This window comes from Ascaphus truei, chromosome 14, assembly GCF_040206685.1.
Source record: "Ascaphus truei isolate aAscTru1 chromosome 14, aAscTru1.hap1, whole genome shotgun sequence".
In the NCBI taxonomy this organism is placed as follows: domain Eukaryota; kingdom Metazoa; phylum Chordata; class Amphibia; order Anura; family Ascaphidae; genus Ascaphus; species Ascaphus truei.
Genome location: NC_134496.1, coordinates 5,946,528 through 6,018,616, shown reverse-complemented (window position 1 = coordinate 6,018,616; position 72,089 = coordinate 5,946,528). Strand labels below are relative to the sequence as shown.

Sequence of the window (72,089 nt, the reverse complement as noted above, 5' to 3'; positions counted from 1 at the left end):
TGAAATGTCCTGGATCTCAAATCGGCATGAAGCTCCTGACACCACCACTCTCTTTCTTCCAGAGATACCGAAATCCCTTGACCGGGAGTTAGTACCAAACATCCTGGAACTGTTTTCGGCTTGCAATCCCAGCCACGACCGCTACGTTCTATTCTCAGAACTTGGCCACGAAAAGTGGGACTTCTTTCTTTCTGAAGCCGGCGCGCTGCTATTTCTCCGAGAGCATCTTTTGGTCGTTTCAAATTTACCGCTGCTGTTCTCGCGCTTAGAATCTCTGAGAATCTCTCGTCCGGATTGGCTGAGGGTTTCTTATAGTATTTTAGAGTTCCTTCATGAAATACGGCAGCCAATTCGAGCGTGGGAAGAATCCTACCAGCCTATCAGAGCGCTGCCAATCTATCTAAGCCGGGCAAGTGTGGATTCAGATTCTGACAAGGGCATGCGCCAACCTGGCACCTCTGCCACTGGTCCGACAGAAGCCACATGCTCAGTTAGGCTCCTCAAAGTCTTGTCTGGGGCAAATGGTGGTCCGATGACTTCCATTCATCCCAGGACGTGAGTACTTGAGTCTAACTCCGATACTCAGATGGCTTTCACACCATGGCAACCTCTGAGGCTTTCATGTCCGGGACCTGAGCAGACTTGATGGCACCAAGCTTGGTAGCCACATGGTCTCCCAGAACCGTGGACCTAGAAATCCCCAGCTCATATACGGTGCACAAGCATTTATACACTTTGAACAAACCTGTTTAATAAAATATGCTTTACACTGTTACACAGTCCAAGTCTTTTGGTTATGAGAGATAGAATGGGAATCTTTACTTTTATTCCCACTAACCATATCCCTCACACACTGCAAACCTGACGTAGCTTTTAAAATCCTCACAGCCTTATGTATAGCTGGAGCACCCCCTGAACCCCTATACCAGGTTCCGGGTGATCAGGGCATTAACTGGGCATCCCTCCCTTTACTAAGGACACCTTTACCATTCTGGGCATACCTTGCACCCCTTTGCCCCATTTACCTTTCTGGTCTGTGTTGAAGCTCAAGACCTAACACTCCTGAACCCCAATACATGGATCAGGGGTAACCAAGTGGGCGTAACCACTTAACCTTTATTGTGAGCCTGGTTATGCCCTCACCGTCACAACGGTTTTCTGCTTTCTGTATTTACAGACAATCAGGGCTCTATGTCTCAAATTACTCATTCCGGCGCAAAGTCGTTATTCTGTCGCAAGCCGCGCTACAATATACCCGCGACAGGCAGCATTTATGTATTAATCTGGCTTGCACCATTTTCAGGGACATCTGCGCCTGTCTGTGACGAGATGAGGGATTGATGTAGCGAGTGGGAGGAGTTAGGGTGGAGTTACATTTGCATATTTGCGCAGGTCTGTGTATTAATGAATGTGCGGCTTGCTCTACCTTTCTTGACAGTTTTCGGCGTTGGTTTTCTCCGTCCCCTACAGGGTGGCGTAAGTCTTTGTAATTTTAGTGCAGAATGTGCCGAATGATCAAACTGTGGAAATACACTTCATAAGTGTCATGCGTTTCAGACAGAAAAAAAGGGAGATTTGTTGGCGCGTCAGCGCACATATACCTCTTAATACCTAGAGCCCACACTATTTTAAGTAACAATCTGCCCCAGAAGTGTATGAGGTTACTATAATGTTAGTATGTTGCCCCCATGAGCAACTTCTGCTCTTGTTTTTAAGAAATGTTTTTCTATTGTTGAAAATCGCAATTTTCTTAATCTCTAGCTTCCGAAGTTTAGAGAGCTGGAAATTATTCTCCCAGGCACGTCAAATTTCAAATGTTTACATCTCCTCTTGAACCAAGCATCAGATTTAAAAGAATAGAAATGTGAACTAAGTAAACAAATAAAATACAAAAAAACTACAATCAGTACAGACTTTAATGTCTGTGCTTAATTCTTTTTTCCCCCCTGAAAAAAGGTGATTTATCAAGGGAAAATGGCTGGAAATAGTATCATTTTCACCTTACTTCTCTTTGCATCAGAGTATCGATCCTTGTGTTGTCTGCTTTGGGATTTGGGGAGTGTCAGCAGGAGGAGGTGTAGCGAGGAGTCACATGATGCACAGATTACAATGAGATGTATGATGGATGAGATCTCTGGATGGGTGAGAGGAATGAAACTCTCCGTCTCTGTGCATCCTTCTTTTATTTTGTATTCGCATCGGAAAAATCAGCCGGGTGTGAGTGGGAGAAAACTTTCTCTGGGCAACAATTTGCATCAAATGTCCTGCATTGAGACAAACTCAAATATTTTGTATCTGTCACACCTCATCTGTCACATACATGATCATCTGTCAATGCAGTGTGGTATATGTTGGTAAGACTGACCTTACTTTTAAATAAAAATCTCACGTGTGAGCACATTCACATGTCTCAGACAGGTCTGCAACCCAACCTTTAACCGTTATCTCCTAGCATTCAATGCAGCTACTGCAGCTAGGGATTCTGGGAAATTACATGCAAATGAGCACTGAGCACACACTTTTAAAGTGAGGATGAATGAGCACAGATCCAGCATACGTTTACAGATCTCTGCAACAGGCAAGACTTAAAATACCTTATTATTGATTATATATGCCCATGGTACTGTCCGCTACTAGATAATCGCCATATATGTACTAACGCTGGTCCTCTAGCTGCGAGACTTAAGGTACCTATACACTAGGTTTATGTTATTTTGATACATGTGCTATTTGAGAATATCTCTATTGCATCATCAGTGGTGCTGTCTGTGGCGGTAGGGAGGGTTTGGCCCGGGGTTAACGGGGTTACCCCCCAAGGGCCCCCCTCTAACGTCGCCAGGGAGACAAGGGGTTAACTGGGCTGAGGCCCAGAAATGTGATTTTACCCTTGTTATAACCTGTGAATGTATTCTTCCCTGTTCCATTGTAATGTCTGGGTTAATCAGTACCTGCATAACACACACACTGGGTCATCAGGGGTTAATTGTGTAAGCCCAGTGGGCTAGTTAATGCGTTATCTGTGTATTCCCTTTGCCTCATGGGCCTGCAACTGCCTGTGTCAGCGTGTAAGTGGATTGCCTTGTATGGGTGGCCTCTTATGAGGAATAGCTGCAGGACAGGGATGTCTGGAACATGAAGAGAATATTTTAACCTGTCTTGCCTGCCAGCAAGGTATTCTGAGCCTTGGGGTACAGCCTCCGGGTCACCCCCCCAGTACACACATATTAAAAATATAACTTTGTCATAAGAGGGACATATATTTTGGATAAAGTGACTTTTTGCCGTTTTTGAAATACACAGGCAGAATGCTAATGGTGTGCTAATGTACAGGCAGAATGCCTGTCTTTGTAATGCGTAAGGAACCAAATGGTGCCTCATATGAGTATTCACTGGAAGTGTATATCAACAGAGAGGTGTGATACATCGCCCTGATCAATAGGTAACTGACCTAATTGGTTATGCGAAAAGCAAAAGCCCACTTCAAAAGGTTTTATTGATGGGGCCAGGGGGGGGGGGCTACCCCCAACAGGATATCAAAAGTGAGTAACTTTATTAAATATAAGAATACTATGAGATGTCCTTGGCTGAACCGGCTAAGAATTACATAAGTGTATTGGCGAGAGTAAGCCGATCTTGGGAAGTCTAAACATTGAATATGTAACTGTTACGAAATGCCAGATATTAATATCTCTATTAATGTTCATATTACAATGTAATGATGGGTCTCTCTACGAGCGTCAGGTGTCCCAGAATGCAGTAATATATCTCACCTGACTGTGTGTATTACGGAACGGAAGTTATGCAATGATTTGCAGTAAATATGAACTTTTGGTTAAGTCTGAGGAACCCCTGTGGTGATGAGCAGGAAAGGCTAGAATTTACAAACCTGATCATCAAAGACTATTTGGCTAATTGCTTATGCTTGGCCCAACGGACAAAAGGAATTAACCAGAGGAAGTGGGACTCTTCACACTGTCCACCCTGCTTCAAAGGGTTTGTTGATGGGGGGCTACCCCAAGCTGGAAGTCCCAAAATGAGCTTCAAAAGCTTCCAAGGGACATTTGGTAGCCGTCTCGGCACCTAAGGTTACAGATAGAGGGACAAGCGGTTTATAAACTGCTGTCCACCCATATATCCTTTGTCTTCGTTTGCTGAATGATTTCCTGATTGCTGGATGAAACTGCCAGTTCAGATGGGACTGTTTTCATTATTTTCATCTTTTACGTAAGTGTCTATATTTTGCCTGTTATTGTATAATCTGTTGTGTTCACCTTTATCAAGGAATAAATTATATTTATCATATCTTAAGTCTCGTCCCAGTTCAAACCCAGGTATATATATATATTTATATATATAGTTTTTGGTGTACAATTACAGCCTGTCGCAAGCTCTCGTGACACTGTCTGGGAATGGTTCCTACAGGAGTGTGTTTTCTATATATACCCCACCTCTGTTCAGTAATGATATTATGGATGCGCAGTAGCACATCCATAGTTAAGGGTTGATTGAGACTTCCATTACAACCCCCCTTTTTCAGTTGCTAATGACTCTAAAAAATTGGCAGGGTGCAGAAAGGCACCTCTGAATCCTAATGCTTGTGGGGTGAGAGGAGAAGGGGATCAGAGAAGCCGTATGCTTGGGGAGAAAGGGATTGGAGAAACCTCATGTTTCTGAGGAGCGGGCTGGGGGAGAAATGGACCGGAGAAGCCTGTACTCCACATTCTCTGATGGAATAGGAACATGTCATACTGTATGTGATTCCAGGAATCTGTGAAACATATTCTACTACCTGGGACACGTGAAGACGAATCCCACCAGAGGGTTTGAGCAGGGGGTTTACAATTTATTTAATTTGTTTGTATTACACATTGCAAGAGTATTTTATTCACATTTTGTGATATATATTCATTTATCTTCACAATTTAGTGAAGATCACGAACTAAGTTTTTTTGCGCCTAATTTCACTTTGTACTAGTATACTGTATGTGATGTCATTTGTGACATCATGGAAAGCATGGGGGGGGGAGACTTAAGGGTGCGTCTCAGCTTAACGTCTAAATTTCCGAACTTTTGAAGGGTTTCCTTACAAACCTTAACTACACTTGAACAAAGTATTTTCAGTTGAATGAATATATATGTATATATGTACCGTACACATTTTAAGTTATGGTGGGTGAAAAAGGTGACAAGAAACCTCCACCATATGTATGTATTTATATATGTTACAATGTGTAACTCGGCTTCTACTTAAATTCCTCCTCTCCTATCGGACCTATCGGACTTCTACTGTAGCAGACACGACTTAAGGGACCTCATTCCACTACTGATGCCCGTGGTACTGTCTGCTTTTAGCCATCACCAAGACCTACAGTAGCCAACTACTATGGACATTTGCTTTCGAGAGGGGGGGGGGGGCGTATGAGTATACATATTGACATTGGTGCACAAGCTGCATGCTCTATTTACCTGCATTTTGCTATACAGGTACTCGTGACGCTTGATCATGTTTAGTATAGACTTGCAACACCCTTAATTAGTAGATAATTGAGCATCCTAACATTTTATAACTTTATCTATGTGTGACACAAGGTATTTTTGTTAGACATGTATGATTAGATGAATCAATGCATGTACTTATGCAACAATGTATTGTTTATTCTTTATTATTGATTGCCACCTGATGTAGTTTGATACATTGAATTTTGAATACTCTGTAGGCCAGTGATTTTGAATAGGGGTTCCCCGGGCATCCCTAAAGAGTTCGCTGCAATTTTCAGGGCATTTGAAAATGGTACCTAATACAGAATAATTTACAATGCATCTGATCTCAGACGCGCTATTAGAGAGGGTTGGGGTTCCTTACAATGCATCTGATCTCAGACGTGCTATTAGAGAGGGTTGGGGTTCCTTACAATGCATCTGATCTCAGACGCGCTATTAGAGGGGGTTGGGGTTCCTTACAATGCATCTGATCTCAGACGCTCTATTAGAGGGGGTTGGGGTTCCTTACAATGCATCTGATCTCAGACGCTATTAGAGAGGGTTGGGGTTCCTTACAATGCATCTGATCTCAGACGCGCTATTAGAGAGGGTTGGGGTTCCTTACAATGTATCTGATCTCAGACACGCTAGTAGAGAGGGTTGGGGTCCCTTACAATGCATCTGATCTCAGACGCGCTATTAGAGAGGGTTGGGGTTCCTTATATTGCATCTGATCTCAGACGCGCTATTAGAGAGGGTTGGGGTCCCTTACAATGCATCTGATCTCAGACGCGCTATTAGAGAGGGTTGGGGTTCATTACAATACATCTGATCTCAGACGCGCTATTAGAGAGGGTTGGGGTTCATTACAATGCATCTGATCTCAGACGCGCTATTAGAGAGGGTCGGGGTTCCTTACAATGCATCTGATCTCAGACGCGCTATTAGAGAGGGTTGGGGTTCCTTACAATGCATCTGATCTGAAAAAAGCTATTAGAGAGGGTTGGGGTTCGACAGAATTTCACTAAATAATTATAGGGTTCCTCAACCAACTAAACTTAGAAAAACACTGCTGTAGGCACAGATGCCACGTAGGGTACTTCTTGTTATTTGCCTTTTATAATTTTGTATGGGTAGATCCTCAGAAGTCCATGAAATAATTATCAATCTGCTAAATTGGGTTAATGGGACACAAAGTCATAATGGATATTCACACAGGTGCTTAGCGTTACGATGTCCTCGCATGAACCGGAAAAATAGCAGATCGATAACTTTTACCGGATGTCTTGGCTTATTAATGTAAATCATATGGTAATGAGCAGTTTACCTAACAACGCAGATCCTCAGACCTGCTCACGATGGCGCATGGGAATAACACTACGATAATTAGGTCTCACCTAAACCTGCCGTTACCCACATCCACACCATGATTATCATAGCGTTATTTCTGAGAATACAATCAAATTATTTGTTTTGTTGGCTAGTGGTTTTATTTCTTTAATTGATTGGTTGGATATGTATTTATTTATTTGTATTCTTATGTTTTGGAATAACATAATTTTAATTATTTTGCTGTTTTACTGATAGATTAATGTAATTGATGTGTAGTTGAGGCTTTTTAGTTCTTTTATTGTTGGGGTGTTTAGGTGCTTGTATATTTCTTTTATTATTTTGTATTTTTGTCCTTAACTATTTGTATTAGGTTGACCATTGAGTGCTATAGTGGTTTATCATGCCCATATTCTATGGGTATGATATATCAATGTGCCAATCAATGGGTAGAGGGTGGGTATAGTAGTCCCGGGGTGGGTGGTTAGGCCTCCCGAGTGGGTAACGGGGGACGGGGGTTAAGCCCTTAATTAGTATAGCGATTATTAATCGCTAAAGTGATGGGGTTAGGGGCCTGTAGATTGTGGTTTTTTTCTTGTACTTTTGCTGGCAACAGAGGACATGGACCTGCAGTATGCTGACAAGGGCGCCCTTCATGATGGCAGGGATAAGTAGAACGTTTTATTTAATTTATTTATGCTGTCTGGCTAATGTTTGATTTTATAATGGGCAAATGCACTATTATTCATATCTGGATAATATACATTGTGCCCATTACTGTACTGTATGTGTTGTGGGGGTTTGTTGGGGGTAGAGGAGGTAGGTAGTAGGGCTGTTGTGTGTATTTTTTTTTATTGTGGGTAAAGGTATTGGATGAAGGGGCTAGTAGCCCGTATGATGGATGTTTAGGCCTATCGGGTAGTAGCGGGAGGGGTTAACTCCTTCATTACCTTAGCGGTATTAATCGCTACGGTAATGAAGGAGTTAACTCCCCCCGCACGGTCTAAACACCCACCAAGGGCCAAATACTACCTTAAACAACCCCCGCTAGCCACAAAAAAACATGGCACTGGTAGTTAACCCCTTCATTGCCTTAGCGGTTAGCCGCTAAGGTAATGAAGTTACCTGTAAATGTATTTTTATTGCATGGGATTCATGTTGAGGGCCTCCGGTGTTGATATTAATGGGTATCAGCTCCGCAGACTCCCGGTATCAATCCAATGCAGAAAAAAAAGCATTTTTTTTTCTAAGTCCTCTCTTGCCACCTCTCAGCATCTTCTCCCCAGACTCACACCAATTTTTCCTGACGTGAGGCTTTTAGGAGAAACTCGCCATTCTAGAGCCGCGATTAGCCTCTTTAAACTAATTGCGTGTACTAGAATTGCACAAGTTTCAGAACCTACCGATAAGTGGCTTATCGCCGCTCACCCGGCGATCTGTTTTGGACGGATGAAACGATTTATACCTTTATCGCCCACTTATCGAGGCTTACAGAATCGCAATAGGCATTTTGGCCGAAAAGGCCTCGATAAGTGGCTTATTGATAAGTGGCTTATTGATAAGTGGCTTATTGATGCTTATAGAATAGGCCCCGTTGTGTTATTTTCATGCAACAAACTATACTTGGGTTTTTAATGATTAAAGGGAATGCAGGAAATCTCCGTGTGGCCTACTGTGGTATAATATTGTGTATCAAGTATGGGTGGGCAATAATGGGTCTGCATATTAGAACAGGAATTACCAAGACAGAAGATGGGAAAATAACTTTTGTTCGCATACAGTTAATTCCCTGTGTGTGAAATAGAAAAAATTGAACTTTTTGACAATATCTACAAACACAAAAAAAGAAAAAAAAACAACTGAAAGTTCAGCAACTCCTCTTGCGGGCGCGCTGCCAGGTCTGGCAATGTCCGAACGTGTGGTGTCGATGGCATGGGCAACTCAGAGGATGGTGGAGGAGGAGGTGGTGGAGTTGACCCCAATGATGACATCCCTGAGGGACTCACTGGAGACACTGGGTGTTGTGAGAATTAAGGGTGCCTGAATGCTTTCCAGGGCCTGCTGCATAGCTCATGGGAGGCCCATGATTGACGAGGCTACATGGCCCATGCCAATTACCATACTTTTGCTACAGTTCCACGCAAATTGTACTTGGTAAAAATATATGCACCTGGATTGAGAACTGGTTGAAGGACAGATAATAGAGGGTTGTCATAAATGGAACTTTTCAGGTTGGGCTAAAGTCGTGAGTGGAGTACCTCAGGGATCGGTACTGGGACCCCTGCTTTGTAACTAGTTTATTAATGAACTTGAGGTTGGGATCGGGAGCAAAGTCTCCATCTTTGCTGATGATACTAAATTGTGTAAGGTAATAGAATCAGAGCAGGATGTAATTTCTCTTCAGAAGGACTTGGAGAGACTGGAAACGTGGGCAGGTAAATGACAGACAAGGTTTAATACAGATAAATGTAAGGTTATGCATTTGGGATGCCAGAATAAAAAGGCGACTTACAAATTAAATGGGGATAAATTGGGGGAATCCTTGATGGAGAAGGATTTAGGAGTGCTTGTAAACAGCAGGCTTAGCAATAGTGCCCAATGTCATGCAGTAGCTGCAAAGGCAAACAAGATCTTATCTTGCATCAAACGGGCAATGGATGGAAGGGAAGTAAACATAATTATGCCCCTTTACAAAGCATTAGTAAGACCACACCTTGAATATGGAGTACAATTTTGGGCACCACTCCTTAGAAAAGACATTATGGAACTAGAGAGTGCAGAGAAGAGCCATCAAATTAATAAAGGGAATGGACAATTTGATTCATGAGAGGCTAAAAAAATTAGATTTGTTTATAATAGAAAAGAGGCGTCTAAGAGGGGATATGATAACTATGTACAAATATATTCGGGGACAGTACAAGGAGCTTTCAAAAGAATTATTCATCCCACAGGCAGTACAAAGGACACAGGGTCATCCCTTAAAGTTGGAGGAAAGGAGATTTCACCAGCAGCTAAGGAAAGGGTTCTTTACAGTAAGGGCAGTTAAAATGTAGCATTCATTACCCATGGAGACTGTGATGGCAGATACAATAGATATGTTGAAAAAAGTTTGGACATCTTTTTAGAAAGGAAAGGTATACAGGGATATACCAAATAAGTATACATGGAAAGGATGTTGATCCAGGGCGTAATCTGATTGCCAATTCTTGGAGTCAGGAAGGAATTTATTTCCCCTTATGAGATATCATTGGATGATGTGACACTGGGGTTTTGTGTTTGCCTTCTTCTGGATCAATAAGTAAGTATAGATATAGGATAAAGTATCTGTTGTCTAAATTGAGCATAGGGTGAACTTGATGGACATATGTCTTTTTTCAACCTCACCTACTATGTAACTATGTAACTATTTAACTTATACCTACATTTGGAGTTACGCCTGTCTACACACTGACACCAGACTTTACTCCACAGGTAGGCCTCGGATATAGTGGGCATGGGACGGAGCGCATGGCGACGCGTGCGCCTGTTACCCGAGTGGTCCATGGACTGAGATCCACAGCGACGGGGAGGCGTGGCAGAGGCGTGGCCGTCATGAGGCTAGTTCGCCCTCATTGGCTGAACCGCCCATGTGACCCGGCCACCGTGCGACAAAACCAAATTATTTTGTCTCCTGAAAACGCTACCGCCTTCCTCTGGATCAATACACTGTAAGTACGATTAGCATAAAGTATCTGTCATCAGATTTAGCATAGATTGAACTTGATGGACATATGTCTTTTTTCAACCTCATCTACTATGTAACCTCATAGCACAGCTGTGCTGGCACTTAGTGTGGGTGGTGATGCAGTGTTGGCGATGGGCTATTTGCTCCTACAGCCAAGCTAGGCCGTGAGGTTAAGGAAGCCACATTGCTGCAGTTCCAGAAGCTCCTGCTGCTGGGCCATAAGACAGCCCACAGATAGGGGTGCCGTATTGTGGCAGCTGGGTGGAGCAGGAGTGGCATCACGGGCAGCTGGAGGTGCAGCGGCAATTGCAGATGGAGCAGCAGCAGCGGGTGCAGCTAGAGCAGCAGCAGCAGAGGGGCAGCCGGAGAAGGAACACTTAACTGCTCCAGAGTAACCTCGAAGAGGGTGAAGGTCACTGTCTCCTCAACCTGCCCTTCTTCCACGTCCTCTGCAGCCTCTGAAAACGGCTGTCTGCGTGATGGGCTGGATAAAAAATAACATATTATAATCAAATACAGTCTTACAGAACGTGGGCACATGTAAGCACATGTGGATAGATATGGTTTGGGTAAAACAGCCATTTATAACGTCTCTTTATTTATAGAACATTTTAGCCGGACAAAATACAGAGGCCCTGAGCCACAAACTGGTGCTAAATGTTAGAAAACCTTTACTCCCTGGCCCAGAATGAGAGCGGACGCTGCTCCAGTGTATCACCCTCTGGTGGAACAATTACATTTAGAGTTACTTCTCATATTCAAGTATGTCCTGGGCACAATGTCATGTGAAGTACTCGTAGCCTCCCTGCTAGGGACTACAAGTAGTTAAGGGGTTAAGGACCCTGGAGGGGTCACACAGAGTTACTCTTTTCCCCATCACGTGATGCAGAAAGGATAGCCACTCCCCTAAAGGTCTTGTGACCAGTGATGACACCATAGGGAGATGGGATGAGATATATATAGATAGCGCTCCGAGTGTTCTAGAATCCCTGAAGATAGAGTGTACCCCCACCACCAGGTCCTCACCAGGTCCTCAGTAAGCTCCCGATCTGTTAAGGAAGAATGCCATCCACAGTAAAGGGAAACTGATCCTCAAGAATAGAGTGTGTCCCAACCAGGGACCACCAGATACATGGGCACTGAGGAAGCTATACAAGACATTGCCAATCTAACATTACTAAAGGACACGGGTATAAGTGCCTCCCTAGTGTAGGTGTGAGAGCTACCAAGGGAAGAAGCACTGAGTAACTATATTGTTTGACAGCAGTTAATGTCTATGTGAAGCCTGCCCTTGTATGTGGAGCATTATCAACGGATGTGAATAAAGCTCTTTGAACTATAAAAGTCCCTTCATTCTAACATCTGCATATCCACACCCAGCCTGCACGGATCCAGCACCCTGCAAAGGTATGCGACACTGAGCCCAGCCATGGAAGTAGTCGATCATGATGTAACCTCCTTAAGAGATAGGCAAGGGTGGTTACATACTTTAAAAGTGACTATTTCTAACCTGATTGCCATGGCTAACATCAGACGCCGGGAATGCATTTAGAAAGGAAAAGGATCTGACACAGGTTAGTAGCTAAAGCAGTGTGGTGATCGTTAGTAGAAGGAAGAGCAACAAGATTCTTTAGTTAATCCTATGTAACCCCCCTCTGGGGACTTCCAGCTACTATCAGGGGTAATGTTCTCAATGGGTTAACTAGGTACAATCACTCTGATATTGCCCCTCCCCACCATGTGATGTAGGATTCTGGTGACCGGTCACCATAGCGAGATAGAAGGCTATATATCCCAGGACATAGTAGAAAACGAGAGGTAACTCTCAATATAGTATTCCCTGGTAAAACATCCTATAAATAAGTATAGCTCCACCCAATGTTGTAGAAGCCGGGTCCGTGGAGTTCTGGTAAGGGCCTCATTGTGAGTCCTGTATAGAGGTTTATGTGTATAGTTATGTGTATTAAGGATGTCCTGTCACCTAAGTAAGGTGCCGTATACAGTTAGTGTCCGTAGTAATGGCCCATGATTGTTCTCATGCGGGAAGCAGGTGCACAGCAGGAGTACTCAGAGTAATAGCTCTGGAGCATCATTTTACGTGAACTCTTTGGGATTCTGCGGCTCTTTAAGTGTTGATAAAACTCGTGTTATTGTGATTAGTGAGCAGTTATATGGTCCTCAAATAGGCAAAGCATAACTTTATACTGATTGATACTTTACTGCAATGTGCTATGCATGGCCTATAGTGTTTTCACATGTAAGCATGTCACATACGTGATTTAGCTAAGTACTCCTCGCCTGTATGTATGAGTGCACTGCAAACAAGACAATAATCGTTGTTCTGATGTTCAAGGATGTATATAAAGTGACATATACATGAGATTAACATATAGTGTATTATATACAGTATGTATTGTATTTTCACTTACCATGTCTCTCCAGATCCTCTGTATCCATCAGCCACAGAAGCCACTACCTGGGAGATGGCAATCACCGAGCTCAGACGCTCCTCAAGTGGGTTGAGATGCAGCAGATCCGGTGGTCCCCCTCCCGTCTTCCCCGCCTGGGCAGCATGGTCAGACAGCTTGCACTGGCTGTGTGCCCAGCGTTTCTCAACATATCCACTGATCGCACCATGTTCCCCAGGGCATTAATCCGGGTGAGGATTCCACCCCAAGTGCCCTCCGTCCCCGCGGTGCTGGTGCGTTAGCATAGAGACCCTGAAAGTTTGGAGTGATTGTCGGCCCCTCCATTGATGAGGATCTCTAGCTCTTCCTCAATGATTTGAGGCTGTGAATCGTCGCTGCCGCAGAAGCAGGAGCAGGTCCAGCAGATGAGGTTGAACCCCGGTCACAATGTCAACACTTTAGCTATTTAGCTGATATGGCTGAGTTATTCAGTTTGTATTGTGTATTTATTTCACATTGCAACATGCTCATGGGCATTAGGTTAGGTAACGCTTCACTAACGCACGCGCGCTAATTGGAACGCACGTTATACTTTTCACCAAATGCGCAAGTGCAGAGCATAACGCGTCTCAGCGATACAATAATCCCCGTTCATACAGGTAATTTCACGATGGCCGTTTTATTAATAAACGTAATTTTTGCATTTCTTCAGCTTCTATTAAACTGAAGAAAAATAACGTCTGTTACCTAACTCGGTAACGATCATTATTAGCACAAAATTAACGGACTTCTTAACATCTACCCATTAATGCGGTAACATATTAGTTGCGATTTGTGACACACATTTCACGTCCTCGCCGTTTTTTTGTACTACACTGATCTCCTAGTAGATCTTTTCAAATAACGCATTATTATATTATAGATTTTGTTTATCACTGTCTGGTTTAATTACACCTATTCACTTTATTATTGTAGTATGCTAATTCCATGAGTCACCAGTGTTACTGAGACTGACTGCCTTTGTTTGGCCGTGTTGCTTAGCAACTACGTGCTAGTTGATTTCTGGCGCCAATCTTTCTTTACTGCAGTAAAAAGGGGTGTGGCATTTCATTCATTGGTATGCCTGTGAGGGTGTGTGTATATATATATATATATATATATATATATATATATATATATATATATACACACATATATATATATATGTGTGTGTGTATCACAGCTTGTACACGGTTTTATGTATGTGGATAAAGGTCCAAAGTGGGACCGAACCGTCGATCTCTCATTAAAGTTGAATAACTTTTGTTTTGCATAAGTATGTATTTTTCTACTGTGAAATACTTCCTTACATTTGACGGGGGAAAAAATGGAGCAATCTGTCAAAACAAACTTCTATTCAGACTTTCTTTACATTGATACATCTCCCCTTCAAAATGTTGCAATGGCGAGCCAATTCCTTATTGTATCAAAGGAATCCAAAATATCCATTTCAATGGGGGTTTTTTTGTGTTACATATAATGCAGATTTTTGCCCTAGAATGGCACCACGTTTGCCTTCATACATAGGGGGTTATTAATCTGCTCCCGGGGGACTAATGGCCAGAAACACCAGTGGAAGTCAGAGGGAGTTTCCATTTGATAGTGTCCTGAATCCGCACTTTTGCCACTTAATGAATAACCCCCACATACCTCAAAGTATAGTAAGACTACGACTTGATAATGGCGCTTATGTAAGATGTGGATAACCGGGGTAAGCAATAGAAAACAATGCAGCTAGTTCCATTCCCTTCCATGGGACACAATGCGTTGGTACCCGAGTGTTACTGTGGGTAATGGGGGGCCAGTATTAGGCCACTCAATCTCAGGATCCGCAGTTAGGCAGAATAAGAATAATAAGTAGGTCACTGATTAATGTATGGGACTGTAACTCCCATAATGATTTCCTTGCTATTGCGTCACCGATGGTACGACAGACTCCGGCCTTGTTGTGACACAGAGCATGGAGCCAAGAATGAAAATGATTAATGTCATTGGTGGTGTAATGAAGTGGCAGAGCAAGGGATAGGGAATGAGTGAGACATACCTGAGTATTTCTCATGTATATAAATAGATATGTATACATGTGTGTCTGTGTTATATCTATATCTATATCTATATCTAATATTAACGCATACCTGAGTATTTCTCATATATATAGATATGTATATATATATATATATATCATATATACATATATATATATATATATATATATATATATATATATATATATATATATATATATATATATATATAGTGTGTGTGTGTGTGCGTAATAAATATATATATATATATTCACACATACCTCAGTATGTCATACAGTACATATATATATATTCACGTGTGTTGTGTGTTTACATAACATCTCATATTCTCTAACGTTTAACTCACTGAGGCCTATTCCAAAGTTATCAGCACCAATCCGTGCGGTATGGTATATTCAGAAGTCGCCGAATGAAATGTGAGAAAAAACCCTATTTAAAGGTCGTCTATAAAAAATGACAAAGCGCCCGGTTTCCCAGCCAGACTGCGCGGGTTGTGGGAGCGGAATCGCCTGAGGTGGTGCTAACTCCACCCCCGTCTGACATACCGGTGTAACCAAGCTAACTGTTCCTGCCACTGCCAAGGAAACAGCCAAAAAACGTAGTGCTGGGGGAGTTGGCTATCATGGCGGCGCTGCGGGCGTCCATTCCTTTCAATGGGAGCGCTAACCCTCCTGTGCCGTAATCCGCGCTGGGAGCGGTAAACTTGGCTACATCGGTATGGGTTTTGCGGAGATATGGGGTTTGCTCTCTCTGCCAAACCCATATTCCAGGCTCCGGGTATAACTCGCAATACCAACCTCGCCGCCCTTTAGGTGGCGTGAAAAAAACGTGCATTTTTAGACGCGGGCTTGATAAAGGAGATACGAGAATTGCAGTTGTGATGAAAAAATGCGAGTTGGAGGCTTTTTGGACAAACCGATCGGATTGGCAGTCGGAGGGAAACCGCGTCTAAAAAAAGGCGTTTCCGCATCGATTGGAGAGGGGTTTACAGCATAGCAAAGCACGCAAATCCCACCGGAAAAGCGTGGACTGACACGGGAATAGGTTCATGTCTCTATAGATAAGAGTATTGGGGGAGAAGGTTATATAATCAGTAAGCGCTATATATAAAACGTGTGTGTGTATGTACAGTATATATATATAGCAAATAATTTGCTATACGGTGGAGGTTTCTTGTTGCCTTTTTCACCCACCATAACAGAAAAAAAAATATATATATATATATATATGTCTTGCTACAGCAGTACCTGTAATATCATCCGGGTGGCCCTCATACAGCAGATCTTATACTGTATATACATGCACACATACATATACGTATAGATGTAGCAGACATTATTGCATCCATTAACGCATGCGGTAACGATACTGCGTTATTACCACCAGTACTATTGAATACAATGGTAACGCATGTTTTATCTACCTATGCAATGTGTGCTGCGTTATCTTCGTGTTAATGGGGTAATACCATTGGCTACATCTGTGTATGTGTATATATATATTTTTATTTACGTGCATACCCTGAGCAGAAAGGTATTTGAATATAGCTGAGAATATATCTGTGTGTTTCATGTCATTCTTATGAGGGTATGTGTGAGTATGTATACGTGTGTGAGTATGTATATGTGTGTGAGTATGTATACGTGTGTGAGTATGTATACGTGTGTGAGTATGTATTGTATTGTATTGTATGTCTTTATTTATATAGCGCCATTAGTGTACATAGCGCTTCACAGTAGTAATACACGTGGTAATCAAATAAATAACAGATAATATAAATAACAGATCATGGGAATAAGTGCTTTAGACATAAAAGTAACATTTCGGAAGAGGAGTCCCTGCCCCGAGGAGCTTACAGTCTAATTGGTAGGTAGGGAGAACGTACAGAGACAGTAGGAGGGAGTTCTGGTAAGTGCGTCTGCAGGGGGCCAAGCTTTATGTATCGTGTTTAGAATATCCACAGTGCTATTCATGTATACGTGTGTGAGTATGTATACGTGTGTGAGTATGTATACGTCTGTGAGTATGTATACGTGTGTGAGTATGTATACGTGTGTGAGTATGTATACGTGAGTGAGTATGTATACGTGTGTGAGTATGTATACGTGTGTGAGTATGTATACGTGTGTGAGTATGTATACGTGTGTATTTGTTTTGATGTTTGTGTTGTGTATATGAGTATTGTTACCGGTTTGTGCTTGCATTCCGGAGTGCCAGCACGGGGAGTGCTTGTGTAAATATCACACAGGAATGTGCGTCTCCTTTATAATATTACTGGGAGTGGTTGTGTGATCTCCGCTGTCACCTTTACACAGGTGCAGTGTCCCTTTAAGCTGGCAGTCCCTTGTGCTCAGGGACTCGCACACATACAGGAGACCTTTGGTACCAGGAGACTGGCAGTGAATGAAGGTTGCAGAGAATCAGACAGGCCCAGTGGACTGCCAAGTATCTGAGTGGAGGTTCAGTACCCTGACAAAGAGGCACAACCAGGTACCAGTCCGAACTGCGCGGTGACAGGGCGCTGCTGGGGGGGTCACACTGTGACAGGGCGCTGCTGGGGGGGGGGGGGGGTCACACTGTGACAGGGCGCTGCTGGGGTCTCACACTGTGACAGGGCGCTGCTGGGGGGGGACACACTGTGACAGGGCGCTGCTGGGGGGGTCACACTGTGACAGGGCGCTGCTGGGGGGTCACACTGTGACAGGGCGCTGCTGGGGGGTCACACTGTGACAGGGCGCTGCTGGGGGGGTCACACCTTGACAGGGCGCTGCTGGGGGGGTCACACTGTAACAGGGCGCTGCTGGGGTGGACACACTGTGACAGGGCGCTGCTGGGGGGTCACACTGTGACAGGGAGCTGCTGGGGGGCTCACACTGTGACAGGGCGCTGCTGGGGGGTCACACTGTGACAGGGCGCTGCTGGGGGGGGTCACACTGTGACAGGGCACTGCTGGGGGGGCACACTGTGACAGGGCGCTGCTGGGGGGGGGGGTCACACTGTGACAGGGCACTGCTGGGGGGGCACACTGTGACAGGGCGCTGCTGGGGGGGACACACTGTGACAGGGCGCTGCTGGGGGGGGTCACACTGTGACAGGGCGCTGCTGGGGGGGGTCACACTGTGACAGGGCACTGCTGGGGAGGTCACACTGTGACAGGGCGCTGCTGGGGGGGTCTCACACTGTGACAGGGTGCTGTTGGGGGGGGACACACTGTGACAGGGCGCTGCTGGGGGGGTCACACTGTGACAAGGCGCTGCAGGGGTGGTCACTCTCTGACAGGGCGCTGCTGAGGGGGACACACTGTGACAGGGCACTGCTGGGGGGGGGTCACACTGTGACAGGGCGCTGCTGGGGGGATCACACTGTGACAGGGCGCTGCTGGGGGACACACACTGACAGGGCGCTGCTGGGGGGTTCACACTGTGACAGGGCGCTGCTGGGGGACACACACTGTGACAGGGCGCTGCTGGGGGGTCACACTGACTGGGCGCTGCTGGGGGGACACACTGTGACAGGGCGCTGCTGGGAGGGGACACACTGTGACAGGGCACTGCTGGGGGGGGACACACTGTGACAGGGCACTGCTGGGGGGGACACAATGTGACAGGGCGCTGCTGGGGGGATCACACTGTGACAGGGCGCTGCTGGGGGACACACACTGTGACAGGGCGCTGCTGGGGGGTTCACACTGTGACAGGGCGCTGCTGGGGGGGTCACACTGTGACAGGACGCTGCTGGGGGACACACACTGTGACAGGGCGCTGCTGGGGGTCACACTGTGACAGGGCGCTGCTGGGGGGGTCACACTGTGACAGGACGCTGCTGGGGGACACACACTGTGATAGGGCACTGCTGGGGGTCACACTGTGACAGGGCGCTGCTGGGGGTCACACTGTGACAGGGCGCTGCTGGGGGTCACACTGTGACAGGGCGCTGCTGGGGGTCACACTGTGACAGGGCGCTGCTGGGGGACACACACTGTGACAGGGCGCTGCTGGGGGTCACACTGTGACAGGGCGCTGCTGGGGGTCACACTGTGACAGGGCGCTGCTGGGGGGGGTCACAATGTGACAGGGCGCTGCTGGGGGTCACACTGTGACAGGACGCTGCTGAGGGTCACACTGTGACAGGGCGCTGCTGGGGGACACACACTGTGACAGGGCGCTGCTGGGGGTCACACTGTGACAGGGCGCTGCTGGGGGGGTCACACTGTGACAGGACGCTGCTGGGGGTCACACTGTGACAGGGCGCTGCTGGGGGACACACACTGTGACAGGGCACTGCTGGGGGTCACACTGTGACAGGGCACTGCTGGGGGTCACACTGTGACAGGGCGCTGCTGGGGGTCACACTGTGACAGGACGCTGCTGAGGGTCACACTGTGACAGGGCGCTGCTGGGGGGACACACTGTGACAGGGCGCTGCTGGGGGGACACACTGTGACAGGGCGCTGCTGGGGGTCACACTGTGACAGGGCGCTGCTGGGGGTCACACTGTGACAGGACGCTGCTGAGGGTCACACTGTGACAGGGCGCTGCTGGGGGGACACACTGTGACAGGGCGCTGCTGGGGGGACACACTGTGACAGGACACTGCTGGGGGGGGTCACACTGTGACAGGGCGCTGCTGGGGGGACACACTGTGACAGGACACTGCTGGGGGGGGTCACACTGTGACAGGGCGCTGCTGGGGGGGGTCACACTGTGACAGGGGGCTGCTGGGGGGGGACACACTGTGACAGGGCGCTGCTGGGGGGATCACACTGTGACAGGGCGCTGCTGGGGGGTCACACTGACAGGGCGCTGCTGGGGGGACACAATGTGACAGGGCGCTGCTGGGGGGTCACACTGACAGGGCGCTGCTGGGGGGACACACTGTGACAGGGCGCTGCTGGGGGACACACACTGTGACAGGGCGCTGCTGGGGGGACACAATGTGACAGGGCGCTGCTGGGGGGACACAATGTGACAGGGCGCTGCTGGGGGGTCACACTGACAGGGCGCTGCTGGGGGGTTCACGCTGTGACAGGGCGCTGCTGGGGGGTCACAATGTGACAGGGCGCTGCTGGGGGGATCACACTGTGACAGGCGCTGCTGGGGGGTCACAATGTGACAGGGCGCTGCTGGGGGGTCACAATGTGACAGGGCGCTGCTGGGGGGTCACACTGACAGGGCGCTGCTGGGGGTCACACTGTGATAGGACACTGCTGGGGGGTCACACTGTGACAGGGCGCTGCTGGGGGGTCACACTGTGACAGGGCGCTGCTGGGGTGGTCACACTGTGACAGGGCGCTGCTGGGGGGGGTCACACTGTGACAGGGCACTGCTGGGGGGTCACACTGTGACAGGGCGCTGCTGGGGTGGTCACACTGTGACAGGGCACTGCTGGGGGGGACACACTGTGACAGGGTACTGCTGGGGGGGACACACTGTGACAGGGCGCTGCTGGGGGACACACACTGTGACAGGGCACTGCTGGGGGTCACACTGTGATAGGACACTGCTGGGGGGGTCACACTGTGACAGGGCACTGCTGGGGGTCACACTGTGACAGGGCGCTGCTGGGGGTGTCACACTGTGACAGGGCGCTGCTGAGGGGGACACACTGTGACAGGGCACTGCTGGGGGGATCACACTGTGACAGGGCGCTGCTGGGGGGGTCACACTGTGACAGGGGGCTGCTGGGAGGATCACACTGTGACAGGGCGCTGCTGGGGGACACACACTGTGACAGGGCACTGCTGGGGGGGTCACACTGTGACAGGGCGCTGCTGAGGGGGACACACTGTGACAGGGCACTGCTGGGGGGATCACACTGTGACAGGGTGCTGCTGGGGGGGTCACACTGTGACAGGGCGCTGCTGGGGGACACACACTGTGACAGGGCGCTGCTGGGGGGTCACACTGTGACAGGGCGCTGCTGGGGGGACACACTGTGACAGGGGGCTGCTGGGGGGATCACACTGTGACAGGGCACTGCTGGGGGACACACACTGTGACAGGGCGCTGCTGGGGGACACACACTGTGACAGGGCGCTGCTGGGGGACACACACTGTGACAGGGCGCTGCTGGGGGACACACACTGTGACAGGGCGCTGCTGGGGGACACACACTGTGACAGGGCACTGCTGGGGGACACACACTGTGACAGGGCACTGCTGGGGGGTTCACACTGTGACAGGGCGCTGCTGGGGGACACACACTGTGACAGGGCGCTGCTGGGGGGTTCACACTGTGACAGGGCGCTGCTGGGGGGTTCACACTGTGACAGGGCGCTGCTGGGGGGATCACACTGTGACAGGGCACTGCTGGGGGGACACACTGTGACAGGGCACTGCTGGGGGTCACACTGTGACAGGGGGCTGCTGGGGGACACACACTGTGACAGGGCGCTGCTGGGGGGTTCACGCTGTGACAGGGCACTGCTGGGGGGTCACAATGTGACAGGGCGCTGCTGGGGGGATCACACTGTGACAGGCGCTGCTGGGGGGTCACAATGTGACAGGGCGCTGCTGGGGGGTCACAATGTGACAGGGCGCTGCTGGGGGGTCACACTGACAGGGCGCTGCTGGGGGTCACACTGTGATAGGACACTGCTGGGGGGTCACACTGTGACAGGGCGCTGCTGGGGGGTCACACTGTGACAGGGCGCTGCTGGGGTGGTCACACTGTGACAGGGCGCTGCTGGGGGGGGTCACACTGTGACAGGGCACTGCTGGGGGGTCACACTGTGACAGGGCGCTGCTGGGGTGGTCACACTGTGACAGGGCACTGCTGGGGGGGACACACTGTGACAGGGTACTGCTGGGGGACACACACTGTGACAGGGCGCTGCTGGGGGACACACACTGTGACAGGGCGCTGCTGGGGGTCACACTGTGATAGGACACTGCTGGGGGGGTCACACTGTGACAGGGCACTGCTGGGGGTCACACTGTGACAGGGCGCTGCTGGGGGTGTCACACTGTGACAGGGCGCTGCTGAGGGGGACACACTGTGACAGGGCACTGCTGGGGGGATCACACTGTGACAGGGCGCTGCTGGGGGGGTCACACTGTGACAGGGGGCTGCTGGGAGGATCACACTGTGACAGGGCGCTGCTGGGGGACACACACTGTGACAGGGCACTGCTGGGGGGGTCACACTGTGACAGGGCGCTGCTGCGGGGGTCACACTGTGACAGGGCGCTGCTGAGGGGGACACACTGTGACAGGGCACTGCTGGGGGGATCACACTGTGACAGGGTGCTGCTGGGGGGGTCACACTGTGACAGGGCGCTGCTGGGGGACACACACTGTGACAGGGCGCTGCTGGGGGGTCACACCGTGACAGGGCGCTGCTGGGGGGACACACTGTGACAGGGGGCTGCTGGGGGGATCACACTGTGACAGGGCACTGCTGGGGGACACACACTGTGACAGGGCGCTGCTGGGGGACACACACTGTGACAGGGCGCTGCTGGGGGACACACACTGTGACAGGGCGCTGCTGGGGGACACACACTGTGACAGGGCACTGCTGGGGGACACACACTGTGACAGGGCACTGCTGGGGGGTTCACACTGTGACAGGGCGCTGCTGGGGGACACACACTGTGACAGGGCGCTGCTGGGGGGTTCACACTGTGACAGGGCGCTGCTGGGGGGTTCACACTGTGACAGGGCGCTGCTGGGGGGATCACACTGTGACAGGGCACTGCTGGGGGGACACACTGTGACAGGGCACTGCTGGGGGTCACACTGTGACAGGGGGCTGCTGGGGGGGTCACACTGTGACAGGGCACTGCTGGGGGGGGGCACTGTGACAGGGCGCTGCTGGGGGGATCACACTGTGACAGGGCACTGCTGGGGGGACACACTGTGACAGGGTACTGCTGGGGGTCACACTGTGACAGGGCACTGCTGGGGGGGGGGGCACTGTGACAGGCACTGTGGGGGACACACACTGTGACAGGGCGCTGCTGGGGGGGTCACACTGTGACAGGGCACTGCTGGGGGGGGGGGCACTGTGACAGGCACTGTGGGGGACACACACTGTGACAGGGCACTGCTGGGGGGTCACACTGTGACAGGGGGCTGCTGGGGGGGTCACACTGTGACAGGGCACTGCTGGGGGGGGGGCACTGTGACAGGGCACTGCTGGGGGACACACACTGTGACAGGGCACTGCTGGGGGGTCACACTGTGACACGGCACTGCTGGGGGGGACACACTGTGACAGGGCACTGCTGGGGGGGTCACACTGTGACAGGGCACTGCTGGGGGGGGGCACTGTGACAGGCACTGTGGGGGACACACTGTGACAGGGCGCTGCTGGGGGACACACACTGACAGGGCGCTGCTGGGGGACACACACTGACAGGGCACTGCTGGGGGGGACACACTGTGACAGGGCACTGCTGGGGGGTCACACTGTGACAGGCGCTGCTGGGGGGACACTGTGACAGGGCGCTGCTGGGGGGGTCACACTGTGACAGGACGCTGCTGGGGGGGACACTGTGACAGGACACTGCTGGGGGACACATACTGTGACAGGGCGCTGCTAGGGGGGTCACACTGTGACAGGGCGCTGCTGGGGGGGTCACACTGTGACAGGGCGCTGCTGGGGGGGTCACACTGTGACAGGGCGCTGCTGGGGGGGTCACACTGTGACAGGACGCTGCTGGGGGTCACACTGTGACAGGGCGCTGCTGGGGGGGTCACACTGTGACAGGACGCTGCTGGGGGGGACACTGTGACAGGACGCTGCTGGGGGGGACACTGTGACAGGACGCTGCTGGGGGGGCACACTGTGATAGGGTGCTGCTGGGGGGGTCACACTGTGACAGGACACTGCTGGGGGACACATACTGTGACAGGGCGCTGCTGGGGGACACACACTGTGACAGGGCGCTGCTGGGGGGGTCACACTGTGACAGGACACTGCTGGGGGACACATACTGTGACAGGGCGCTGCTGGGGGACACACACTGTGACAGGGCACTGCTGGGGGGTTCACACTGTGACAGGGCGCTGCTGGGGGACACACACTGTGACAGGGCGCTGCTGGGGGGTTCACACTGTGACAGGGCGCTGCTGGGGGGTTCACACTGTGACAGGGCGCTGCTGGGGGGATCACACTGTGACAGGGCACTGCTGGGGGGACACACTGTGACAGGGCACTGCTGGGGGTCACACTGTGACAGGGGGCTGCTGGGGGACACACACTGTGACAGGGCGCTGCTGGGGGGTTCACGCTGTGACAGGGCACTGCTGGGGGGTCACAATGTGACAGGGCGCTGCTGGGGGGATCACACTGTGACAGGCGCTGCTGGGGGGTCACAATGTGACAGGGCGCTGCTGGGGGGTCACAATGTGACAGGGCGCTGCTGGGGGGTCACACTGACAGGGCGCTGCTGGGGGTCACACTGTGATAGGACACTGCTGGGGGGTCACACTGTGACAGGGCGCTGCTGGGGGGTCACACTGTGACAGGGCGCTGCTGGGGTGGTCACACTGTGACAGGGCGCTGCTGGGGGGGGTCACACTGTGACAGGGCACTGCTGGGGGGTCACACTGTGACAGGGCGCTGCTGGGGTGGTCACACTGTGACAGGGCACTGCTGGGGGGGACACACTGTGACAGGGTACTGCTGGGGGACACACACTGTGACAGGGCGCTGCTGGGGGACACACACTGTGACAGGGCGCTGCTGGGGGTCACACTGTGATAGGACACTGCTGGGGGGGTCACACTGTGACAGGGCACTGCTGGGGGTCACACTGTGACAGGGCGCTGCTGGGGGTGTCACACTGTGACAGGGCGCTGCTGAGGGGGACACACTGTGACAGGGCACTGCTGGGGGGATCACACTGTGACAGGGCGCTGCTGGGGGGGTCACACTGTGACAGGGGGCTGCTGGGAGGATCACACTGTGACAGGGCGCTGCTGGGGGACACACACTGTGACAGGGCACTGCTGGGGGGGTCACACTGTGACAGGGCGCTGCTGCGGGGGTCACACTGTGACAGGGCGCTGCTGAGGGGGACACACTGTGACAGGGCACTGCTGGGGGGATCACACTGTGACAGGGTGCTGCTGGGGGGGTCACACTGTGACAGGGCGCTGCTGGGGGACACACACTGTGACAGGGCGCTGCTGGGGGGTCACACTGTGACAGGGCGCTGCTGGGGGGACACACTGTGACAGGGGGCTGCTGGGGGGATCACACTGTGACAGGGCACTGCTGGGGGACACACACTGTGACAGGGCGCTGCTGGGGGACACACACTGTGACAGGGCGCTGCTGGGGGACACACACTGTGACAGGGCGCTGCTGGGGGACACACACTGTGACAGGGCACTGCTGGGGGACACACACTGTGACAGGGCACTGCTGGGGGGTTCACACTGTGACAGGGCGCTGCTGGGGGACACACACTGTGACAGGGCGCTGCTGGGGGGTTCACACTGTGACAGGGCGCTGCTGGGGGGTTCACACTGTGACAGGGCGCTGCTGGGGGGATCACACTGTGACAGGGCACTGCTGGGGGGACACACTGTGACAGGGCACTGCTGGGGGTCACACTGTGACAGGGGGCTGCTGGGGGGGTCACACTGTGACAGGGCACTGCTGGGGGGGGGCACTGTGACAGGGCGCTGCTGGGGGGATCACACTGTGACAGGGCACTGCTGGGGGGACACACTGTGACAGGGTACTGCTGGGGGTCACACTGTGACAGGGCACTGCTGGGGGGGGGGGCACTGTGACAGGCACTGTGGGGGACACACACTGTGACAGGGCGCTGCTGGGGGGGTCACACTGTGACAGGGCACTGCTGGGGGGGGGGGCACTGTGACAGGCACTGTGGGGGACACACACTGTGACAGGGCACTGCTGGGGGGTCACACTGTGACAGGGGGCTGCTGGGGGGGTCACACTGTGACAGGGCACTGCTGGGGGGGGGGCACTGTGACAGGGCACTGCTGGGGGACACACACTGTGACAGGGCACTGCTGGGGGGTCACACTGTGACAGGGCACTGCTGGGGGGGACACACTGTGACAGGGCACTGCTGGGGGGGTCACACTGTGACAGGGCACTGCTGGGGGGGGGCACTGTGACAGGCACTGTGGGGGACACACTGTGACAGGGCGCTGCTGGGGGACACACACTGACAGGGCGCTGCTGGGGGACACACACTGACAGGGCACTGCTGGGGGGGACACACTGTGACAGGGCACTGCTGGGGGGTCACACTGTGACAGGCGCTGCTGGGGGGACACTGTGACAGGGCGCTGCTGGGGGGGTCACACTGTGACAGGACGCTGCTGGGGGGGACACTGTGACAGGACACTGCTGGGGGACACATACTGTGACAGGGCGCTGCTAGGGGGGTCACACTGTGACAGGGCGCTGCTGGGGGGGTCACACTGTGACAGGGCGCTGCTGGGGGGGTCACACTGTGACAGGGCGCTGCTGGGGGGGTCACACTGTGACAGGACGCTGCTGGGGGTCACACTGTGACAGGGCGCTGCTGGGGGGGTCACACTGTGACAGGACGCTGCTGGGGGGGACACTGTGACAGGACGCTGCTGGGGGGGACACTGTGACAGGACGCTGCTGGGGGGGCACACTGTGATAGGGTGCTGCTGGGGGGGTCACACTGTGACAGGACACTGCTGGGGGACACATACTGTGACAGGGCGCTGCTGGGGGACACACACTGTGACAGGGCGCTGCTGGGGGGGTCACACTGTGACAGGACACTGCTGGGGGACACATACTGTGACAGGGCGCTGCTGGGGGACACACACTGTGACAGGGCGCTGCTGGGGGGGTCACACTGTGACAGGGCGCTGCTGGGGGGTTCACGCTGTGACAGGGCGCTGCTGGGGGGTCACAATGTGACAGGGCGCTGCTGGGGGGACACACACTGTGACAGGGCGCTGCAGGGGGACACACACTGTGACAGGACGCTGCTGGGGACACACACTGTGACAGGGCGCTGCTGGGGGGACACACTGTGACAGGGCGCTGCTGGGGGTCACACTGTGATAGGACACTGCTGGGGGGGTCACACAGTGACAGGGCGCTGCTGGGGGGTCACACTGTGACAGGACACTGCTGGGGTGGTCACACTGTGACAGGGCACTGCTGGGGGGGACACACTGTGACAGGGTACTGCTGGGGGGGACACACTGTGACAGGGCGCTGCTGGGGGTCACACTGTGACAGGACACTGCTGGGGGTCACACTGTGACAGGGCGCTGCTGGGGGTGTCACACTGTGACAGGGCGCTGCTGAGGGGGACACACTGTGACAGGGCACTGCTGGGGGGGTCACACTGTGACAGGGCGCTGCTGGGGGGATCACACTGTGACAGGGCGCTGCTGGGGGGATCACACTGTGACAGGGCACTGCTGGGGGACACACACTGTGACAGGGCGCTGCTGGGGGGTTCACACTGTGACAGGGCGCTGCTGGGGGGGTCACACTGTGACAGGGCGCTGCTGGGGGGGTCACACTGTGACAGGGCGCTGCTGGGGGGATCACACTGTGACAGGGCGCTGCTGGGGGACACACACTGTGACAGGGCGCTGCTGGGGGGTTCACACTGTGACAGGGCGCTGCTGGGGGGGTCACACTGTGACAGGGCACTGCTGGGGGGTTCACACTGTGACAGGGCGCTGCTGGGGGGGTCACACTGTGACAGGGCGCTGCTGGGGGGTTCACACTGTGACAGGGCGCTGCTGGGGGGGTCACACTGTGACAGGGCGCTGCTGGGGGACACACACTGTGACAGGGCGCTGCTGGGGGGTTCACACTGTGACAGGGCGCTGCTGGGGGGGTCACACTGTGACAGGGCACTGCTGGGGGGTTCACACTGTGACAGGGCGCTGCTGGGGGGGTCACACTGTGACAGGGCGCTGCTGGGGGGTTCACACTGTGACAGGGCGCTGCTGGGGGGTTCACACTGTGACAGGGCGCTGCTGGGGGGGTCACACTGTGACAGGGCGCTGCTGGGGGGGTCACACTGTGACAGGGCGCTGCTGGGGGGTTCACACTGTGACAGGGCGCTGCTGGGGGGGTCACACTGTGACAGGGCGCTGCTGGGGGACACACACTGTGACAGGGCGCTGCTGGGGGGTTCACACTGTGACAGGGCGCTGCTGGGGGGTCACACTGTGACAGGGCACTGCTGGGGGGTTCACACTGTGACAGGGCGCTGCTGGGGGGGTCACACTGTGACAGGGCGCTGCTGGGGGGTTCACACTGTGACAGGGCGCTGCTGGGGGGGTCACACTGTGACAGGGCGCTGCTGGGGGGGTCACACTGTGACAGGGCGCTGCTGGGGGACACACACTGTGACAGGGCGCTGCTGGGGGGTTCACACTGTGACAGGGCGCTGCTGGGGGACACACACTGTGACAGGGCGCTGCTGGGGGGTCACACTGTGACAGGGCGCTGCTGGGGGGTCACACTGTGACAGGCGCTGCTGGGCGGGGTCACACTGTGACATTGCGCTGCTGGGGGGTCACACTGTGACAGGCGCTGCTGGGGGGGGTCACACTGTGACAGGGCACTGCTGGGGGGGACGCTGTGACAGGGCACTGCTGGGGGGGTCATACTGTGACATTGCGCTGCTGGGGGGACACACACTGTGACAGGGCGCTGCTGGGTGGGGGTCACACTGTGACAGGGCACTGCTGGGGGACACACACTGTGACAGGGCGCTGCTGGGGGGACACTGTGACAGGGCGCTGCTGGGGGGGTCACACTGTGACAGGACGCTGCTGGGGGGGACACTGTGACAGGACGCTGCTGGGGGGGACACTGTGACAGGACGCTGCTGGGGGGGACACTGTGACAGGACGCTGCTGGGGGGGTCACACTGTGATAGGGCGCTGCTGGGGGACACACACTGTTACAGGGCACTGCTGGGGGGACATTGTGATAGGGCGCTGCTGGGGGGGTCACACTGTGACAGGGCGCTGCTGGGGGGGACACACTGTGACAGGGTGCTGCTGGGGGGGTCACACTGACAGGACACTGCTGGGGGACACATACTGTGACAGGGCGCTGCTGGGGGGGTCACACTGTGACAGGGCACTGCTGGGGGGGGGACACTGTGACAGGGCGCTGCTGGGGTGTGGACACTGTCACAGGGCACTGCTTGGGGGACACACTGTGACATGGCACTGCTGGGTGGGACACACTGTGACAGGGCGCTGCTGGGGGGGCACACTGTGACAGGGCGCTGCTGGGGGGGGTCACACTGTGACAGGGCGCTGCTGGGGGACACACTGTGACAGGGCGCTGCTGGGGGAGTCACACTGTGACAGGGCGCTGCTGGGGGGGACACACACTGTGACAGGGTGCTGCTGGGGGGGGGTCACACTGACAGGGCGCTGCTGGGGGGGTCACACTGTGACAGGGCGCTGCTGGGGGGGTCACACTGTGACAGGGCGCTGCTGGGGGACACACTGTGACAGGGCGCTGCTGGGGGAGTCACACTGTGACAGGGCGCTGCTGGGGGGGACACACACTGTGACAGGGTGCTGCTGGGGGGGGTCACACTGACAGGGCGCTGCTGGGGGGGTCACACTGTGACAGGGCGCTGCTAGTGGGGGACACACACTGTGACAGGGTGCTGCTGGGGGGGTCACACTGTGACAGGACACTGCTGGGGGACACACTGTGACACGGCGCTGCTAGGGGGGTCACACTGTGACAGGGCGCTGCTAGGGGGGTCACACTGTGACAGGGTGATGCTGGGGGGTCACACTGTGACAGGGCACTGCTGGGGGGAACACTGTGACAGGGCACTGCTGGGGGGGTCACACTGTGACAGGGCACTGCTGGGGGGGTCACACTGTGACAGGGTGATGCTGGGGGGTCACACTGTGACAGGGCGCTGCTGGGGGGGTCACACTGACAGGGCGCTACTGTGGGGGGGGGGGGCGGGCACTGTGATTTGGCCCTTCTGAAGTGGTCACTCGCTGGTGCAGGTTACCAGGCTGGAAATAGTCCGTCTCAGACAGCACTGCTTAGCTACAGCTTTTTTTTTTTTTTTACAAATATCTTTATTGGAGTCACATACAACTTGCACAGTTACTTCTCGGGTACAATATAAAACACTGTTTAGTCGCATACATCATAATGCACCCACTGTTTCGCGTTTATCCTGACACAAGTACGTGGGATTGCCGCAGCTCCGTTTTCCACATTTAGTAGGCTTCTGGGTTATTAAGCCTTTCCCCGTTTGGGCTCGTGTTTAATCTGTATTTGTAATAATTTGGTTACTCCCCATCCCTTGGTGTAAACAGGTGCGTTTTAATTGCCAATGTTATAGCCTAGCGGAGCCGTGACCTCCCCTTATTCGGTTTTCAATTCCCCTCTATTTCCTTCCTTCGCTTTCCTCTGTTACATAGCCCGGTATCATTGTGGGGCTCTCAACAAAGCTGCCAGGGACTCTCTATTTGAATCTAATCTATATTAACTATAAACTCACCTAGTCGTGTTGGTCCCTTTCTTGTTCTCCGTTTCAGACATCTTCCCAGGCATCGGTCTTTGGTATTCACTGTTTTGTTTCTGACATGCATTTTAATCCCCTCTCCATGTCGTCCCAGGGCTTTCGAGTAGTAACGGGTTACCTGGTTATTTCCCCTACCTTTGTTTCTAAACCTTAAGTTCTACACCGTCTTCCGTCCACATATTTGTTCCATCTAGGAACCAGTCCCACCTTTGATGGAAGTCCCCCAGCGTTCTGTTTCTGTCCAAGCACGTCTCCAGTCTGTCTATCGTCATTAGTTTGTACAGTATGTTGTGTAGGTTCTCCATCGAGGGTTGGAGTGGCAGTATCCACTTTAGCATAATGGTCTTTCTTGCAGCTAAGAGTATAATTTCTGTGGGTCTTGTCACTTTTGCCAATTGGTCTGCCATGTGTCCAATTCTCTATGTTCGCGAAGATTATAGGAATTGGGTCTTTATCCCAGGATATCTTTAGTTTTGCTTTTATATATCCTAGTACTTGATACCAGTATCTGGAAATATATTCACAGGTCCAGAGGTAATGTTTGAGATCAGCTTTAGGTACCTTACACTTTGGACATTTCGTTGTATCTTCTGTCCTTGTTTTTATCTGTTATGTAAATGCGATATAAGCCCCGTGTGTTATCTTGAACTGCATTTCCCTCCATGCCTCTGATGGTATAATCTTGAGTAGTCTCTGACAGCCTTTTATCGGTTGGTCAATACTTTGTATCTCCGGGAAATCCTCTTTCCTTGCCCTAACTGTATCAGCGTGTGTGGTTTCCATATCTTGGTCTCTTATAATATTATATCGTTTTGATAGTGTGCTTTTTTTTTTTTTATTCATTTAAGCTAAAACAGTTATTGAATTTGTTATTTAAGAGTATGGATGTTTTGTAGTTTGCCAACTTTTTGCAGTGACATTAACTGTGTATGTGAAAAGACATGTATCAGATGTTGGGGAATGTCCCATTTTTCAGCAAATTCTTGGAATTTCATGAATTCCTGTTTATCTTTGTTGATCAGGTGATCTAGACATGTGATGCCTTTCTGTTTCCATACTTGTGTAGCCAGGTCCCCCAGGTTTGCCCTCACCTCCGCTGCGATGGGAGAGTCAGGGAAGGTTGCAGAGTGTGCAGGGAGCGCTCCGGTGTATGGCAGGCTTCGCGGCGGCCCGAGCGCTCAGGGCGCCGCCATTTTGGTACTCGCGCATGCGCAGGGAGTGGCTGCGGTAGCGCGCGAAGCCCAGACCAATAGGAGAAGGGCTAGAGTGGGGAACTACATGTCCCATGAGCACCCACAAGATCAGGTGAGTTCAGAGAGCCAATAGGATGACAGGGACTCTGCAGGAAGATAGTAGGTTGCGCAGGGGAGCACGTTGCTCAGTCCAGACCAGGAAGGGGAAGAGATAGGAGCTCGGTGTGTAGAGGCAAATAGCCTCTACACTAGGCCAGAACTTTTCCCCCTAGGCCTCAGTTAGGCCCTGAGTCACAGACAGTTTGTGGTTACTATAGGGTCAGGCCCTAGACTAGGAACCTGCCCCAGTAGTGTGTTAGGACAGAGACACAGCAGTCGCTGCAGAGTTGTATCAGAGGTTTGGAACCAAACCTCCTCAGAGACATTACTATTCGCTCGGGTGGGATCATCCCGGAGGAGCATCGCGGAAGGCCCCGTGTCTGCGGAACCTTTGCGAAGATTGTCTGCTGGTCCGAGTGTAGGAGCGCTCGGCAGGTAATCTCTACTAAGTGCACCAACTATAACATTCTCATTCTAGTGGCTGCGCAGTTACCACACACATTTTGGGGTTTGAGGTGTGGGACATTGGACACGGTGTGGGGAACGCAGTGGAGGGTCGCGTCCTGCGAGACGCTTTGGCTAGTTGCGTCTCCTTGGGGAACTATACGGAAATGTTATGCATATGAGGTTATGGTTACCGTTAGTAAAGATATTAGTTCTTTTACATACTGTGTGTATATTATTGTGTTGGTGTCCTGTGAGGATCAACTCTCGCTCTGCTGGGAACCATCGCAGGTGGAGGCGCTGCATCTGGTAAGAGATAATACTTATATATATATTGTCCCAGGCTCTCCGTCCAGAGGCTCGGGCCCTGCGAGCCAACAGGTTATACAGCATTGGTAGTCTTCCTGTATTCTAGGGGAAACAGGGCTACCCTTGGAATGAAGATTGGGTGGACCCCGTTGTGAAGCTGGAGTTACCTTGAATTAGTATGTACAGTATCTTGAGATTGTAAAAGATAGTTTATTTTTTTCCTAACCGTTTTCCACGTTACTATAGTGTCTTTGATTAGAATGTTGTTTTCTTGAATGAATGGAATATCCCTCCACCCTATGCGGATTAGTTATCTCAGGGAGGACCCTGGTGAGAAAGCTTTTTCTAGTTCTAGGGTGGAGTAGTGGTTAAGTGTCTTGAATCCAGCCCCCTGCGTGTCTCATTACGCAGGCTATATTATAGTTCCTGATGTTTGGTAAATAAATACCTCCCATTTCTCTTGGTAGCTGTAGTTTTTTAAAGGCTATTCTGCTTCTCTACGATCCCCACAGTAATTTTGTCATTGCTCTGCGTATTTCGTTTACTTTGTCTGGCGAATAATATCATTTTGATCACATTTGCTCTATGGAAGAGGGACACTGGGGGATTCGTCCAGTCCTTTAATTCTTCCACTATTTTTTTCATTATTGGCTTAAAGTTATTGTCGTACAATCTGGGAAGATCTGCTCCCAGCATTATAACTAGATATCTTATGGTTTTTTGTGTGATTTTTACTGGGAATATAGTTGGCTCTTTTATGTTGGGAGGTTCTTTAATATATATCATTTCCGTCTTAGATATGTTCATTTTAAATCCAGCAAAGGACCCAAAGATTTCTATTTGTCGCAATACATGTTTAATTGATTCGTTAGGGTTGGTCAGAAACATTAGTATATCATCTGCGAACATTGATAGTTTTGATTCTGTTTTATTCATCATGATCCCCTTAAATTCCTTCATTTGCCTCAGATATGTTGCTAGGGGTTCTATTGCGAGGTTGAACAACAGGGGCGACAGCGGGCACCCCTTGCGCGTCCCTCTATGTAGCTGGAATGGGTCCGAGAGGTGTCCTGCAGCTATTATTCTGGCCTTTGGTTTAGTGTACATATATTTTATCATGTTATTAAAATTTCCGATCAATCCAAATTTGTCTAAAACAAAGAACACACGGTCCCACAACATATTGTCACGTGCCTTTTCATCACCAATGGCTACTGGGGCTATGTTCCTTATTTTATGCATCCGGACTCATTCTATGGCGGCTAGTACTTTTCTGATATTTTTAATTGCTGACCTTAACAAATCCCGACTGGTCCGGGTGTATCATGGACGGGAGAATGTTCGCTAGTCTGTCCGCCATCATTTTGGTAAACATTTTTGTTTCCTGGTTTATCAGGGAGATTGGGCTGTAAGATTCAGGCCTTAGAGGATCTTTCCCCTGCTTGTGTATTATCATAATATGGGCCATCTCACTTGTTTGCATGAACGTCGCCTCCTCTAGCGCCTTATGATACACTTGTTGTAGGGGTTCAGTCAGCTCCTCTTTCAACATTTTGTAGTACTCCCCTGAAAGCCCACCTGGGGCCTTGACATTTTTGAGGTTTTGGATTGTATTGTTCATCTCTTTTTGAATAATTGGGGAGTTCAATCTATCCATATCTTCCTGGCTGATTCTAGGTACAGCTGAACCCCGTTATAATGCGGTCCACGGGGGCCACCTGATCAGACCGCGTTATAACTGGGGTCGCGCTAATTTTGAAAAAAATGGCCACCGCGATCAGGGACTCCGCGCCCGCCAGAGGGGGAGAGCTGGGATAACTCTCCCAGCTCTCCCTGAGCCTGGCGTCGCAGTGGCAACCCCCCCGCCATTGATGTGTCATTCTGACATCACGGACGGACAGGACTGGAACGCTAGGTTCCGCTTCCTAGTAATCATACCCCGCTACTATTACAGTTAGCTAAACTAAGATGTTAGCCTCAGGAGGCAGCCACTAGAATTAGTTAGCCTAGCACTACCTGGGGGGCTGTCTCATCCGGCATCCGTTATTGTGGTGGGTGACCGTTAAGAGCGGAGTCCCATGCAGCGGTCCCTGGCAGTCAGGGGAGATTTTAAATGTATATCCATACTGCTGCTAGCGCGGGATCTGCGAGCAATTTATACACCGACTTATATGTCAACTGGCAGCACTGTAATGAGTGTGAGTCATCATTGCATCACATGCTTGTGTGCACACTAACCAACAACACTAGAATATGGGTAGGTGTTGCGGCAGACCTGCAGACTATCAGTGTGAGTCATTGGTGTTTATCATGCAGTAACTCTATATTGAGGTTGAGACAGTAGTAACATTACCTCACAGCTTTATCATCCTTACCCATTCTGCCACACTATCTAGTAGGCAGTCTAGGTGATATATTAGGAAAATTTCCTTATAACAGTGAGGTTTTGCATTACATCATCCACAACATTTACCACACAAGATAGGGGTTAATTACCGCGTCCTTAGGTTTTAACATTTGTGTGTAACTTTCTTTCTCATATGTTAATAAAGTGTTTAAAATATTAGTAGGAGTTGCGTGCTCCTAATAGGGATTCTGCTCTCTTTGTATACCAATGTTCACATATCTTCCCTAGCAGCACCCCCCTATCACAGATTATTATCAAACATTCATATATTAGCTGAGCGGAGTCTTAGTTTGGCCTTTGCCCTTCTATCCTCCCCCACAGCGGAGGTACAGGGAGGGAGGGAGAGGTGTGTGTGTGTGTGTGTATATATATATATATATATATCTATGTGTTACAACAAGACAAACTGCCTGCAACAGACTAAGCAAATAATGAGTACTTAAATTAGTAATATAATAACCACTAACGGTGCTAGAGACTAGGAGTAATATAACAATGAAAAGAAAAAGAAAAGCGTCCCAACTCAGCACTCAAGTATACTCAGAACAAATATCAAAGAAAATTATGATTTATTTAACAGCACAAATAATCAAACGTAAAATACAAAAAAATATTAAAACAAACCCTGGCATCCTCCTGTGATAGAATATGTATCAGACAGGGGAAATTCCCTATGGAGATACTGATGAGCCCCTAATACCCAAGGCAAGGGAAAAAAAGCCTACTGTATAAGCACAAAATATATGTAGAACAAGGGGTTAACAATAACCCCTTGAACCTACAAGGCCGGCCTCACTCCTAGTAAATATAAAACCACACAGCAAGCATAGATAACGCATGCACCAAATTACCTAATACATGCTGATGTCAAATACATATATTATATACATACACCGTAAATGCAGTTGGTATAATCAAGGCAAACCAGGCACAGTACCAAAAAGAGACTGTTAGTATGTGATCAGCAATTGTTAACAGTTCACATCAGTTACCATAGTCCATGAGACCATCCATGCCACACTGTGATAGTAAAATGTCCAAAGGGTAAAGATCTTCCAATTGAGGGGTCCATCCGCAGGGGAGTCAGGGAAAAACAAACGCCCCAACACGTGTTTCACCTCCACTTCATCAGGGGGCTTATCTATGTGTGTGTGTGTGTATATATCTACGTGTGTGTGTGTAAGTTTGCAAAAAAAAATTAAATGCTAAAAACGGGAGCCACGTTAATACCGCGTTATAGCGGATCGCGCTATAACGGGGTTGAGCTGTATTTGTAGGTTTTTGAAAAATGTGTCCCTTGCTATTGTGTCTATGTTTCCTACTTTATATAGTTCACTGTAATAACTTTTGAGCACCTCATTTATTTTTTTTGAATCCGTGGTTATTTCTGTCTTATTATATACACATCATACTATCCTAATCACAGTAGGAGTGAGCTGAGAGCATTATTTAGGCAGCAATCACTATTGGGTGTTTTTATACTGTATGAACCAGTACCACTATTTTATAATCGTGTTACATTACCACGTGGTCTAGACAGTTTCTGATATAGGGGAGAATGAGTTTATTCTGTGTCACTATGCACACTGTGCAAATAGCCCCTTCATTAGTGTCATAAGGTTATTAGAGGTCATATCCTCCCTACCACCGCACACAGAAGGAGGTTACCTTAGGTCAACCTGACTCAATATCCAACTTACCTTAGAAACATTCTATTGAGACTCATTGTATACTGGAACTGTTCAGATGTCATGCAATCATAGTTTATCCACTACGATTATACATTACTATTCGGTTCATTATACTCTGCCACTAGTGAATTGCACCCCAATACTTACCCTAGAGCCACCCTGTAAGAATTGCCTTTTACATCAGATCCTTACAAGGAATGTTGTTTAGTGTGTAACTTGATTATCAAGGTACACACCACTATCATAGACCCTGAACCTATACGGTTCGAGTATTGAAGGTCAGAATACCTTCAGGTCGTCTGTTTTTAATACCCATTATTTTAATTCATTGGTACACTAATAAAGTTATGTTTTAAATCATTCACTCATCATACAGAGCGTGAACCTGAGTGCTAAAATTGGGTTCTATCTCTACCCTACTCCCCTGTCTTATTATATATTCTAGTTATGGGCTTAGTTGTTTTGAAAATTCTCATGAGATTAACTAATAACCTTCCCGTCTTATTCCCATATCTAAAGAATTTGACTTCTCTTGCTGATATATACTTCTTTGTTATGGGGTATTGGATCTGTTTTCAATTCTATACATGTCTTACTAAGTTCTTTACTTGCTGTACAAAATTCCTGGGTTGCTCGTTTCTTTTTTCTGGAGATATATGCCATAACATTTCCTCTCATCACCGCTTTAGATGTTTCCCAGAAGAGTATGGGGTTCGATCTATGGTCCTTATTTGTGTTCTCAAACATCTCCCAAGCTACCTTTAGATAGTTCACAAACTCTTCAGTGTTACTCATATAATTAGGGAATCTCCAGGTGTTCGGGCTTAATCTACCCAGTCCCATGTCTAGGCGCACCATCGCATGGTCGGAAATAATTATCTCTCCTATTTCTATGTTAGCTACCTTGTTTAGTAGGGTTGGAGTTATGAGAAATGTGTCAATTCTCGAGAAGGAGTTATGTACATTAGAGTAGAAGGAGACCTTCTCCACTGGATTAAGTGTCCTCCAACCATCCACTACCCCAATTGCGTCTTTGACCAATTTCTTGTTTTTTGTTTGGTTGTTATCTTTGGGCGTGTTGCTCTTGGAGCTTGATTTATCCAGGAACATGTACTGGACTGCATTCCAATCTCCACCCAGTATAATATTTCCGTTTTAGTATCTTGGTTGTAATCTCTTGAAAGAATTCCATTTTATGGTCATTTGGTCCATATACATTACCCAGAAGGTAGTCTGATCCTCCAATCCTGACTTCTGCAGCTACGAATCGGACCTCACTGTCACCCACCATGTTAATTACTTCTAGGGGAAGGTTTTTATTTATGAGGATGGCTACACCAGCTTTTTTCCCTATGGCCGGGGTAAAAATACTGTACCCCACCCAGTCTCTTTGTAATTTGCTACTCTCCTTTGAATCTAAGTGCGTTTCCTGCAGGTATGCTATATCCGCTTTTTGTTTTTTTAAGAAGTTTAGTACTTTTCTGTGTTTTATGGGGTTACTGAGCCCTTTGACATTCCATGTTATTATTCATGTGTGCATTTTGTGCACGTGTGTTTTTATACATGTTATGCGTGTGTTCTTTGTTCCTTTCCTGGTTCTTGTTATTTATTACATTCTGGGAATTCTGTCTCTTTTCTGTTTGTTTCCAGCACTCGGCCCTATTAAACCAGCTTGTCCACATGATCCAAGCTGTTAACGTTTAACTATAAACTTCTAACTTTCTTCTTATCTCTTTTGGACTTCACTTTTTCCAGAGCAGTATTCTCTACCTCCCTGTGTATCAGGCGGTTCTCTACCTCCCTGTGTATCAGGCGGTTCTCTACCTCCCTGTGTATCAGGCGGTTCTCTACCTCCCTGTGTATCAGGCGGTTCTCTACCTCCCTGTGTATCAGGCGGTTCTCTACCTCCCTGTGTATCAGGCGGTTCTCTACCTCCCTGTGTATCAGGCGGTTCTCTGCCTCCCTGTGTATCAGGCGGTTCTCTACCTCCCTGTGTATCAGGCGGTTCTCTACCTCCCTGTGTATCAGGCGGTTCTCTACCTCCCTGTGTATCAGGCGGTTCTCTACCTCCCTGTGTATCAGGCGGTTCTCTACCTCCCTGTGTATCAGGCGGTTCTCTACCTCCCTGTGTATCAGGCGGTTCTCTACCTCCCTGTGTATCAGGCGGTTCTCTACCTCCCTCCCGGTAGTTCTCCTTGGATAGTCACCCTTTTGTCCGCCTCCCTCCCGGTTGTTCTCCTGGGATAGTCACCTTTTTGTCCGCCTCCCTCCTGGGGGATATTTTGTTCTTACTTCTATCTCTATTTTGCATGTGAGAACGTAGTTGAACCCTCTTTTAGATGTCCTGACCTTGTTTTATTTTTCCTTCTTGCCTAGTGACCCCAGCCCCTCGCCGTTTATTATTTTTATATTAATATAGGGGGTTATTTACTATAGTTTCCTGGCTACAAAATCAGTATTAACCAGAAGCGTATGTATCACACTTGATTTAATGACAGTTGTGTAATTTGGAAGGATCTTGCACAGGTTTAGCCTCCGGGGAGACTATAACCCCCCAGTTGGTCTTTATACCAACTGTAACGTAGATCACTTTCTTCAATCTCACGATGGGTGATGTATAAACGCAAATTTCGCCCTTTTCATCTTGTCTCTTTGCGTCACTGTATCCGGGTTTTTGCTCCATTGTTGGCAAAGTCGGCATCTCTGCGTCACTTTTGGAGGTGGCGTAACCTTTCTGGCTCATAATGTGAATCACGTGTAGGAAACTCTTACTTAACTGGACAAGGAGCAACAGGTGACACTGTGTGCTCATTTGCATGTCATTTCCCAGAATCCCTTGCTGCAGTGGAAGCATTGAATGGTAACAGATAATAGTGAAAAGTAGGGTGCAGACCTGTCTGAGACGTGTGAATGTGCCCACAAGTGGGATTTTTATTGGCTTAAATTTGAGGCAAACTCTGGCAGAAAATGGTGCAAAGTGTAACAACCAACTTCTCTTTGCACTTTCATTACATTTACATAGAAATAGGAATGTAATTTAATGTTAATGGTTGCGTTAGGGATGTATGTGGATGGTCCATCATATATGCCGGTGGGGCCCATGTATGAGTCACTAATGGCATTATTGGCGTAAAATTGATGCACAGAAATCTCAAATATCATCGCGTTTCTGTGCGCCTACGTAGTAACCTTATTTTTCCAAAATGATTATAGTCAAATATTTTGGCCTCTGAAATGGAAAGCGCTTGGTGCACAGATGTAAATGGTGCGTAATAAAAAAAAGTATTATCTGTGTGCCACAAAAATCGTCTGATAACGTGAGCCTGACGCTGTGGTGTTCAACTTTTTTTGGTTAAGGAACCCTATAATTATATTGTGAAATTCTGCGGATTCCCAACCCTCTCTAATAGCGCGTCTGAGATCAGATGCAATATAAGGAACCCCAACCCTCTCTAATAGCGCGTCTGAGATCAGATGCAATATAAGGAACCCTAACCCTCTCTAATAGCGCGTCTTTGATCAGATGCATTGTAAGGGACCCCAACCCTCTCTAATAGCGCGTCTTTGATCAGATGCATTGTAAGGGACCCCAACCCTCTCTAATAGCGCGTCTGTGATCAGATGCATTGTAAGGGACCCCAACCCTCTCTAATAGCACGTCTGTGATCAGATGCATTGTAAGGGACCCCAACCCTCTCTAATAGCGCGTCTGTGATCAGATGCATTGTAAGGAACCCTAACCCTCTCTAATAGTGTCTGTGATCAGATGCATTGTAAGGAACCCTAACCCTCTCTAATAGTGTCTGTGATCAGATGCATTTTAAGGAACCCCAACACTCTCTAATAGCGTGTCTGAGATCACATGCATTGTAAGGAACCCCAACCCTCTCTAATAGCGCGTCAGAGATAAGATGAATTGTAAGGAACCTCAACCCTCTCTAATAACGTGAGCCTGATGCTGTGATGTTCAACCTTTTTTTGGTTAAGGAACCCTATAATTATATTGTGAAATTCTGCGCATTACCAACCCTCTCTAATAGTACATCTGTGATCAGATGCATTGTAAGGGACCCCGACCCTCTCTAATAGCTTGCAGCCTTTGCTCTTAAGCAGAAATGCTTTTAAGTAGAAATCTTTAAAGTAGTATGGAAATTTAAAAAGGAAGTTCAAAAAGAAGTGGAAAAAGTGGACACAATCTACTGCTTCTGATTCCTGCATTTGAACTACGCTGGAAAGGAGGTTATCATCCCACACTGCACATCTCAACACATTGCTATTGCTGTGATGCCACCTTTACTTTTTATATTTACTGTAACCTCACTTATTTTCAAATTATGCACTTCCTTCCACCAGACTCATCATGTCTCTAACTCTATTCATATTTCGCCATCTCTCCTTACTTCACCACTTCTCAGTTCACATGAACTCCTCTCTTACCTGCGCCCTCTGTCACCACACAGTTATGCCGCCTGCACTAAAACACACCCCTAAAAATCCTCCTCACACATCCTCTTTCTATCCATGCTTCTCCTCCTTGCTTCTGGGGATATCTCTCCCAATCCTGGTCCCTGCCTTATTTCTACTTGCTCTCGTCCTCGCCTTCCACATGCAACTTCTACTCCTTCTGGTGTAAACCCCTCCAACCTCATACCCATCCCCTGCCACCCTCCCTCCTCTCTCCCTTTCTCCTGTGCCCTTTGGAATGCTCGCTCCCTCTCTAACAAGTTCCTCTCTGTGCATGACTTCTTTCTCTCTCACTCCCTGCTTCTCTTTGCTATAACTGAGACCTGGCTCACTCAGTCTGACTATGTTCTGGAAGCTGCCTTCTCCTATGGTGGCCTTTCCTTCTCCCACACTCCACGCCCTGGTGGCAGGGGTGGAGGCGTGGGGCTCCTGCTCTCCTCTCTCTGCCGTTACAGAACAGTTTCTATTCCCCCCTCTCTTGCTTTTCCCTCCTTCGAGGCTCACACAGTCCAGATCTTCTCTCCTCTCCCGGTCCATGTGGCGGTCATCTATCGCCCACCTTCCTCTACTCATCCCCCTTCTGCCTTTCTCTCTCACTTTGAATCCTGGCTCTCTTTCTTTCTCTCCTCAGACTCCCCTGTTCTTCTCCTTGGGGACTTCAACTGCCACATTGATGACCCCTCTCTCCCTTGGGCTTCCCGCTTTCTTTCTCTAACCTCTTCTTTTGGCCTTCAACAGTGGACTGCAGCCAGCACCCACAAGGATGGCCACTACTTAGACCTGGTTTTCACTAAAAACTTCTCTCTCTCTGATTTCTTCATTTCCCCTTTTCCTCTCTCTGACCATCACCTCATCTCATTTTCTCTCTCTCGCTTCTCTCCATCTCCATCTCGCCCTCGTTTTTGCAGAAACCTGCGCTCTATTAACCTCCCAGCTCTTGATTCCACTTTACTCTCCTCCCTCTCCTCTCTCAGTTCTGCTTCAGACCCTGACAACCTGGTCAGGAACTACAACTCTGCCTTATCTTCCTCTCTTGATCTTCATGCCCCACTTTCTCTCTGCCGTCCTCGCCCTTCTAACCCCAGACCCTGGCTAAACTCCCACACACGCATGCTGCGTTCCTCCACTCGTTCCTCTGAACGCCTCTGGAGGAAATCTCATACGCTCGCAGACTTCATTCACTACAAATTTATGCTATCCTGTTTCAACTCTGCCCTCTTTCAGGCTAAACAAACCTACTTTTCCTGATCACCCTGGCAGTGGGCACCATTGGGTTAATCCCTTCTCACTTTAGGTAGGACAGGAAGTAGACTTTTGCAGGTAGACCATATAAGGCCCCTCCCTCTACCTGCACACTAGTCTTTTTCCTGTCCTCACAGCTAGGTGTAGGATTTGTTATTTTTTAAACAGGGCTCACCTACTGCACTTTGTGCAGAGAACCAGGGTCTCAACCTCTCTCCCCTGAAGCTCCGCGGTGCGCCCTGCGGGGGGCAAGTCGGAGACCCCTTAGAGTCGGGGGTGCCCCTGTTGGGTGGGGGGAAACGGCTGCAGCAGGAGGAACTTAGTGCAATGCCCAAGACACGAGGCGCACAATGCTGCAGCAGGGACCAATGGAGGCCCAGACTCACCGCATAAGCGCCAGTACGCTGCGGTAAAGTACCCGGCAGCCCGCCACAGCGGAAGGGGGAGCAGCAATAGCTGCGAGCGGAGGAGCTCTGAGACCGCAACAGCGTGGCAACGCGGCGGTACTACCCCAGGAAGCTGCGGGAAACCGAGAAGGTTCAGAGGACCGCAGGATACTGCGGGGAAGGGTACAAGGCACGTAGCCGCTCGGGAGCGCGCGCGTGCAGGCCGGCAGGTGCGTGCAGGGACACGCGAGCCGTGCGGGTGCACGAGCACAAGCACTGGATGACGTCACGGATGCGACGGCCACACGTGGATGTGTGAGTGAAGCTGCAGCATGGAACGCTCAGCAGGGAGAAGCCAAGTGCTGGATATGGATGCAAAACTGGAAACACCCAAAACATCAGTTCCCAAGACTGGGTGAGTCCTTAGTTTAGTTCTACAATGGGAAAAAAGAGATGGTATATATATATACATTAGGGTGTATGTTTAGCATTTATTTTGTTTTTATAATTTAGTGCGTTGGTTACCCTCCCAGAAGCGGAATCTTCTAAGGGGGCTGGGGAATCCCTGCAACATAAAAGTAAAGGAAAAGTTACTAAAAAAACGAAGTGGTGTGCAGCTTGTGAGAATCCAGCTGTTATAGGAAAGAAATTATGCAAAGAATGTATTAAAACTGCAGCAGGTGATACCAGTGAACAGATGAGCACTTTCCTTGTGTTGATGAAGGAGGCAGTTAAACAGAGTGTGGATGAAGCAGTCCAGCAAGCTGTTAACCCTACGCAAAAAAGATCTAGATCCCAAACCAGTTTGGATAAAGGGAAAGGTTTTTCATCAGATGAGTCTGAGATTGATTGTTTCCAGGTGTCAGAGGCAGAAAGGGATTCATCAGAACTAGAGATTCAGGAAGATATCCATTCCCACAAAAGGAAATGAGAAATTGGGAGGTTAGCCCAAAGGTGGATCTTGCTATTTCCAGGATAGTAAAAAAGACCACGATCCCCTTAGAAGAGGCAGCGTCATTAAAAGATCCTATGGATAAAAGGATGGATTATGCATTAAAGAAAGCATATGTTACAGCAGGAACAGCTTACAAGCCAGCTATAGCAATTACATTAACTGCTAGGGCTATGCGAGTGTGGATTGCCAATATTGAAGAGGCAATAGACAAAGGTGTAAAAAGAAGTACTATTCTTAAGGCGTTGTCAGAGGTGAAATGGGCAACTGATTACATAGCGGAAGCCTCATTGGATGCAGTAAAAATAGCAGCCAAGTCTATGGCACTGGCGGTATCTGCAAGAAGAGCTTTATGGCTCAGGCAGTGGATGGCTGACACACCATCAAAGAACACCTTATGTACATTGCCATTTGAAGGTGAATTCCTATTCGGCAGCAAACTTGATGCAATAATAACAAAGGCATCAGGGGGAAAGAGCATTTTTTTGCCACAGGAATACAGAGCCAGGAGATTCAATCTTCAACAGATGAATAAGAATCAATATAGAGAAGCAAAGGCATACAAGCCTGGTAGGGCTGCTCCAAGGCAAACAACATGGAGAGGCGGCCAGAACCGGCTTTTTCGTGGCCCTAGAGGAAGAGGATCATTCACAAAGAATAAATCCACATGAAGGTCAGAGGGCCCAGCAGTTGTCCGTAGGAGGACGGCTGAGAAGGTTTTACACAGCATGGGCCCAAACAATACAGGACGAGTGGGTGTTACAAACCATTCGTCAAGGATACAGTATGGAATTCAGGGAGGTACCAAAAAGAAATATGGGAGTAATAACATGGATACACTCCAAAGAAAAGAAAAAGCAGATGAAGATAGCTTTAAGGAAATTACTACAGGCAGAAGTAATAGAAAAGGTACCTCAGGAAAACAGAGGAAGCGGAATTTATTCCAGAATATTTTTGGTAAAGAAGCCTACAGGGGATTACAGAGCAATCCTAGACCTAAGAAGGGTAAATACATTCTTGAAGATAAGAAAGTTCAAGATGGTGTCTGTAAATCTGATTATACAAGAGGTACAACCAGGAGACTGGATGGTGGCGATAGACTTAAAAGACGCTTATTTACATGTACCGATAGCAAAAGGACATCAAAGATTCCTAAGGTTTGCAGTAAATCAGGAGCATTATCAATACACAGCACTACCATTTGGTCTGGCAACTTCCCCAAGGTCATTTACAAAGGTCCTAGCCCCGTTAGTGGCAGAAATGAGAAAAAGGGGGGTAGAGATATACCCTTACCTGGACGACATCCTGGTAAAATCAAGGGATCGGGAGAAACTCCAACAGGACCAGAAGATGGTTATAACCTTCCTAGAACATCACGGTTGGTTAATAAACAGAGACAAGAGCCAATTGGTACCCACTCAGCTCTTAAAATTCCTGGGAGTAGAATTCGATACAGAGAAAGGAGAAGTGAGATTACCAGAGGCAAAGAGGCTAGACATAGCCATGCGAACAAGGAAGCTCAGAAAAGCTACCAGGACTTCTGCAGAAGAATGCATGAGACTCCTGGGGAAATTCGCTTCAACATTAAGCGTCACAAAGTGGGCAGCGTTGCACATGAGACCTCTGCAAAACAATTTTCTACAACAATGGAACGGGAATCACAAAGACACAAGACAAAGAATCTTGTTATACCCACAAACAAAACAAGAGTTAAAATGGTGGGAAGATACCCAGAACCTGGTCAAAGGGAAAACGCTACAACCTGTGCACTGGTTAAAAATTACAACAGATGCGAGCAAGACAGGTTGGGGGGCTCAGATGGGAGAAAAAGTGGTGCAAGGAACCTGGGGAAATCAGGTAAACCACTTACCATCAAATCTACTGGAATTAAAGGCAGTACAAAAAGCCCTAGAGGTTTTCCAGGACGAAATAAGAGGTGGCTGTATAAAGATAGAATCAGACAACAGCTCTGTGGTCAAATATATAGCCAAACAAGGAGGAACCAGGAGCAGAAAGCTGATGAAGCTCACAGCAGAAATACTCGGTTGGGCAGAGTGCCACTTGTTGGACATCACAGCCATACATATCCCAGGACTAGAAAATGTCACAGCAGACTTTCTAAGTCGCAATATTATTCACCCAGGAGAATGGGCGTTAAATCCAGGAGTATTTCAAGAACTGGTAGAGCGATGGGGTCAACCAGACATCGATCTGATGGCGACACACCAGAATCGCAAAGTAAGGAACTATTGTTCCAGACAATTTCACCCAAGCGCACAAGCTACAGATGCTCTCAGTCTCAAATGGGACTTCAAATTGGGATACCTGTTCCCTCCAATTCCTCTGATTCCAAAAACAATCAGGAAAATCAGAGAAGAAAGAGCAGAGGTGATATTCATAGCACCATACTGGCCAAGAAGGCTTTGGTTTACACACCTGGTAAATATGGCAGTGGATACACCATGGCGCATACCAGATCAAAAAGACCTGATGCAACAGGGGCCAATATGTCATCCGAATACCAAACAATGGGCTTTGACGGCATGGCGATTGAGCGGGAGACATTGAGACTGAAGGGTTGTTCAGAGAAAACAATTCAAACCCTATTACAAGCAAGGAAAAGTTCCACATCAACAGTATACCATAGAATCTGGCTTTGCTTTTGTGATTGGTGTGAAAAAGAGAGAGAAAATTTCCTTTCACCAAGAATTGTTTCTATAGTGGAGTTCCTGCATAAAGGATTTGAGAAAGGTCTCAGTCTCAGCTCATTAAAGGTACAAGTGTCGGCACTATCAGCTTTGTTGGAAAGAAATCTGGCAAGGGAAAGATTGATAATCAGGTTCTTTCAAGCAGTTAAAAGGTTAAAACCTCAAATTAAGAACAGAGTACCTACATGGGACTTGTCTTTAGTCTTGGATGTATTAACAGCAGCTCCGTTTGAACCAATACAGGACATAGGCCTAAAATGGTTGTCATGGAAAATGGCGTTTCTGATAGCAATCACCTCGGCAAGGAGAGTGGGAGAACTACAGGCGCTATCTGCTAAGGAACCATTCCTAATTATACATCAAGACAAGGCAGTTCTTAGACCGATACATCAATTCCTGCCGAAGGTGGTGTCACAGTTCCACATGAATCAGGAGATTGTGATCCCGTCATTTTGTCCAGAACCAAAAAATAAGAAAGAGGAAAGGTTACACAAATTGGAAGTGGTAAGATGTCTTAAGGTGTACCTAGAAAGGATGAGAGATATCAGAAAGTCGGACAAATTATTTGTCATTCCAGAGGGACCAAAGAAAGGACAAGCAGCATCGAAGACTACAATTGCACAGTGGATTGTGTCTTGTATCAAAAGAGCGTATGAAACCAAAGGACAAGATAAACCTTTGAACGTGAAGGCCCATTCTACAAGGGCCATGGCTACTTCATGGGCATTCAAAGCCCAGGCCACACCAGGGCAGATATGCAAAGCAGCAGTATGGTCCTCATTCAATACATTTTTGAAATACTACAGACTAGACGTACAATCATCAGCTGACGCAAGCTTTGGGCGTAGAGTCTTAGAAACTGTAGTGAAATAAAGTGTAAAGTGTATTAATAAAAGTTGAACTGATAAGACATTAAACTGGTGTTGTCTATTCTGATGTATCCCTCCCTAAAAATTGCACTGCTTGGGTATGTCCCAATGGTGCCCACTGCCAGGGTGATCAGGAAAGGAGAAAATTTAAACAACTTACCGTAATTTTCTTTTCCTGGAACCATGGCAGTGGGCACATAGTTACCCTCCCTAAGTATGTCTAATGCCTATCAGTTATATATTTTCAGCTATGGAAGAATCGTAAGACTAGTGTGCAGGTAGAGGGAGGGGCCTTATATGGTCTACCTGCAAAAGTCTACTTCCTGTCCTACCTAAAGTGAGAAGGGATTAACCCAATGGTGCCCACTGCCATGGTTCCAGGAAAAGAAAATTACGGTAAGTTGTTTAAATTTTCTCCTTTCATCACTAATCAACACACACAAGTCTAACCCACGCCGTCTCTTTTCTGTCTTTGACTCTCTACTCAGACCACCCTCAGCTGCCTCCTCTTCTTCCTCCATCTCACCTCAGGACTTTGCTGACTTTTTTAAGAAAAAGGTGGAGTCCATACGGCAGAACATCCCATCTGTTGCCTCCTCCCATCCCACAATGCTTCCCAACTCTCCTCCTGTCTTTCTTGACTCTTTTTCTGCTATCTCGGAGGAGGATGTATCACTGCTGATCTCCTCTTCTCCCTCTACCACTTGCCCTCTTGATCCCATTCCCTCCCATCTCCTAAAACCTCTTGCTCCTTCTATAATCCCTATGCTCACACAGATCTTTAACTCTTCCCTCTACTCTGGTACCTTTCCTTCATCCTTCAAGCATGCAACCGTTATACCATTACTCAAAAACAGCAAGCTTGACCCTACCTGTCTTTCTAACTATCAACCTGTCTCCCTCCTGCCTTTTGCCTCCAAACTCCTTGAACGTCTTGTATTCTCTCGATTGCTACACTTTCTCAACACCTATTCTCTCCTAGACCCTCTACAATCTGGCTTCCGCACTGCTCACTCTACTGAAACAGCCCTCACTAAAATAACTGACGACCTCCACGCTGCCAAAGACGGAGGTCATTACACTCTGCTCATATTACTCGACCTCTCTGCAGCATTCGACACCGTGGACCACCCTCTTCTCCTTCAAATTCTCCATACTCTTGGTATTCGGAACAAAGCTTTATCCTGGATCTCCTCTTACCTCTCCCATCGTACCTTCAGTGTCTCTTTTGCTAACACCTCCTCCTCCTCTATTGATCTCTCTGTGGGGGTACCCCCAGGGCTCTGTCCTGGGACCCCTTCTCTTTTCTCTCTACACACTCTCTCTAGGTGACCTAATCACATCTTTTGGGTTTAAATATCACCTCTTTGCTGACGACACACAAATTTACCTTTCAACCCGACCTTACACCTGCTATACAGACAAAGTTTCTGAATGCCTCTCTGGAATATCCTGGATGGCCATCCACCGACTGAAACTTAACATGGCAAAAACAGAGCTCCTTATATTTTCTCCCAAACCTGGCCCTACTACCTCCTTCCACATTACTGTTGGAAATACGATCATTCACCCAGTAGCCCAAGCAAGCTGCCTAGGGGTCACACTTGATTCCTCTCTCTCATTCTCCTCTCATATTCAAAACGTTTCTAAAACTTGTCGCTTTTTCCTCCGCAATATCACTAAGATACGCCCTTTCCTCTGTTACTCAACTGCTAAAACTCTGACTCAGGCCCTCATTCTCTCACGTCTCGATTACTGCAACCTCCTGCTGTCCGGCCTTCCTACCTCTCACCTGTCTCCCCTACAATCTATCCTAAACACTGCTGCCAGAATCACTCTACTCTTTCCTAAATCTGTCTCGGCGTCTCCCCTGCTGAAATCCCTCTCCTGGCTTCCGATTAAATCGCGTATCTCACACTCAATTCTACTGCTCACTTTTAAAGCTTTACATTCTTCTGCCCCTCCTTACATCTCAGCCCTAATTTCTCGCTATACACCATCCAGACTCTTGCGTTCTTCTCAAGGATGTCTTCTTTCTACCCCCTTTGTATCTAAAGCTCTCTCCCGCCTTAAACCTTTCTCACTTTCTGCCCCACACCTCTGGAATGCCCTTCCCCTCAATACCCGACTAGCACCGTCGCTATCCACCTTTAAGACTCACCTTAAGACACATCTGCTTAAAGAAGCATATGAGTAGCACTGGATAATCATGGACACATGACACAAAGCTTGGCCCCCTGCAGACGCACTTACTAGTATTCCCTCCTACTGTCTCTGTACGTTCTCCCTACCTACCAATTAGATTGTAAGCTCCTCGGAGCAGGGACTCCTTCCTTAATGTTACTTTTACAGTATGTCTGAAGCACTTATTCCCATGATCTGTTATTTATATTTGTTATTTATATGACATGTATTACTACTGTGAAGCGCTATGTACATTTTATGGCGCTATACAAATAAAGACATACAATACAATACATAGCTCTCTCCCTGCTCTGGGAAATCCCGCTGCCCCCATGCCGGTCAGGTCACTATGTCCAGAGAGTTAATACCGGACACACACACGCCCAGTATTATCTCTAATTTTTTACTGGACAGAGTATTCAAATACAGGACAGACCGGTTCAGTACCGGGCACCTGGCACCATAATTCTGTACTGCAGTTTTTGATGCTTAAGGCGCACATCAAGAGAAACGAGGTAAGTAGATAGGAGCACACAAGCGTAATACATTTTGAGATTTCAGAGCATTAGTTTGATGCCAAAAATGGCATTTCCAATGTCTGGTACATAGACCATAGTGACCTCAAAGATTGGAGGGAACATTTGACCGGTTCACTCAGATCCAAACAGACTCGTTTGTAATGCGTCACCATTTGGGCTGGGACCGTCAAACTGCTCATATCCTGCAACGATGTAAATAGCTTGTGATCATTTTTAACTCAAGCTGTCACCAAGGAAAAATACTTAGGGCTTTGAAAGCCCTCATACGTCTGCTTAGATCTGCTCATAAAATATTATATATGAGTACTTGTAACATATCTTTCAAAAGCAATGTACTGTACTTGGGTATAAGGATCAGCTTTAATAGTGATGGAAAATCTGGACTGCAGGAAAGAGGTATCCAAAGTGAATTTAGAAGGGTTTCAGGCAGCATCACTAGGGCAGGAGTGGCCAACTCATCGAGTAACTGCAAAGGCAAACAATATCTTATTTTGCATTAAACGGGCAATGGATGGAAGGGAAGTAAACATAATTATGCCCCTTCACAAAGCATTAGTAACACCACAACTTGAATATGGAGTACAATTTTGGGCACCACTCCTTAGAAAAGACATTATGGAACTAGAGAGAGTGCAGAGAAGAGCCACCAAATTAATAAAGGGGGTGGACAATCTAACTTATGAGGAGAGGCTAGCTAAATTAGATTTATTTACATTAGAAAAGAGGCGTCTAAGGCTGAGTCCATGGTCAGCGCTTAGGCGCTGACCCGTGCTGAGGCGCGCTGACGCTTGTCAGTGAGACCCTGCAGCCACAATGAGAGCGGCTTTAGCAGGGGATCGCGCACGCGTCCGGAGGCGTAGCTCTAATTTTTTTTTAGTTTTGGCGCTCACGGGAGCGCAGGGCCGGTCACGTGGGCGGTTCACCCAATGACGTCACTGGCTCGCCCTCGACACGCCCCCGGACGGCGCACAAACTAAGGCCAGGGAAAGCACCCGCTTTCCCTCAGCCTCAGCGCGCCTTCGCACGGCTGCAGTCACCATGGACTCAACCTAAGAGGGGATGTGATAACTATATACAAATACATTCGGGGACAATACAAGGAGCTTTCAAAAGAACTATTCATCCCACGGGCAGTACTAAGGACTCAGGGTCATCCCTTTAGTTTGGAGGAAAGGAAATTTCACCAGCAACAAAGGAAATGGTTCTTTACAGTAAGGGCAGTTAAAATGTGGAATTCATTACCCATGGAGACTGTGATGGCAGATACAATAGATTTGTTCAAAAAAAGGTTGGACATATTTTTAGAAAGGAAAGGTATACAGGGATATACCAAATAAGTATACATGGGAAGGATGTTGATCCAGGGATTAATCCGATTGCCAATTCTTGGAGTCAGGAAGGAATTTATTTTTCCCCTTACGAGATATCACTGGATGATATGACACTGGGTTTTTTTTGTTTGCCTTCCTCTGGATCAATAAGTAAGTATAGATATAGGATAAAGTATCTGTTGTCTAAATTTAGCATAGGTTGAACTTGATGGACGTACGTCTTTTTTAACCTCATCTACTATGTAACTATGTAACTATGTAACTATGTAACTGTATAACTATGTAACTCCAGTTACACCAACAGGTCAGGTTGTAAGGATATTCCTGCTTCAGCAAAGGTAGCTCAATCAGTGCTTCAGTCAAAGACTGAGCCACCTGTGCAGAAGCTGGGACTGATTGAGCCACCTGTGCTGAAGCTGGGACTGATTGAGCCACTTGTGCTGAAGCAGGTATTTCCTGAAAACCTGAGCTGTTGGTGGCCCTTGAGGACTAGAGTTAGCTACCATTGTACTAAAGGTCTTTGGTGACCAGCAATGGTTCTTCAGAAACCGCCTGCCCTAAAATTCCTTCTGTTTGGAATCCACATAATAATATAACATAATAATATAACATAATAATAATAATAGTGTTTTCCCCTTGTCCAGGGCAGGCAGTGTACGCAGCGCTGTGCATAGAAATGTTGCAGGCACGAGTCCCTGTCCTCGTAAATCTGAGGCACAGGAGATAAAGTGACTTGCCCAGGGTCACAATGAGCTGACAGCGGGATTTGAACCAGGGTCTCCTGCTCCACGCTCTGTCACAAGGACTTGCCATATTAACCCTTCAAGGCCCTACAGACAAACAGCGTGCATCATGATGGGTGACACCCGTGGGGGGCTTATAATTCCCATTTTGCAGACCTAATTCCGCCATTCTCCTCACATCTCCGGAGGCAGGAAGCCATCACGCGATCGATCGCTAGAGCTGGAGGATCTATGGCCATGGAAGTGGCAGCACCCTCCGGCACTGAAGCGGTTAACTATTGCAGCACCGCAGTGCAGCACTGGTCCCTGATTCTGCTCATCTGGTTAACTATTCCAATGATCTGAACTCCCAGAAGCCACCAGGCAAACTGCGCCATTGGCCCTGTGCAGATTCTCGCAGCAAACACACATCAAGCAGGAAAGGTCAACGCTTTCATACAGAGACACTCGCGCTGTATCATACGGAGACACTCGCGCTGTATCACACGGAGACACTCGCGCTGTATCACACGGAGACACTCGCGCTGTATCACACGGAGACACTCGCGCTGTATCACACGGAGACACTCGCGCTGTATCACACGGAGACACTCGCGCTGTATCACACGGAGACACTCGCGCTGTATCACACGGAGACACTCGCGCTGTATCACACGGAGACACTCGCGCTGTATCACACGGAGACACTCGCGCTGTATCACACGGAGACACTCGCGCTGTATCACACGGAGACACTCGCGCTGTATCACACGGAGACACTCGCGCTGTATCACACGGAGACACTCGCGCTGTATCACACGGAGACACTCGCGCTGTATCACACGGAGACACTCGCGCTGTATCACACGGAGACACTCGCGCTGTATCACACGGAGACACTCGCGCTGTATCACACGGAGACACTCGCGCTGTATCACACGGAGACACTCGCGCTGTATCACACGGAGACACTCGCGCTGTATCACACGGAGACACTCGCGCTGTATCACACATAGACACTCGCGCTGTATCACACATAGACACTCGCGCTGTATCACACATAGACACTCGCGCTGTATCACACATAGACACTCGCGCTGTATCACACAGAGACACTCGCGCTGTATCACACGGAGACACTCGCGCTGTATCACACGGAGACACTCGCGCTGTATCACACAGACACTCGCGCTGTATCATACAGAGACACTCGCGCTGTATCACACGGAGACACTCGCGCTGTATCACACGGAGACACTCGCGCTGTATCATACAGAGACACTCGCGCTGTATCATACAGAGACACTCGCGCTGTATCACACGGAGACACTCGCGCTGTATCACACGGAGACACTCGCGCTGTATCATACGGAGACACTCGCGCTGTATCATACGGAGACACTCGCGCTGTATCACACGGAGACACTCGCGCTGTATCACACGGAGATACTCGCGCTGTATCACACTGAGATACTCGCGCTGTATCACACGGAGACACTCGCGCTGTATCACACGGAGACACTCGCGCTGTATCATACAGAGACAATCGCGCTGTATCATACGGAGACACTCGCGCTGTATCATACGGAGACACTCGCGCTGTATCATACGGAGACACTCGCGCTGTATCACACCAGCAGAGACACTCGCGCTGTATCACACGGAGACACTCGCGCTGTATCATACGGAGACACTCGCGCTGTATCATACGGAGACACTCGCGCTGTATCATACGGAGACACTCGCGCTGTATCATACGGAGACACTCGCGCTGTATCACACGGAGACACTCGCGCTGTATCACACGGAGACACTCGCGCTGTATCACACGGAGATACTCGCGCTGTATCATACGGAGACACTCGCGCTGCATCACACGGAGACACTCGCGCTGTATCATACGGAGACACTCGCGCTGTATTATACGGAGACACTCGCGCTGTATCATACGGAGATACTTGCGCTGTATCACACGGAGACACTCGCGCTGTATCACACGGAGACACTCGCGCTGTATCACACGGAGACACTCGCGCTGTATCATACGGAGACACTCGCGCTGTATCATACGGAGACACTCGCGCTGTATCATACGGAGACACTCGCGCTGTATCATACGGAGACACTCGCGCTGTATTATACGGAGACACTCGCGCTGTATCATACGGAGACACTCGCGCTGTATCACACCAGCAGAGACACTCGCGCTGTATCACACGGAGACACTCGCGCTGTATCATACGGAGACACTCGCGCTGTATCATACGGAGACACTCGCGCTGTATCATACGGAGACACTCGCGCTGTATCATACGGAGACACTCGCGCTGTATCACACGGAGACACTCGCGCTGTATCACACGGAGACACTCGCGCTGTATCACACGGAGATACTCGCGCTGTATCATACGGAGACACTCGCGCTGCATCACACGGAGACACTCGCGCTGTATCATACGGAGACACTCGCGCTGTATTATACGGAGACACTCGCGCTGTATCATACGGAGATACTCGCGCTGTATCACACGGAGACACTCGCGCTGTATCACACGGAGATACTCGCGCTGTATCACACTGAGATACTCGCGCTGTATCACACGGAGACACTCGCGCTGTATCACACGGAGACACTCGCGCTGTATCATACAGAGACAATCGCGCTGTATCATACGGAGACACTCGCGCTGTATCATACGGAGACACTCGCGCTGTATCATACGGAGACACTCGCGCTGTATCACACCAGCAGAGACACTCGCGCTGTATCACACGGAGACACTCGCGCTGTATCATACGGAGACACTCGCGCTGTATCATACGGAGACACTCGCGCTGTATCATACGGAGACACTCGCGCTGTATCATACGGAGACACTCGCGCTGTATCACACGGAGACACTCGCGCTGTATCACACGGAGACACTCGCGCTGTATCACACGGAGATACTCGCGCTGTATCATACGGAGACACTCGCGCTGCATCACACGGAGACACTCGCGCTGTATCATACGGAGACACTCGCGCTGTATTATACGGAGACACTCGCGCTGTATCATACGGAGATACTTGCGCTGTATCACACGGAGACACTCGCGCTGTATCACACGGAGACACTCGCGCTGTATCACACGGAGACACTCGCGCTGTATCATACGGAGACACTCGCGCTGTATCATACGGAGACACTCGCGCTGTATCATACGGAGACACTCGCGCTGTATCACACGGAGATACTCGCGCTGTATCACACGGAGATACTCGCGCTGTATCACACGGAGACACTCGCGCTGTATCACACGGAGACACTCGCGCTGTATCATACGGAGACACTCGCGCTGTATCATACGGAGATACTCGCGCTGTATCATACGGAGATACTCGCGCTGTATCATACGGAGACACTCGCGCTGTATCACACCAGCAGAGACACTCGCGCTGTATCACACGGAGACACTCGCGCTGTATCATACGGAGACACTCGCGCTGTATCACACGGAGACACTCGCGCTGTATCATACAGAGACACTCGCGCTGTATCACACGGAGACACTCGCGCTGTATCATACGGAGACACTCGCGCTGTATCACACAGACACTCGCGCTGTATCATACAGAGACACTCGCGCTGTATCACACGGAGACACTCGCGCTGTATCATACGGAGACACTCGCGCTGTATCATACGGAGACACTCGCGCTGTATCATACGGAGACACTCGCGCTGTATCACACGGAGACACTCGCGCTGTATCACACGGAGACACTCGCGCTGTATCATACGGAGACACTCGCGCTGTATCATACGGAGACACTCGCGCTGTATCACACGGAGACACTCGCGCTGTATCACACGGAGATACTTGCGCTGTATCACACTGAGATACTCGCGCTGTATCACACGGAGACACTCGCGCTGTATCACACGGAGACACTCGCGCTGTATCATACAGAGACAATCGCGCTGTATCATACGGAGACACTCGCGCTGTATCATACGGAGACACTCGCGCTGTATCATACGGAGACACTCGCGCTGTATCACACCAGCAGAGACACTCGCGCTGTATCACACGGAGACACTCGCGCTGTATCATACGGAGACACTCGCGCTGTATCATACGGAGACACTCGCGCTGTATCATACGGAGACACTCGCGCTGTATCATACGGAGACACTCGCGCTGTATCACACGGAGACACTCGCGCTGTATCACACGGAGACACTCGCGCTGTATCACACGGAGATACTCGCGCTGTATCATACGGAGACACTCGCGCTGCATCACACGGAGACACTCGCGCTGTATCATACGGAGACACTCGCGCTGTATTATACGGAGACACTCGCGCTGTATCACACGGAGATACTCGCGCTGTATCACACGGAGACACTCGCGCTGTATCACACGGAGACACTCGCGCTGTATCACACGGAGACACTCGCGCTGTATCATACGGAGACACTCGCGCTGTATCATACGGAGACACTCGCGCTGTATCATACGGAGACACTCGCGCTGTATCACACGGAGATACTCGCGCTGTATCACACGGAGATACTCGCGCTGTATCACACGGAGACACTCGCGCTGTATCACACGGAGACACTCGCGCTGTATCATACGGAGACACTCGCGCTGTATCATACGGAGATACTCGCGCTGTATCATACGGAGATACTCGCGCTGTATCATACGGAGACACTCGCGCTGTATCATACGGAGACACTCGCGCTGTATCACACCAGCAGAGACACTCGCGCTGTATCACACGGAGACACTCGCGCTGTATCATACGGAGACACTCGCGCTGTATCAGACGGAGACACTCGCGCTGTATCACACGGAGACACTCGCGCTGTATCACACGGAGACACTCGCGCTGTATCACACGGAGACACTCGCGCTGTATCACACGGAGACACTCGCGCTGTATCACACGGAGACACTCGCGCTGTATCACACGGAGATACTCGCGCTGTATCATACGGAGACACTCGCGCTGTATCAGACGGAGACACTCGCGCTGCATCACACGGAGACACTCGCGCTGTATCATACGGAGACACTCGCGCTGTATTATACGGAGACACTCGCGCTGTATCACACGGAGACACTCGCGCTGTATCATACGGAGATACTCGCGCTGTATCACACGGAGATACTCGCGCTGTATCACACGGAGACACTCGCGCTGTATCATACGGAGACACTCGCGCTGTATCATACGGAGACACTCGCGCTGTATCATACGGAGACACTCGCTGTATCACACGGAGACACTCGCGCTGTATCACGGAGACACTCGCGCTGTATCATACGGAGACACTCGCGCTGTATCATACGGAGACACTCGCTGTATCACACGGAGACACTCGCGCTGTATCACGGAGACACTCTCGCTGTATCATACGGAGACACTCGCGCTGTATCATACGGAGACACTCGCGCTGTATCATACGGAGACACTCGCGCTGTATCATACGGAGACACTCGCGCTGTATCATACGGAGACACTCGCGCTGTATCATACGGAGACACTCGCGCTGTATCATACGGAGACACTCGCGCTGTATCATACGGAGACACTCTCGCTGTATCATACGGAGATACTCGCGCTGTATCATACGGAGACACTCGCGCTGTATCACACGGAGACACTCGCGCTGTATCATACGGAGATACTCGCGCTGTATCATACGGAGACACTCGCGCTGTATTATACGGAGACACTCGAGCTGTATCACACGGAGACACTCTCGCTGTATCACACGGAGACACTCGCGCTGTATCACTGTATCACACGGAGACATTCGCGCTGTATCACTGTATCACACGGAGACACTCGCGCTGTATCATACGGAGACACTCGCGCTGTATCATACGGAGACACTCGCGCTGTATCACACGGAGACACTCTCGCTGTATCACACGGAGACACTCTCGCTGTATGACACGGAGACACTCGCGCTGTATCATACGGAGACACTCGCGCTGTATCACACTGAGACACTCGCGCTGTATCACACGGAGACACTCGTGCTGTATCATACGGAGACACTCGCGCTGTATCACACGGAGACACTCGAGCTGTATCACACGGAGACACTCGCGCTGTATCACACGGAGATAATCGCGCTGTATCACACGGAGACACTCGCGCTGTATCACACGGAGATACTCGCGCTGTATCACACGGAGACACTCGCGCTGTATCACACGGAGACACTCGCGCTGTATCACACGGAGACACTCGCGCTGTATCACACGGAGACACTCGCGCTGTATCACACGGAGACACTCGCGCTGTATCACACGGAGACACTCGCGCTGTATCACACGGAGACACTCGCGCTGTATCACACGGAGACACTCGCGCTGTATCACACGGAGACACTCGCGCTGTATCACACGGAGACACTCGCGCTGTATCACACGGAGACACTCGCGCTGTATCACACGGAGACACTCGCGCTGTATCACACGGAGACACTCGCGCTGTATCACACGGAGACACTCGCGCTGTATCACACGGAGACACTCGCGCTGTATCACACGGAGACACTCGCGCTGTATCACACGGAGACACTCGCGCTGTATCACACGGAGACACTCGCGCTGTATCACACGGAGACACTCGCGCTGTATCACACGGAGACACTCGCGCTGTATCACACGGAGACACTCGCGCTGTATCACACGGAGACACTCGCGCTGTATCACACGGAGACACTCGCGCTGTATCACACGGAGACACTCGCGCTGTATCACACGGAGACACTCGCGCTGTATCGTACGGAGACACTCGCGCTGTATCGTACGGAGACACTCGCGCTGTATCGTACGGAGACACTCGCGCTGTATCGTACGGAGACACTCGCGCTGTATCGTACGGAGACACTCGCGCTGTATCGGACGGAGACACTCGCGCTGTATCACACGGAGACACTCGCGCTGTATCACTGTATCACACGGAGACACTCGCGCTGTATCACACGGAGACACTCGAGCTGTATCACACGGAGACACTCGAGCTGTATCACACGGAGACACTCGCGCTGTATCACACGGAGACACTCGAGCTGTATCACTGTATCACACGGAGATACTCGCGCTGTATCACACGGAGACACTCGAGCTGTATCACACGGAGACACTCGAGCTGTATCACACGGAGACACTCGCGCTGTATCACACGGAGACACTCGCGCTGTATCACACGGAGACACTCGCGCTGTATCACACGGAGACACTCGCGCTGTATCACACGGAGATACTCGCGCTGTATCGCACGGAGACACTCGCGCTGTATCGCGCGGAGACAATCGCGCTGTATCGCGCGGAGACACTCGCGCTGTATCGCGCGGAGACACTCGCGCTGTATCGCGCGGAGACACTCGCGCTGTATCGCGCGGAGACACTCGCGCTGTATCGCGCGGAGACACTCGCGCTGTATCGCGCGGAGACACTCGCGCTGTATCGCGCGGAGACACTCGCGCTGTATCGCGCGGAGACACTCGCGCTGTATCGCGCGGAGACACTCGCGCTGTATCGCGCGGAGACACTCGCGCTGTATCGCGCGGAGACACTCGCGCTGTATCGCGCGGAGACACTCGCGCTGTATCGCGCGGAGACACTCGCGCTGTATCGCGCGGAGACACTCGCGCTGTATCGCGCGGAGACACTCGCGCTGTATCGCGCGGAGACACTCGCGCTGTATCGCGCGGAGACACTCGCGCTGTATCGCGCGGAGACACTCGCGCTGTATCGCGCGGAGACACTCGCGCTGTATCGCGCGGAGACACTCGCGCTGTATCACACGGAGACACTCGCGCTGTATCACACGGAGACACTCGCGCTGTATGTTGAAATTGCGGTTCCTGTCATGTGCTATAAAGTGTCCGCTCCTACACCAGTTCCTGCTGCAGCGGAGAGCGGCCTGCTCTGCTCCCATCCTCCGCCGCCCCCCAAAATGTGCCGCGCTAGGCGACCACTGTCGCCCAGTGGTTGCACCGGCCATGAGCACAGGTAGCTGAAATCCGTGGCTCAGTCATAATAACTGAGCCACTGAGTGAGCCACCTGTGTCGAAGGGGGAGTTATTGTGTGTGTATTGTGGCGGGGGGGGGGGGTAAGGGTGTATTTGAGCAGGGAGGTTATTAGGAGTGTGATTGATGTCATAATGACTGAGCCACCTGTGCTGAAGCAGGGATATACTGAAAACCTGACCTGTTGGTGGCCCTTGAGCACTGGATGTAGAGCAGGGGTGCACAAACTTTTCTGTCTGCGCCCCCCTGCCTGCTCTCAACCCCGCCCCCCCTCCTTACCTGGTGTCTGGCTTCTTCTGACATCACGAAGTCGCTTTGCCATGGCAACGCGGTCATGTGACCATGGCGACGCATCGCTGGAAGCCGCCGGACACCAGGTAAGTGAGTTACAAAGGCCTTGAGCGCGCTCCCCGGCACTTAATTTAAATCCCTTGGGGAAGAGCGCGGGGCCTCTGTAACCGCCGCCCCCCCCACTCGGGGTGCGACCCCCAGATTGCGCACCCCATGCTGTAGAGACTATCCTGTCAACAGGAACGGCTGTCCTTGTCCATGCACTTGTGTTCAACTTTCCAGCGACTAAGCCGGCATCTTTTGGGAGCTCCGAGCTGTAACATCTCTATCATTTCAAAAAAATGCAATTATTGCGCGGATTATACAGACGCCTCTTGGGGTTAATCCGCACGACAAGTTGTTTAAAGCAATCTGGGCTGGCCGGAATATTAGGTTATTTAGAAGTAATACATTTAGTATGTACAAGATCAATATACTTACACCTTCTCCATCATGGCTTTAGCCCAAAACACCTGGAAAACAGATAATAGATCAGTTGCGTATAGTATAGCGTATAACGTATAACACAAATGGATAAGGCGCCTATAGTATAGTATAGTGTATAATGTATAACACAAATGGATAAGGCGCCTATAGTATAGTATAGCGTATAATGTATAACACAAATGGATAAGGCGCCTATAGTATAGTATAGCGTATAACACAAATGGATAAGGCGCCTATAGTATAGTATAGCGTATAACGTATAACACAAATGGATAAGGCGCCTATAGTATAGTATAGCGTATAACGTATAACACAAATGGATAAGGCGCCTATAGTATAGTATAGCGTATAACACAAATGGATAAGGCGCCTATAGTATAGTATAGTGTATAACACAAATGGATAAGGCGCCTATAGTATAGTATAGCGTATAACGTATAACACAAATGGATAAGGCGCCTATAGTATAGTATAGCGTATAACGTATAACACAAATGGATAAGGCGCCTATAGTATAGTATAGCGTATAACGTATAACACGAATGGATAAGGCGCCTATAGTATAGTATAGCGTGGCAACCCTCTTCAAGATAGAGGTTCTAAAAAAAAGAAGGTGTGTGTGTGTGTGTGTGTGTACGCACATTTTAAGTGAAACTTCATTGTCTTTTGTCACTGTTTTGTCACAGAAATTGTATTTGTGATGGTGATGTTTTTAATTAAAAATCAAAACACAATTTCAGTGCCAAAACGCAAAGTTTGACTTAGAACACGCGTGCGCGGCACACCCGTCCTGTTTTAGCTATTTGCACTTCTATATTTATACTAACTGTGAATTCCTCGTGTGTGTCTCTGTGCGTGTTTACTGTGTGTGTGTGTGTCTCTGTGCGTGTTTACTGTGTGTGTGTCTCTGTGTGCGTGTGTGTGTTTCCGTCTCCCAAGTGTGGTGGAGTCGCTGCTGCGCATGTGCGCCGGCGGTTGCTGCCAAGACTGCCGTCGCCGTCTGCCTCGTCTGCCAATAGTAACGTCTCTTCCATTACCAACCTTCGGCACCATGAAGGCGATTTTGTGCACGCTGACTTTTGGTAGGTGCCAGCAATGAAGTTTCACTTCAAAAAGTTAGAAGTACAGACTACCATAACTCTGCTACACAAAGGCCCATATTGCTAAGCGGTGTGCACCAGGCGTGTGTCACGCATATAAGCAAATAGCATGGGCTTACAATAGCAGAAGCATATACCGGTATAAAGCACGTGTTGGTCTGTGTGTATCATTACTTGGGTGTGGCTCTTGAAACGTCAAATACAAATACCCCGTGTGAGCACAGTCACATGTCTCAGGCAGGTCTGCATCCCCGCCTGTCCCCATTATCTCCCAGCATGCAGTGCTTCCACTGCAGCCAGGGATTCTGGGAAAGGGCATGAAAATGAGCCCACTCAACCTTTTGCTTCTTACCCATTCCAACATGGGACCCCTATAAGCTTCTCCGCTCAGCCTTGACATGCAAATCCGTGTACGGTGGGCTTTTTGTCTATCACTGCCTGTGTGTGTATTAGTCCGGGCCGGTGCTAGGGTAGTAGGAGCCGTCGGGACCTTCAGCCTTGCACATGTAACCCCTTCCTTAAAAGGAGTTGTTCCAGTGAAATACTGTGTATAGTGCAGGTGTTATGCACAGACTCTTATTACCTTCTCTCAGGGTGCTGGTGTCCGGCAGCCTGGTTGTTGTAAGCTTTGATGTACAGTGAAGATGCTAATAAAGGGCGCCAGGAACTTTATGGCACAAACAGGACTGGTTTTATTGGCATCATCATTCCTACACACAGCTTCCCTGAGATCCATACAGTTTGACCGGGGAGGTACCCACGGCTTTTGTCTTCCTTTTTTATAGCTTCCACAGTGGCAGGAACATACCCACCATTAGCTCAATACCAGGAGTTCTTTCCAGACCTCTCCCAGGGCTAGGTTCAGGGGGCGCCTTCAATCTCGGTTCCCATTGCCTGTCATTCTGTGCAGGGTCCCTCTAGCCCCTACAACTGGGGGTCTGGTGTACCTAGGCGTGGGGTTGGCGTTAGAGCAAACCCAATGTGGTACTCCCCCCAGCGAGTCCCTGTTCTAGGGCTCACAGGCCACAAGTCACACCACGCACGTTCCTCCTAATGGCAAAGGGTGAGGAGTGGCATTTCCACGTGATAGTGGTCCTTCTAACCGAAGGGGCACTAACCCATGAAAAATAATGAAGGTGACCATTCCTCTTAGTCATAAAGTTACATGCATGACAGGGCCCCCTCCTCTATATCTCCTGGGATTTAAGGCCAGAATCCCCCACCCCCAATATTTATACTTAATTTTGACATAATGGGTTACCATAGTTACAGGGGAGTGGTTTGGCTCCTCTAAACCACGCCCAGCCTTGATGACAGAGTAGGTTTCTTCCAGAATGGGGGCGGGGCTTACATTTCAGGTAGACTGATTTGCAACAATAATATAAAGGTCTTTGCTTCGCAACGTCCTACAACAGTTAACCCTTTATATGCAAAACAGTTAGCCCAACAGGGGAGTTACAACCCACCGCTCACAATTAACTTTAGAAGATTAATATTGTGCATTTGTAGTAATACAGATTCAGCATTTATAATGACTGGTTTATTTGACATTAAAAATCAGAATATGATGCAGATTATACATTCTCATTGTAATGGGAGAGGGGGGTGGTATAGTTATATGTCTGGGAGGCAGGGTACAGTTATGTTCATAGAGGGGAGCGGGGTACTTATGGGCCCGGCAGGAGTCATTATGCACCCTGGCGGGGGTGGGAGGGTAGTAATGTTCCCGGAGGGTGTTCGTTATGTGCAGTGGGACGGGTAGTAATGTGCCCTAGTGGGGGTACCTATGTGCCCGGTGGGGCTCATTATGCGCCGTGAAAGGGGGGTAGTACTGTGCCCTAGTGGGGGTACCTATGTGCCTGGTGGGGGCCATTATGCACCCCGGGAGGGGGGGTGTAGTAATGTGCCTTGGAGGGGGAGGGAGAAGGGGCCTGGGGGTAAAGGTATGGACCTGAGTGGCAGGGAGGGCCACAACAGAGGAAGGGGGGAGCAGAGTGTGCTTACCTGCCATCTTGGAAGGTGGAGGGGGCCTGCATCGCTGAGGTGCCCGTCAGTGGGGGCCTGTCATAATTGGTGTCCGCGGAAGTGCCCGTCAGTTCAACCGGCCTCCAGCAGGCCCCCACTGTGAAGCACCTCTGCAGACCTGGCACGTTAGGGTCACCGCCAGGGTGCCCAGGCCCCCTGACACACCGGGCCCAGGGCAGTACGCCCAGCTGCCCCCCCCCCTTGTCGGCGGCCCTGCTGCTACATGGACTTTTGCCGTTCTAGGCAACTGCCTAGTTTGCCTCGTGGTTAAACCAGTCCTGAGATTCCTCCCAGGACTCCTCTTCCTTCTTGTTGGACTTTATATTTGGTCAGATTTTATATTTTCGAGGTGCCGGTTCTCCCCCTTTTTTCCTGGTATTAGTGTGTTACTCTTACAGCTACTGTCATTAGGGGATCAGCAATAAGTGGCAGAGGGCAACATTAGCATTTTCAGTGTCGTGGGTCTCGTGGCACCAGAGTGATTCCGGACCTCCGAGACTTCAGCACCACTCCTGGAGCGATCATGTGACATGCCTGATCCCTGGATATGGGGCTACACTTCCGTTGCGATCGTGCTGGCTGCTCCGTCCAAGCCCGATAACCCCCCTGGAAAACTGGCATATGCGTCACGTGCCAGCACCCACGTCGTGTCATATACGTGAAAACGGCACTGCAAAGCTCAGCCACTTGGCTACCAAAGGGGCCAACAAAGGGGTTAGGATTTGTGCTGGCAGAATATCTGCCTCGTCTGACTCCCCTATATGCCATCATTTGCATGTGCTGTGAGGTGTCCAGTGGCATAGCACTGCTTAGTACACCTGCTTATGTTCCTTCACATTGCAATGTACCTTGATGTTAGATGCACATCGCTACGGGAGAAGGGAGGGGGCCATGCTTCTTCATCAAACCCCACACAGCTGTAATTCTTTGGGGCAGTCGCATTTCCACTCGCAACTTGCCACTGTGCCGGAGACAATGGGTCTGGCAACATCTGGACGTCCATTGTAGTCAACCGGTGTTAAATTACATTTTATTGATTTAAAAGCTAGTTCTTCCGCTCTGGTTCTTCATTATGTGCCCCTCATCGCCAACCTCTCTCGATTGCTACACTTTCTCAACACCTATTCTGTCCTAGACCCTCTACAATCTGGCTTCCGCACTGCTTACTCTACTGAAACAGCCCTCACTAAAATAACCGACGACCTCCACGCTGCCAAAGACAGAGGTCATTACACTCTGCTCATATTACTCGACCTCTCTGCAGCATACGACACCGTGGACCACCCTCTTCTCCTTCACATTCTCCATACTCTTGGTATTCGGAACAAAGCTTTATTCTGGATCTCCTCTTACCTCTCCCATCGTACCTTCAGTGTCTCTTTTGCTAACACCTCCTCCTCCTCTATTGATCTCTCTGTGGGGGTACCCAGGGCTCTGTCCTGGGACCCCTTCTCTTTTCTCTCTACACACTCTCTCTAGGTGACCTAATCACATCTTTTGGGTTTAAATATCACCTCTATGCTGACGACGCACAAATTTACCTTTCAACCCCTGACCTTACACCTGCTATACAGACCAAAGTTTCTGAATGCCTCTCTGGAATATCATCCTGGATGGCCATCCACCGACTGAAACTTAACATGGCAAAAACAGAGCTCCTTATACTTCCTCCCAAACCTGGCCCTACTACCTCCTTCCACATTACTGTTGGAAATACGATCATTCACCCAGTAGCCCAAGCACGCTGCCTAGGGGTCACACTTGATTCCTCTCTCTCATTCTCCTCTCATATTCAAAACGTTTCTAAAACCTGTCGCTTTTTCCTCCGCAATATCACAAAGATACGCCCTTTCCTCTGTTACTCAACTGCTAAAACTCTGACTCAGGCCCTCATTCTCTCACGTCTCGATTACTGCAACCTCCTGCTGTCCGGCCTTCCTACCTCTCACCTGTCTCCCCTACAATCTATCCTAAACGCTGCTGCCAGAATCACTCTACTCTTTCCTAAATCTGTCTCCGCATCTCCCCTCCTGAAATCCCTCTCCTGGCTTCCGATTAAATCACGTATCTCACACTCAATTCTTCTCACTTTTAAAGCTTTACATTCTTCTGCCCCTCCTTACATCTCAGTCCTAATTTCTCGCTATGCACCATCACGACTCTTGCGTTCTTCTCAAGGAAGTCTTCTTTCTACCCCCTGTGTATCTAAAGCTCTCTCCCGCCTTAAACCTTTCTCACTTTCTGCCCCACACCTCTGGAATGCCCTTCCCCTCAATACCTGACTAGCACCCTCTCTATCCACCTTTAAGACCCACCTTAAGACACATCTGCTTAAAGAAGCATATGAGTAGCACTGGATAATCATGGACACGACACATAAAGCTTGGCCCCCTGCAGACGCACTTACTAGTATTCCCTCCTACTGTCTCTGTACGTTCTCCCTACCTACCAATTAGATTGTAAGCTCCTCTGAGCAGGGACTCCTTCCTTAGTGTTACTTTTACAGTATGTCTGAAGCCCTTATTCCCATGATCTGTTATTTATATTACCTGTTACTTATTTGATTACCACATGTATTACTACTGTGAAGCGCTATGTACATTTATGGCGCTATATAAATAAAGACATACAATACAATACAACCCAACACCACCTTATCTGGCTTAAATGTGGGCATTTAAAATGGTCTAGAGCAGAGGTTCCAACTCCAGGCCACAAGGAGCACTCCGTGCAGGTTTTACGGCTGTCTTCTCATTAGCACAGGGGGCACAGCCATTGTGCTGGAGCCGGGGTATCCCTAAACCTGCACTGAGTGTTCCTTGAGGCCTGGCGTTGGGATCCATTGGGCTAAAGCAGTGACAACCAGTCGGACAGGAGACACTAAACGTGATGTCACAGAGCATAACGTGGGCAGGTTTGTGTTCGCGTGTGCAGTGCAGGGAAGTTTTAGGACCATGTAAGGTATCTCATAGCTTAGCATTTACAGGCCTTAACCCGACCACTGCCATGTGGACATTGCTTGCCCTCTCGCAGATAAAGGGGTCATCTTCCCCTAACATTGTGACAGACAGACCATGATGTCATGGGATCCATGTACAAAGCATTACAAATGGCATTAAGGGCGTAAAATTGGCGCAGGGAAATCGCCAATGTAATTGCGCATGTGTGCGCCTGCGTACTGTTTCCCGATGTGCGCCTTAAGCGCCAAATGTTTTTAGTCGGATATTTTGGCGCACACAAACAGAATGTGCATGGCATATTTATTTATTTAATTAATTTATAAAATGTTTTACCAGGAAGTAATACATTGAGAGTTACCTCTCGTTCTCACGTATGTACAGAGTTATGATGACAAATACATGATTACAAATAGGGTTGCCAGGTGGCTTGTCCAAAAATACTGGACACAATGGCGAAAGTTACGACGCACACGAGAATCGTTGTTGGGGAAGAATGTTATTTATAAATGACCTGACTGTAATGTCATTGTTTCTAAATTTCACTCCAAGTATTCACCAATTTGCACCAATTTATATTCTATTTCGTAAAAAATCTGGGGAGGAAGCACTCTTCCGAGGATTTTTTTAGGAAATAGAATATGAAATAATGCAAATTGGTGCACGCTTGGAGTGAAATTTAGAACAATGAGGTAATGGTCAGATCATTTATAAATAACTGACCTGCAGTCACACTGTACATGGTGAGCAATACTGATCTTACTGCTCCTCCCACACATTCCAAGATTGTTGCACCCCTCCTCATCCTCTCTCTCCCCTTATCCTCTCACCCCTCCCCTCGTCCTTTCGCCCACCCCTCATCCTCTCATCCCCCCTCCCTTCATCCTCTCACCCCCTCCCTTCACCCTCCTCCCTGTCATTATCAACCCCCCCCCCCTCCCAGTCGTTATCAGTACAGTAGCATTCAAACTTAGACTTCAAAATCCAGCTTTAAATTGCATATTGAATTATGCCAGTGAATAAGTAACCTGCTCTTCCTTCTTGGGGTTGATCTGTAAGTGCTGCAGAGATTGCAATGCTGCTGTGATGAATTTACAATGGTGGTTATTTTTAATAGGTCTTGAAAATGGGAAGACTTTGTATGATAACAATCCCTCCCCACCATTGGTTACTACTGTAAGTCCGGAGACATAATACCGGATACATACATGTCCGGAATTATCTCTCATTTATTACCGGACAGGGTAACCAAATACCGGGCTGTCCGGTTCAATACCGGACACCTGGCAACCCTAGTTACAATTACATAGTTACATAAGTGAAAGGAGTATACATTATATACAAGACATAGCATGCACTGTTAGAGATAATATATATTATAGGCGTACTGTATGTAACAGTTACAGACCAGATTAAAATGTGAGACAGCTTTAGTTTTGAAAGAACTTAGACTGGTGCTGGATGTGAGAGTCTCCGGTAGGTTGTTCCAGTTTTGGGGTGCACGGTAAGAGGAGGAACGGCCGGATGCTTTGTTGAGCCTTGGGACCATGAACAGTCTTTTGGAGTCTGATCTCAAATGATAGGTGCTGCATGTGGTTGGGGTGAGGAGCTTGTTCAGATAGGTGGGTAGCTTGCCCAGAAAGTATTTGAGGGTGAGACAGGAAAGGTGAACTTTGCGCCTAGACTCGAGTGAGGGCGGGGGGCTCCATGTTTCTGAATGGCCCCCCCACATCGTTAATCTCTCCATGACATCACACACAGTAAGCCTTACTGCATCTGTAAGGTGCTGCGCATCAACCACAAATGTATTCGACACAGCACAGATGTTTCATTACATACAGCCGGAGTGGCCATCTGCTGTTCTCAAGGGCCACCAACAGGTCAGTGTTTCAGGATATCCCTGCTTCAGCACTGGTGGTTCAATCCGTGCCCTAATCAACTGAGAACTGGAGCTGGCAACCCCGGATATAGTTTAACAAAATGTATTATTGTCACAGTTTGGCTAACCCACATAATATTACACTGATATTGGATATACACCACACGTGCAGAAAACACTGTACATGTGTACTTTGTGCACATCATTCTGTATGAATTTAAATGGTATAAAGCAGCTACAGTATAAAGCTACTGAGCAATATCTGTACTGTACATGTCCCAGCACAGAATATGATGCGGCCAGGTGTGGCTGCTCCAGTAATACGCTTCAGGTATGATGTGCAATGTGAGGTGGAGCTGACGGGAGCGTGAGTCATTTATTACAGCCGCGCATACTGTGCAAAAACGGCAGTATCTTATTCTTTATGCATTTATAATACAACTAGATAGATTTTTCTGGGAGACTTTATAGTTGCCATTTTTATTTGTACTTTATTCATTTATGTTTTACTTTATTTTCTAACGCGGTACTCGCCAGGAAACTCAGTACTAGGGCGCGTAGTCACACGGTGTGACGGGTTCATTTCTGTGTTTCATTTTAATAGAAATATTTCACTGGAGTCGCAATGAAACAGGTACGCTCCAGTTAAATAATGGCAGTAAACACAGATCTTTTTGTAAACACCAAATTACCGTATTTCCTTGATTGTAAGACACCTTCAATTGTAAGACGCACCATCGATTTGGCCCTTACAATCCAGGAAAATTACTTTTTCACTCTCCATATTTCAGGAGAGGTCCCATGTCAGCGGAGGATGAAGCGTGCGGCGGCGGCAGGAGAGGTCCCACGTCTGCAGACGGTTGAAGATGGACAGCGGGTGGGTGTGCGGCAGCAGGACAGGTGCCAAGTCTGCAGGTGAATGAAGATAAGAAGACAGCGGGCGTGCGGTGGGTGTGGCGACAGGAGATCATAATAGCAGGGGAGCTGAGCAGGAGCAGAGCGGCATAGGGGAACGGCTTGGGAGGTGCACACTGTAACCGGAAGTCAGACACCGGTCAACTTCCAGTGTTACAGTGTGCACCTCCCAAGCCGTTCCCCTATGCCGCTCTGCTCCTGCTATTATGATCTATTAGCCGCCTCTGCCACCGCACGCCCGCTGTCTTCTTATCTTCATTCGCCTGCAGACTTGGGACCTGTCCTGCCGCCGCCACCGCACTCCCGCCCGCTGTCCATCTTCAACCATCTGCAGACGTGGGACCTCTCCTGCCGCCGCCGCACACTTCGTCCTCCGCTGACATGGGACCTCTCCTGAAACATCTTAAGTGAAAAGAGGGGGTTAGTACTGTAGACACTTTTTTAAATACATCGATTCTAAGATGCACCCCGATTTCAGACGTGAAAATCGGGAAAAAAAGTGCGTCTTAGAATTGAGGAAATAGGGTAATTCGCTTGCAGCATGTTGCAGTCTCACGCTCAATGCAATATTGTAACATGGCCAAGCCAGTTTACAGCAGCTAGACCTGTCCTAAATCGGCCAGGTAATGGTTAAATCTCTGTGGTACTTAGGCGCGCCTATATAGAGTAGTGAAAAGTGATGTGTTAAACAATATTACATCACAAAGAAAGTATAAAGAAGGTATACATTGTGCACTAATAAATATTAATGTGGAATAAAGTGCATGTGCAAATAATAAAGTGAAAAAAAATCGCAGTTCAACCCTATGGAGAAAGGTCCAAATTTCTTCTGTAGATGGATGTGTTGGGAGGTTTGGGGAGTGCAGGTATCACCATATGAAAATGAAGCGAATAAACACTGCATAGCACAATGCTTCAATTGGCTCTCAAATAGTAGGAATTCAATAGGATGGGGACTCACGTTCTCTTAATGTAAAACCAGCATATCCACTTATGGGCAGTTATCATCTATAATGCAAATATAATCTCAGTACACAGGCCCAGGATATGAGCAGCCTGGCAAACATGATTAGTAAATCGGTTCCCGGGGGAGGTGGCAAGAGTAAGAGAGACAAACAGGTCGGAAAGGAGACAGCATTGTGCAGAGTTTATGGGAAACTTTTTACTCTGAAAGCCAATTTCAAGAAATGACAAGAAACTCAGGAAAATAAAATAGTTATCGTTTATATTTTTCGTTCTTTGAATGTTTCGAGTAAAAGTCTTTTCATTTCCACTCAGGTTTCACACCCGGAGTGATGATCTAATTGGAGTTGAACTGGTGTCACCCACCGTTGGCCTCCGGAGGTGAGGTGGGGAGATGAGGCGTTTTACCAGGGAGCCAGAATCCAGGGACAACAGGATCGGGGTGAGAGATGGAAAGACGTCCTCCCAGGTCTCTGGGACGCGGCACTTGGCGGTCCCCGAAGAGGAGGAGGGTGAAGATGTCACGATGGAGGTGTGTGACACCCCGTACATGCCTATCCGAAGGAACTCGCGCTTCTACAGCTCCATGAGAGTGCGGAACAAGCATCGAAGGGACAGACAGAGCAGCAGAGAGGCCAACGAGACCCCGCCTCAAACTGCTGGTGAGTGAAACTCAGGGCGCAGAATGCAGCAGGTTATCACAGCACTGCGTGTCAGACCTGCCGTGAAGAGGTTAAACACGCCCCCAGTTACAACCAATAAACCATCACATGCATGTTCCCAAGTGGCCCTACGTTGGGCTTATGCTTATTACCCACACAGTCATTTACAAAATATGTTTTTATTTTAAATACATTGACCTATTTAGCAGGTACTATGCCCGTGTTTTGGTCCTGTGCCTATTCAATGCCATCTGTTTACTTATTCCTCCCAGTGTGTGAAGGCACATTCCAGGCCCCTGCCCCCAGGGGCTAGCATGTGCCAGTTTCAGGTCAGGAGATTCACGAGGATTGGTAATATATTTGCTACTTATAAAAACAAAACAAAGTAAATGTTGTCATTTTTTTCCCCATCAAGGAACAGCAAATAAAAATACAATTTGTGAGCACATTCGCATATCTCAGACAGGTCTGCCCCCTGCCTTTCCCCATTATCTCTTAGAATACAGCACTTCCACTGCAGCCAGGGATTCTGGGTAATGACATGCAAATGAGCACACAGTGTGTAACCTTTTGCTTCTTACCCATTCTAACATGGGACCCCTATAAGCTTTTGTCTGCTGTATTACACAGCTTTTCAGCACAGCCGGGGTTAATTCAGTACATAGCCAGTAAAACCTAC

At 49.6% G+C, this 72,089-nt stretch overlaps 1 long non-coding RNA gene across 1 annotated transcript; it reads right to left on the bottom strand.

The window, feature by feature from the left end:
- Positions 1-50,389: 50,389 nt before the first annotated feature.
- On the bottom strand, positions 50,390-63,223 carry LOC142466247 (uncharacterized). Its single transcript, XR_012788107.1, has 3 exons — positions 62,593-63,223; positions 60,904-60,935; positions 50,390-50,496 (listed from the first exon to the last, which is right to left on the bottom strand). It is a non-coding gene; the product is annotated as an uncharacterized LOC142466247 (long non-coding RNA).
- Positions 63,224-72,089: the final 8,866 nt, after the last annotated feature.